At 54.3% G+C, this 67,543-nt stretch overlaps 10 protein-coding genes across 10 annotated transcripts; all 10 read left to right on the forward strand.

Annotated features, from left to right (window-relative positions):
* The first annotated feature begins 4,451 nt into the window (after positions 1–4,451).
* Positions 4,452–4,760, forward strand: LOC141934184 (feather keratin Cos1-1/Cos1-3/Cos2-1). Its single transcript, XM_074849522.1, has one exon. The coding sequence runs from the start codon at positions 4,452–4,454 to the stop codon at positions 4,758–4,760; it is 309 nt and encodes a 102-aa protein (XP_074705623.1).
* A 6,075-nt stretch (positions 4,761–10,835) lies between these two features.
* On the forward strand, positions 10,836–11,144 carry LOC141934183 (feather keratin Cos1-1/Cos1-3/Cos2-1). Its single transcript, XM_074849521.1, has one exon. It carries the CDS (start codon positions 10,836–10,838, stop codon positions 11,142–11,144), a length of 309 nt encoding a protein of 102 aa, XP_074705622.1.
* A 6,075-nt stretch (positions 11,145–17,219) lies between these two features.
* On the forward strand, positions 17,220–17,528 carry LOC141934179 (feather keratin Cos1-1/Cos1-3/Cos2-1). The gene has a single exon (XM_074849517.1). It carries the CDS (start codon positions 17,220–17,222, stop codon positions 17,526–17,528), a length of 309 nt encoding a protein of 102 aa, XP_074705618.1.
* A 6,075-nt stretch (positions 17,529–23,603) lies between these two features.
* On the forward strand, positions 23,604–23,912 carry LOC141934182 (feather keratin Cos1-1/Cos1-3/Cos2-1). Its single transcript, XM_074849520.1, has one exon. The coding sequence runs from the start codon at positions 23,604–23,606 to the stop codon at positions 23,910–23,912; it is 309 nt and encodes a 102-aa protein (XP_074705621.1).
* Positions 23,913–29,987: 6,075 nt separating this feature from the next.
* On the forward strand, positions 29,988–30,296 carry LOC141934181 (feather keratin Cos1-1/Cos1-3/Cos2-1). The gene has a single exon (XM_074849519.1). The coding sequence runs from the start codon at positions 29,988–29,990 to the stop codon at positions 30,294–30,296; it is 309 nt and encodes a 102-aa protein (XP_074705620.1).
* A 6,072-nt stretch (positions 30,297–36,368) lies between these two features.
* Positions 36,369–36,677, forward strand: LOC141934180 (feather keratin Cos1-1/Cos1-3/Cos2-1). Its single transcript, XM_074849518.1, has one exon. It carries the CDS (start codon positions 36,369–36,371, stop codon positions 36,675–36,677), a length of 309 nt encoding a protein of 102 aa, XP_074705619.1.
* Positions 36,678–42,749: 6,072 nt separating this feature from the next.
* On the forward strand, positions 42,750–43,058 carry LOC141934176 (feather keratin Cos1-1/Cos1-3/Cos2-1). Its single transcript, XM_074849515.1, has one exon. It carries the CDS (start codon positions 42,750–42,752, stop codon positions 43,056–43,058), a length of 309 nt encoding a protein of 102 aa, XP_074705616.1.
* Positions 43,059–49,132: 6,074 nt separating this feature from the next.
* Positions 49,133–49,441, forward strand: LOC141934177 (feather keratin Cos1-1/Cos1-3/Cos2-1). Its single transcript, XM_074849516.1, has one exon. The coding sequence runs from the start codon at positions 49,133–49,135 to the stop codon at positions 49,439–49,441; it is 309 nt and encodes a 102-aa protein (XP_074705617.1).
* A 6,075-nt stretch (positions 49,442–55,516) lies between these two features.
* Positions 55,517–55,825, forward strand: LOC141934175 (feather keratin Cos1-1/Cos1-3/Cos2-1). The gene has a single exon (XM_074849514.1). It carries the CDS (start codon positions 55,517–55,519, stop codon positions 55,823–55,825), a length of 309 nt encoding a protein of 102 aa, XP_074705615.1.
* Positions 55,826–61,900: 6,075 nt separating this feature from the next.
* On the forward strand, positions 61,901–62,209 carry LOC141934174 (feather keratin Cos1-1/Cos1-3/Cos2-1). Its single transcript, XM_074849513.1, has one exon. It carries the CDS (start codon positions 61,901–61,903, stop codon positions 62,207–62,209), a length of 309 nt encoding a protein of 102 aa, XP_074705614.1.
* The last annotated feature ends 5,334 nt before the right edge of the window (positions 62,210–67,543 follow it).

Genomic DNA, 67,543 nt, shown 5'->3' on the forward strand with positions numbered 1-67,543 from the left:
GAACCAGCCTGACGTGGGCAGGAGAAATCAGCTTGGCTAGAGCCCAGACACAACTCCTCCTCGCCTTCCCACCCTTCTCCAGAAGGAGGAGGCGTGGCATGCATCCAAGGGCAAGGACAGCTCGGGCAAGTCCTCTGTTCTTCCGTCACACCTGTACAGTGCCCCGTGCAGCCCCAGCGGTCCGTTGCACAGATTTGCAGGGCTGAGGTGCCTCGCAGAGTGCACATCCCCAACTCCCATCAGACAGTCACCTCCAGGACAGCCCACAGATACCCATCGCTTGAGCGACTACTTCCCTAAGGGGACTGTGTCCCACGCAGGACCCGTGTTACAGCAAAGCAAACCAGTAAGAGGGAAAGAGAAGCAGTAGAAAAGAACAAGGAACAGAGAGAGTACAGAAGAAGGAAGCTGTTATGGCCCGACCCCAACCTCCTGTACTGCCTGTTGCCTCAGCAAAGGGACTGATTTGTTATAACCTGCTGTGACGACAAGTGGAATGCAGACTAGGAACGGGGAAGAGACATGTCTGGAGCGAAGCTTCTGCTGGGGAAGGGGCATGAAATGTGTGCTTGCCTAAGTGTTTTAAATGTTTGTCATCTTTGTTTCCCAACACCCAAACCAGTATTTCAATATTTAAAGTTCAGTTCCCCAAGTCAAGTCTCTTTTGCCTCCAACAGTAGCTGGTGAGTGATTTCCCTGTCTTTATTTTGACCCACAAGTGTTCTTGCTCTTGTTCTTGCTATTTTCTCCCCCATCCCGCTGAGGCAGGGGGAGCTAGTGAGCCGCTGTGTGGGTGCTGGACTGCTAGCTGGGGCCAGCCCAGCACAAGCACTGGGGCACATTCCCCACGAGGGCACACTTGGCCCCAGCGCCCGTGAGCCCACCATACATCTGCTGCCTTGAGCCCTCCGAGCAGGCACCTCAGCAACTGGAGAGGCTGCCTTCTTGCTCAGCGGCTCTGACGTGTCTGGCCGCGGGGCAGGGGGAAGGCAACTTCTGGAATCTTTTTGTCACTTTGCTGAGAACACGGCAGCTTTTTTGGCAGAGAAAGATGATGGATCAACAGTCTGCTGGAGATAACGTGAGAGACTTCAGCTCTAGCAGTCAAGCCGTATCTGGCAGATACATTCTGTGGATCTTACTCTACGTGTTTCTTGCCGTCCTTCTCGACCTGTGTCTTGAGTCCCCCCACACCTCCGAGAACGTTGTACCAGCGCGGCAGAAAACTGCCAGTAATAGTCTTGAACTGGCTTTGTCTTCAGCGGGGAAGGGCGGCAGAAGGCCGAGTGAACCCACTCCACTCACAGACACTGAAACTATGTCATCCTTAACTTTGTCTTTGCTCTTTCTTCCTTTTTTCCCTTGTCATGCCTATATATAGGGGAAGGAAAAAGTTGGACAGCTTCCCCTTAGATCAGCTGCCGCAGACAAAGTCCCAGGAAAGAGGCAAATAACATCTTGATATTGTCCAGTTTTTGTCGGTCTCCGTCTTCAGAGAAGAGAAACCCAGTTTGTGTCACCGAGGATTGATATGCATCCGATTATTAACAGCGATCGCGATGAAGCCATGACAAACTTGAGCGCAATGGCAGTGTGTCTGTCTATGTGTAGGCACAGAGGTAACTTATGTCTTTGCAGAGCATAGTGCTTTGACAGCTACAAGGAACAAAAGCAAATCGATGAAGTCTCAAAATATTTCCCACAGTACCTTGTTCTTCCGTAGAGCGTAAACACTGTTGGAACTGAGAAGGCTGCAGCTTCATGCTCTACATTCTAAGGACAGCTCACAGCACCTGCGCACTAATGATGGTTCGGGGATGTGTAAAAATTGCTCCGTGGTGCATAAGCAGAACTTCCTTTGCTATGGGGATTACAAAACACTGCGTACACGTGTGCTATGTGAAACTGGAGGGGGCTTGGTCTGCACAGCGTCATTGCTGGTGTCCCAGCCTCAGCAATGGGCATTTCTGCTTGTCCCAGAAACACAAGCTTCTGCAGCCGTGGGAGTAAGAGAGTGAGGCCTTGTTCCGTACAGAGGAGCCAGGGGTGGTCCCAGAGCCCCTAGGAAGATGACCAGGCCACTAGACAGCTCTAAGCGTTCATGTCATTATTGCTCGGGTATCTGAGGACATCTCCAACCACAAAGGAGTTGCCAAACGCCCTCTACGGGAGGATGTCTGGCCCCTGAAAAGATGGGGCCATGCATACCACTGTGGCTGCAGACATGATGTTTTAGCTACCCTCGATCCAAATTACCTCCCCTTCCTGACAGGGGAGGTAGAGAGGCTGGAAAGCAGTGGGGTGGACTCCCATCAGGCTCACTGCAAGAGAAATTTGGAGAAACAGAAATGGGAGGTTCGGTGCCACCAAAGGGGCTCAGGTCCAAGAAACATCAGGAGAAGGACAAGAGGGAGCGCCCAGGAAGTGCCTGGGGAAGAGAAGAGGAAGGGCTCAAAAGTAAAAAATCACCCCAACAAAAAGGGGTGAAGGGTCTTGCTTGTAGAGCACGTGGGGGCAGTTCCTTCCTGGGCATGCTCAAAGCTCAGGTGCCAAGTTCCCCAGCAGCTCTGAGGAGCAGCTCAACAGTGACTGGAACAGAGACCCTGGGCAGTAAGCGTCCCACCACGCCACAGCCTTTTTATGCTCCTCACTGTGCCACGCTCTCAGGCCGTGAACCACAGAGCTCCTGAGCCAGCAGCAAAGTCTCCTTGGCTGCACACGCCCTGCCCGGACGTGAGCTGTTCCCAAGGACAGAGGAGCTCCCCAAGCAGTTCAGTGAAACCCAGTCTGTGCACCGTACCGGGAGCCTTGTGGAGGACGCTGGACTCAAGGAGTTAGTGAGCCGGAGAAACCCATGTCTTCTTGCTTGGCCCTTGCGCTTAAGGCTTGAGAAGCCCCGGTGCTGGCATGAGGACCACTGTAAGGGAATCTGCTGCAGTGCCCCATGCTGGCCTGTGCTGCGCACCGGCGGGTGTTATGACAGAGATAATGCCCCAGCCTGTCAGGAGAAGACGTATGGTCTGGTTTGTTACACAGAATAAACGGCACCTCCACATGAGAGGGAGGAGGAACGCCTCCACGGTCAGGATCTGCGCAGGGTGCCTTGGGAACATCTGTCGGGGCACCATCTGCTGCTGCACAGATGTGGGGTTTCCAGCATGTGAAGAGATGGAAGATTTACCCAGTATCTATATTACTTTTTAAATCTTATCTTACTAAAAGAACTTTTTGACTTTGTCACTTGTTGTGAGCAAGGTGAAAGAACCTCATGGGTCAAGATAAAGGCAGGGACATCAGTTACCAGTTATGCAAGTCATAATCATGCAAAACTCTGTATGCTCACATAAAGCCAGCATAGAGTCAAGCACAAACAAAAACACATGTGCAGGAACACAACAACAGCTGGGGACACTTCTGAGGAGATGCTGGGGACCACACTGGCAGAACCGTCCTCAGGTGCCCCAGGGAAGGACCGGGCCCCAGACATGCTCCTGGTCTCGCCTGAGGACCTGCAGACACTACACAGAGAAGGGCATGAGGCAAATGAGCCCAGCAAAATTGTCCTCAGAGCAGCGTTAGTGTTGCAGCAGGTGTCAAACCCTCCCAGCAGAAGCCCACCTGCGTGCATCAATGAGCAACCATCAGAGAGAGATGTGGGGAGCAAGAGAAAAGGATGAGGCATGTCCTCTCACATGGGAGTCCTTGGGCACACTCGGGCAAGAACCTTGAGAGCGGTACCCATTTCCTGACAACTTTGCCACAAGCCATCCCCCAGGAGTGACCCAGGTGCACATCACCTGACCGCACGGGATGCCACCAGCACTTGAGCTGAGTCTCCCGCCTGCGCTGACGTGTTTCTGCCCCGGAAATCCTTAGGGCTCTCATCCCGGCAGAAGCTTACAGAAGCCTTTGGATGGGAAAGCACGTGGCATAAGCCAGGAAATGAAAAGGCAGCCGTGCAGGAAGCCAGGACACAGCCCATACCATTAGCTGGGATGGTTTGCATTTGGCATGAGCTTGTCAGAAAATTATTACTTCCACAAAGGGTGCCTCTGGGCCTGAGGCAGTGCAGGACTACTATAAAAGACAGCCCAGCGCTCTGCTCTCTCATCCGCTTCTCTCGCCTCCTTCTCCCTGGGAATCAGGTGAGTGTGAAGCCTCTTGTCCTCCTCCTTCAAGATGAGGTCTTTCCTCCAGTCTCAGCTGATGTGGGCTGTCCTAGCCCAGGGCTGGGAGCTGCTTCTCATGGGAGAGGGAAGGGGAGAGAAGGTCTTGTGCAGAGAGGGGCTGGGACTGTGTTGAGGTGGCTCCTGGGTTTTGAGCTGGGCAGCGTACGCTGGGCCAGGAGGTGCCTTGGCTCCTCTGCGGTTGGGTGCAGTGCGGCTTCTCACGTGTCCCCGTTTCCTGCTTCCCACTACCCTCTCTCCCAGGTGCACCTCCGGCCCCGAGACATGTCCTGCTGCAACCCGTGCGTGCCCTGCTGCCAGCCCTGCGGCCCAACCCCGCTGGCCAACAGCTGCAATGAGCCCTGTGTCAGGCAGTGCCAGAACTCCACCGTCGTCATCGAGCCCTCCCCCGTGGTGGTGACCCTGCCCGGCCCCATCCTCAGCTCCTTCCCACAGAACACCGTTGTGGGCTCTACCACCTCCGCTGCCGTTGGCAGCATCCTCAGCTGTGACGGAGTGCCCATCAACTCTGGGGGCTTTGACCTCTCCTGCATTACCAGCCGCTACTGTGGCAGAAGGTGCCCCCCCTGCTAAAGGTGCTGGCAACACCCTCGGGCAAGAACCTCCCAAGACCTCAGAACATGGTGCTGGACAGGAGATAGAGCTTCGGGGCCTTGTATGAAGGGCTTCGGGCCACTCTTTCCTTCCTCCACTCTCCTCTCTCTCTCTTGCCTTGCCTGTCACCACCTCCCAACGCCAGCCGAGCAGGGACCTGGTGGACTCCCTCCTTCTGCAGGACAGGCCGACACACACCCTGCAGGAGCTCCACCGCATCTCGGTGCCTGCCCCTGGTGCTCCCTGTCAGCCACCTCCTTTCCTTCTTTAGACTCATTAAAGTTGTGCTGCATCCAAGCCTGGGCCTCCGAGTCCTCCTTCCTTCTGAGGCAACTTTTTCCGACCGCTTTTCCTTGCAGCTATGGGAGACATCCCTGGCTACGCCACAGCCAATGGCCATGAGTCAGAACATGGCTCCAAAGGGTGGCAGGAGTGGGGATGGGAAACAACAATGCCTGGGGACAGCCCCACAACCTCACCTCCCCATTCCCCTCCCCTACATTACCCGATCTGGCGTCCGTGGCCAGCGCACACGGGCACAGGCAGATGAGACAGGAACCCAGCTGCTGTCCAGACGTGCAGGCCTGAGGTAATTCACGAGTTAGGACTGGTAGCAGCCACACTCAGGCTACGCACTGCAGTCCCCACTCCCTGTAAACCCAACAGCCCCAAAAGGCTCTCACGGCTTCTTTCAGGTGTCCCTCTTCCCTGTGCAGTCAACTTGCGGCTTCACTATTAATGCCAACGCTTAGGTATGCTTTCCAGTGGTACTTGAAAATTTCCTGTCAGACCTTGGCATTGAGCCCCGGGTAATGCTCTAAATCCTGGCATTCCTCAGGTGACCCCCACAGGCAGCTCCATGGGTCAAGCATCTGTTGTGCCCTACGGACACGGCGGCGCAGCACAGGTACCAACCCATCCATGGCAAAATCGCTGGGGATGACGCTGCCTGGACTCAGCTTCCCTGGCTCCTCAAGACCTCCGTGGCAGGGCCAGACCAAGCTCTGCTCACACCACCACTGCTCCTCACATGCAGGCCAGGGCCTTCCCAGCACTGCAGTTTTTGCTGTTCCCTGCCTGCAGTATACGTCTCGCTAGGTGAACAAGGCTAAGAAACAAAAAAGTTATTAGCCCTGCAGCACCCCATTTTCTCTGAGAAGTATGTGGGTCTTGATTGCAATACACCCTTTCAGTGAGGAAATTTTTCCTGCTATCCAATCTAAACCTCCCCTGGCACAACTTGAGGCTGTTTCTTCTCTTCCTATCGCTTGTTACTTGGGAAAAGAGACAGACACCCACCTCGCTACAACCTCCTTTCAGCTAGTTGTAGAGAGCAACAGGGTCTCTCCCCTGAGCCTCCTTTTCTCCAGACTAAGCAAGCCCTCTTCCCTCTATCATGTAGACCGTGGTTGGAGATTTCAGCAAGTGTGACTCGGAAGAGGAGAGAACGCTGCCAATGTCTTTGCCCAAGGGAACTAAACTATGGTTGGACACCCACTAAGCTGAGCATCCTTCTGGAGCAATTAGCTCGTTCATGGAAACGTGAAATTCATTTACCATCTTGTCAAGTGAAAGACCCACACCTGTCGCTTGCTCTTCAGGGGAACCAGCCTGACGTGGGCAGGAGAAATCAGCTTGGCTAGAGCCCAGACACAACTCCTCCTCGCCTTCCCACCCTTCTCCAGAAGGAGGAGGCGTGGCATGCATCCAAGGGCAAGGACAGCTCGGGCAAGTCCTCTGTTCTTCCGTCACACCTGTACAGTGCCCCGTGCAGCCCCAGCGGTCCGTTGCACAGATTTGCAGGGCTGAGGTGCCTCGCAGAGTGCACATCCCCAACTCCCATCAGACAGTCACCTCCAGGACAGCCCACAGATACCCATCGCTTGAGCGACTACTTCCCTAAGGGGACTGTGTCCCACGCAGGACCCGTGTTACAGCAAAGCAAACCAGTAAGAGGGAAAGAGAAGCAGTAGAAAAGAACAAGGAACAGAGAGAGTACAGAAGAAGGAAGCTGTTATGGCCCGACCCCAACCTCCTGTACTGCCTGTTGCCTCAGCAAAGGGACTGATTTGTTATAACCTGCTGTGACGACAAGTGGAATGCAGACTAGGAACGGGGAAGAGACATGTCTGGAGCGAAGCTTCTGCTGGGGAAGGGGCATGAAATGTGTGCTTGCCTAAGTGTTTTAAATGTTTGTCATCTTTGTTTCCCAACACCCAAACCAGTATTTCAATATTTAAAGTTCAGTTCCCCAAGTCAAGTCTCTTTTGCCTCCAACAGTAGCTGGTGAGTGATTTCCCTGTCTTTATTTTGACCCACAAGTGTTCTTGCTCTTGTTCTTGCTATTTTCTCCCCCATCCCGCTGAGGCAGGGGGAGCTAGTGAGCCGCTGTGTGGGTGCTGGACTGCTAGCTGGGGCCAGCCCAGCACAAGCACTGGGGCACATTCCCCACGAGGGCACACTTGGCCCCAGCGCCCGTGAGCCCACCATACATCTGCTGCCTTGAGCCCTCCGAGCAGGCACCTCAGCAACTGGAGAGGCTGCCTTCTTGCTCAGCGGCTCTGACGTGTCTGGCCGCGGGGCAGGGGGAAGGCAACTTCTGGAATCTTTTTGTCACTTTGCTGAGAACACGGCAGCTTTTTTGGCAGAGAAAGATGATGGATCAACAGTCTGCTGGAGATAACGTGAGAGACTTCAGCTCTAGCAGTCAAGCCGTATCTGGCAGATACATTCTGTGGATCTTACTCTACGTGTTTCTTGCCGTCCTTCTCGACCTGTGTCTTGAGTCCCCCCACACCTCCGAGAACGTTGTACCAGCGCGGCAGAAAACTGCCAGTAATAGTCTTGAACTGGCTTTGTCTTCAGCGGGGAAGGGCGGCAGAAGGCCGAGTGAACCCACTCCACTCACAGACACTGAAACTGTGTCATCCTTAACTTTGTCTTTGCTCTTTCTTCCTTTTTTCCCTTGTCATGCCTATATATAGGGGAAGGAAAAAGTTGGACAGCTTCCCCTTAGATCAGCTGCCGCAGACAAAGTCCCAGGAAAGAGGCAAATAACATCTTGATATTGTCCAGTTTTTGTCGGTCTCCGTCTTCAGAGAAGAGAAACCCAGTTTGTGTCACCGAGGATTGATATGCATCCGATTATTAACAGCGATCGCGATGAAGCCATGACAAACTTGAGCGCAATGGCAGTGTGTCTGTCTATGTGTAGGCACAGAGGTAACTTATGTCTTTGCAGAGCATAGTGCTTTGACAGCTACAAGGAACAAAAGCAAATCGATGAAGTCTCAAAATATTTCCCACAGTACCTTGTTCTTCCGTAGAGCGTAAACACTGTTGGAACTGAGAAGGCTGCAGCTTCATGCTCTACATTCTAAGGACAGCTCACAGCACCTGCGCACTAATGATGGTTCGGGGATGTGTAAAAATTGCTCCGTGGTGCATAAGCAGAACTTCCTTTGCTATGGGGATTACAAAACACTGCGTACACGTGTGCTATGTGAAACTGGAGGGGGCTTGGTCTGCACAGCGTCATTGCTGGTGTCCCAGCCTCAGCAATGGGCATTTCTGCTTGTCCCAGAAACACAAGCTTCTGCAGCCGTGGGAGTAAGAGAGTGAGGCCTTGTTCCGTACAGAGGAGCCAGGGGTGGTCCCAGAGCCCCTAGGAAGATGACCAGGCCACTAGACAGCTCTAAGCGTTCATGTCATTATTGCTCGGGTATCTGAGGACATCTCCAACCACAAAGGAGTTGCCAAACGCCCTCTACGGGAGGATGTCTGGCCCCTGAAAAGATGGGGCCATGCATACCACTGTGGCTGCAGACATGATGTTTTAGCTACCCTCGATCCAAATTACCTCCCCTTCCTGACAGGGGAGGTAGAGAGGCTGGAAAGCAGTGGGGTGGACTCCCATCAGGCTCACTGCAAGAGAAATTTGGAGAAACAGAAATGGGAGGTTCGGTGCCACCAAAGGGGCTCAGGTCCAAGAAACATCAGGAGAAGGACAAGAGGGAGCGCCCAGGAAGTGCCTGGGGAAGAGAAGAGGAAGGGCTCAAAAGTAAAAAATCACCCCAACAAAAAGGGGTGAAGGGTCTTGCTTGTAGAGCACGTGGGGGCAGTTCCTTCCTGGGCATGCTCAAAGCTCAGGTGCCAAGTTCCCCAGCAGCTCTGAGGAGCAGCTCAACAGTGACTGGAACAGAGACCCTGGGCAGTAAGCGTCCCACCACGCCACAGCCTTTTTATGCTCCTCACTGTGCCACGCTCTCAGGCCGTGAACCACAGAGCTCCTGAGCCAGCAGCAAAGTCTCCTTGGCTGCACACGCCCTGCCCGGACGTGAGCTGTTCCCAAGGACAGAGGAGCTCCCCAAGCAGTTCAGTGAAACCCAGTCTGTGCACCGTACCGGGAGCCTTGTGGAGGACGCTGGACTCAAGGAGTTAGTGAGCCGGAGAAACCCATGTCTTCTTGCTTGGCCCTTGCGCTTAAGGCTTGAGAAGCCCCGGTGCTGGCATGAGGACCACTGTAAGGGAATCTGCTGCAGTGCCCCATGCTGGCCTGTGCTGCGCACCGGCGGGTGTTATGACAGAGATAATGCCCCAGCCTGTCAGGAGAAGACGTATGGTCTGGTTTGTTACACAGAATAAACGGCACCTCCACATGAGAGGGAGGAGGAACGCCTCCACGGTCAGGATCTGCGCAGGGTGCCTTGGGAACATCTGTCGGGGCACCATCTGCTGCTGCACAGATGTGGGGTTTCCAGCATGTGAAGAGATGGAAGATTTACCCAGTATCTATATTACTTTTTAAATCTTATCTTACTAAAAGAACTTTTTGACTTTGTCACTTGTTGTGAGCAAGGTGAAAGAACCTCATGGGTCAAGATAAAGGCAGGGACATCAGTTACCAGTTATGCAAGTCATAATCATGCAAAACTCTGTATGCTCACATAAAGCCAGCATAGAGTCAAGCACAAACAAAAACACATGTGCAGGAACACAACAACAGCTGGGGACACTTCTGAGGAGATGCTGGGGACCACACTGGCAGAACCGTCCTCAGGTGCCCCAGGGAAGGACCGGGCCCCAGACATGCTCCTGGTCTCGCCTGAGGACCTGCAGACACTACACAGAGAAGGGCATGAGGCAAATGAGCCCAGCAAAATTGTCCTCAGAGCAGCGTTAGTGTTGCAGCAGGTGTCAAACCCTCCCAGCAGAAGCCCACCTGCGTGCATCAATGAGCAACCATCAGAGAGAGATGTGGGGAGCAAGAGAAAAGGATGAGGCATGTCCTCTCACATGGGAGTCCTTGGGCACACTCGGGCAAGAACCTTGAGAGCGGTACCCATTTCCTGACAACTTTGCCACAAGCCATCCCCCAGGAGTGACCCAGGTGCACATCACCTGACCGCACGGGATGCCACCAGCACTTGAGCTGAGTCTCCCGCCTGCGCTGACGTGTTTCTGCCCCGGAAATCCTTAGGGCTCTCATCCCGGCAGAAGCTTACAGAAGCCTTTGGATGGGAAAGCACGTGGCATAAGCCAGGAAATGAAAAGGCAGCCGTGCAGGAAGCCAGGACACAGCCCATACCATTAGCTGGGATGGTTTGCATTTGGCATGAGCTTGTCAGAAAATTATTACTTCCACAAAGGGTGCCTCTGGGCCTGAGGCAGTGCAGGACTACTATAAAAGACAGCCCAGCGCTCTGCTCTCTCATCCGCTTCTCTCGCCTCCTTCTCCCTGGGAATCAGGTGAGTGTGAAGCCTCTTGTCCTCCTCCTTCAAGATGAGGTCTTTCCTCCAGTCTCAGCTGATGTGGGCTGTCCTAGCCCAGGGCTGGGAGCTGCTTCTCATGGGAGAGGGAAGGGGAGAGAAGGTCTTGTGCAGAGAGGGGCTGGGACTGTGTTGAGGTGGCTCCTGGGTTTTGAGCTGGGCAGCGTACGCTGGGCCAGGAGGTGCCTTGGCTCCTCTGCGGTTGGGTGCAGTGCGGCTTCTCACGTGTCCCCGTTTCCTGCTTCCCACTACCCTCTCTCCCAGGTGCACCTCCGGCCCCGAGACATGTCCTGCTGCAACCCGTGCGTGCCCTGCTGCCAGCCCTGCGGCCCAACCCCGCTGGCCAACAGCTGCAATGAGCCCTGTGTCAGGCAGTGCCAGAACTCCACCGTCGTCATCGAGCCCTCCCCCGTGGTGGTGACCCTGCCCGGCCCCATCCTCAGCTCCTTCCCACAGAACACCGTTGTGGGCTCTACCACCTCCGCTGCCGTTGGCAGCATCCTCAGCTGTGACGGAGTGCCCATCAACTCTGGGGGCTTTGACCTCTCCTGCATTACCAGCCGCTACTGTGGCAGAAGGTGCCCCCCCTGCTAAAGGTGCTGGCAACACCCTCGGGCAAGAACCTCCCAAGACCTCAGAACATGGTGCTGGACAGGAGATAGAGCTTCGGGGCCTTGTATGAAGGGCTTCGGGCCACTCTTTCCTTCCTCCACTCTCCTCTCTCTCTCTTGCCTTGCCTGTCACCACCTCCCAACGCCAGCCGAGCAGGGACCTGGTGGACTCCCTCCTTCTGCAGGACAGGCCGACACACACCCTGCAGGAGCTCCACCGCATCTCGGTGCCTGCCCCTGGTGCTCCCTGTCAGCCACCTCCTTTCCTTCTTTAGACTCATTAAAGTTGTGCTGCATCCAAGCCTGGGCCTCCGAGTCCTCCTTCCTTCTGAGGCAACTTTTTCCGACCGCTTTTCCTTGCAGCTATGGGAGACATCCCTGGCTACGCCACAGCCAATGGCCATGAGTCAGAACATGGCTCCAAAGGGTGGCAGGAGTGGGGATGGGAAACAACAATGCCTGGGGACAGCCCCACAACCTCACCTCCCCATTCCCCTCCCCTACATTACCCGATCTGGCGTCCGTGGCCAGCGCACACGGGCACAGGCAGATGAAACAGGAACCCAGCTGCTGTCCAGACGTGCAGGCCTGAGGTAATTCACGAGTTAGGACTGGTAGCAGCCACACTCAGGCTACGCACTGCAGTCCCCACTCCCTGTAAACCCAACAGCCCCAAAAGGCTCTCACGGCTTCTTTCAGGTGTCCCTCTTCCCTGTGCAGTCAACTTGCGGATTCACTATTAATGCCAATGCTTAGGTACGCTTTCCAGTGGTACTTGAAAATTTCCTGTCAGACCTTGGCATTGAGCCCCGGGTAATGCTCTAAATCCTGGCATTCCTCAGGTGACCCCCACAGGCAGCTCCATGGGTCAAGCATCTGTTGTGCCCTACGGACACGGCGGCACAGCACAGGTACCAACCCATCCATGGCAAAATCGCTGGGGATGACGCTGCCTGGACTCAGCTTCCCTGGCTCCTCAAGACCTCCGTGGCAGGGCCAGACCAAGCTCTGCTCACACCACCACTGCTCCTCACATGCAGGCCAGGGCCTTCCCAGCACTGCAGTTTTTGCTGTTCCCTGCCTGCAGTATACGTCTCGCTAGGTGAACAAGGCTAAGAAACAAAAAAGTTATTAGCCCTGCAGCACCCCATTTTCTCTGAGAAGTATGTGGGTCTTGATTGCAATACACCCTTTCAGTGAGGAAATTTTTCCTGCTATCCAATCTAAACCTCCCCTGGCACAACTTGAGGCTGTTTCTTCTCTTCCTATCGCTTGTTACTTGGGAAAAGAGACAGACACCCACCTCGCTACAACCTCCTTTCAGCTAGTTGTAGAGAGCAACAGGGTCTCTCCCCTGAGCCTCCTTTTCTCCAGACTAAGCAAGCCCTCTTCCCTCTATCATGTAGACCGTGGTTGGAGATTTCAGCAAGTGTGACTCGGAAGAGGAGAGAACGCTGCCAATGTCTTTGCCCAAGGGAACTAAACTATGGTTGGACACCCACTAAGCTGAGCATCCTTCTGGAGCAATTAGCTCGTTCATGGAAACGTGAAATTCATTTACCATCTTGTCAAGTGAAAGACCCACACCTGTCGCTTGCTCTTCAGGGGAACCAGCCTGACGTGGGCAGGAGAAATCAGCTTGGCTAGAGCCCAGACACAACTCCTCCTCGCCTTCCCACCCTTCTCCAGAAGGAGGAGGCGTGGCATGCATCCAAGGGCAAGGACAGCTCGGGCAAGTCCTCTGTTCTTCCGTCACACCTGTACAGTGCCCCGTGCAGCCCCAGCGGTCCGTTGCACAGATTTGCAGGGCTGAGGTGCCTCGCAGAGTGCACATCCCCAACTCCCATCAGACAGTCACCTCCAGGACAGCCCACAGATACCCATCGCTTGAGCGACTACTTCCCTAAGGGGACTGTGTCCCACGCAGGACCCGTGTTACAGCAAAGCAAACCAGTAAGAGGGAAAGAGAAGCAGTAGAAAAGAACAAGGAACAGAGAGAGTACAGAAGAAGGAAGCTGTTATGGCCCGACCCCAACCTCCTGTACTGCCTGTTGCCTCAGCAAAGGGACTGATTTGTTATAACCTGCTGTGACGACAAGTGGAATGCAGACTAGGAACGGGGAAGAGACATGTCTGGAGCGAAGCTTCTGCTGGGGAAGGGGCATGAAATGTGTGCTTGCCTAAGTGTTTTAAATGTTTGTCATCTTTGTTTCCCAACACCCAAACCAGTATTTCAATATTTAAAGTTCAGTTCCCCAAGTCAAGTCTCTTTTGCCTCCAACAGTAGCTGGTGAGTGATTTCCCTGTCTTTATTTTGACCCACAAGTGTTCTTGCTCTTGTTCTTGCTATTTTCTCCCCCATCCCGCTGAGGCAGGGGGAGCTAGTGAGCCGCTGTGTGGGTGCTGGACTGCTAGCTGGGGCCAGCCCAGCACAAGCACTGGGGCACATTCCCCACGAGGGCACACTTGGCCCCAGCGCCCGTGAGCCCACCATACATCTGCTGCCTTGAGCCCTCTGAGCAGGCACCTCAGCAACTGGAGAGGCTGCCTTCTTGCTCAGCGGCTCTGACGTGTCTGGCCGCGGGGCAGGGGGAAGGCAACTTCTGGAATCTTTTTGTCACTTTGCTGAGAACACGGCAGCTTTTTTGGCAGAGAAAGATGATGGATCAACAGTCTGCTGGAGATAACGTGAGAGACTTCAGCTCTAGCAGTCAAGCCGTATCTGGCAGATACATTCTGTGGATCTTACTCTACGTGTTTCTTGCCGTCCTTCTCGACCTGTGTCTTGAGTCCCCCCACACCTCCGAGAACGTTGTACCAGCGCGGCAGAAAACTGCCAGTAATAGTCTTGAACTGGCTTTGTCTTCAGCGGGGAAGGGCGGCAGAAGGCCGAGTGAACCCACTCCACTCACAGACACTGAAACTGTGTCATCCTTAACTTTGTCTTTGCTCTTTCTTCCTTTTTTCCCTTGTCATGCCTATATATAGGGGAAGGAAAAAGTTGGACAGCTTCCCCTTAGATCAGCTGCCGCAGACAAAGTCCCAGGAAAGAGGCAAATAACATCTTGATATTGTCCAGTTTTTGTCGGTCTCCGTCTTCAGAGAAGAGAAACCCAGTTTGTGTCACCGAGGATTGATATGCATCCGATTATTAACAGCGATCGCGATGAAGCCATGACAAACTTGAGCGCAATGGCAGTGTGTCTGTCTATGTGTAGGCACAGAGGTAACTTATGTCTTTGCAGAGCATAGTGCTTTGACAGCTACAAGGAACAAAAGCAAATCGATGAAGTCTCAAAATATTTCCCACAGTACCTTGTTCTTCCGTAGAGCGTAAACACTGTTGGAACTGAGAAGGCTGCAGCTTCATGCTCTACATTCTAAGGACAGCTCACAGCACCTGCGCACTAATGATGGTTCGGGGATGTGTAAAAATTGCTCCGTGGTGCATAAGCAGAACTTCCTTTGCTATGGGGATTACAAAACACTGCGTACACGTGTGCTATGTGAAACTGGAGGGGGCTTGGTCTGCACAGCGTCATTGCTGGTGTCCCAGCCTCAGCAATGGGCATTTCTGCTTGTCCCAGAAACACAAGCTTCTGCAGCCGTGGGAGTAAGAGAGTGAGGCCTTGTTCCGTACAGAGGAGCCAGGGGTGGTCCCAGAGCCCCTAGGAAGATGACCAGGCCACTAGACAGCTCTAAGCGTTCATGTCATTATTGCTCGGGTATCTGAGGACATCTCCAACCACAAAGGAGTTGCCAAACGCCCTCTACGGGAGGATGTCTGGCCCCTGAAAAGATGGGGCCATGCATACCACTGTGGCTGCAGACATGATGTTTTAGCTACCCTCGATCCAAATTACCTCCCCTTCCTGACAGGGGAGGTAGAGAGGCTGGAAAGCAGTGGGGTGGACTCCCATCAGGCTCACTGCAAGAGAAATTTGGAGAAACAGAAATGGGAGGTTCGGTGCCACCAAAGGGGCTCAGGTCCAAGAAACATCAGGAGAAGGACAAGAGGGAGCGCCCAGGAAGTGCCTGGGGAAGAGAAGAGGAAGGGCTCAAAAGTAAAAAATCACCCCAACAAAAAGGGGTGAAGGGTCTTGCTTGTAGAGCACGTGGGGGCAGTTCCTTCCTGGGCATGCTCAAAGCTCAGGTGCCAAGTTCCCCAGCAGCTCTGAGGAGCAGCTCAACAGTGACTGGAACAGAGACCCTGGGCAGTAAGCGTCCCACCACGCCACAGCCTTTTTATGCTCCTCACTGTGCCACGCTCTCAGGCCGTGAACCACAGAGCTCCTGAGCCAGCAGCAAAGTCTCCTTGGCTGCACACGCCCTGCCCGGACGTGAGCTGTTCCCAAGGACAGAGGAGCTCCCCAAGCAGTTCAGTGAAACCCAGTCTGTGCACCGTACCGGGAGCCTTGTGGAGGACGCTGGACTCAAGGAGTTAGTGAGCCGGAGAAACCCATGTCTTCTTGCTTGGCCCTTGCGCTTAAGGCTTGAGAAGCCCCGGTGCTGGCATGAGGACCACTGTAAGGGAATCTGCTGCAGTGCCCCATGCTGGCCTGTGCTGCGCACCGGCGGGTGTTATGACAGAGATAATGCCCCAGCCTGTCAGGAGAAGACGTATGGTCTGGTTTGTTACACAGAATAAACGGCACCTCCACATGAGAGGGAGGAGGAACGCCTCCACGGTCAGGATCTGCGCAGGGTGCCTTGGGAACATCTGTCGGGGCACCATCTGCTGCTGCACAGATGTGGGGTTTCCAGCATGTGAAGAGATGGAAGATTTACCCAGTATCTATATTACTTTTTAAATCTTATCTTACTAAAAGAACTTTTTGACTTTGTCACTTGTTGTGAGCAAGGTGAAAGAACCTCATGGGTCAAGATAAAGGCAGGGACATCAGTTACCAGTTATGCAAGTCATAATCATGCAAAACTCTGTATGCTCACATAAAGCCAGCATAGAGTCAAGCACAAACAAAAACACATGTGCAGGAACACAACAACAGCTGGGGACACTTCTGAGGAGATGCTGGGGACCACACTGGCAGAACCGTCCTCAGGTGCCCCAGGGAAGGACCGGGCCCCAGACATGCTCCTGGTCTCGCCTGAGGACCTGCAGACACTACACAGAGAAGGGCATGAGGCAAATGAGCCCAGCAAAATTGTCCTCAGAGCAGCGTTAGTGTTGCAGCAGGTGTCAAACCCTCCCAGCAGAAGCCCACCTGCGTGCATCAATGAGCAACCATCAGAGAGAGATGTGGGGAGCAAGAGAAAAGGATGAGGCATGTCCTCTCACATGGGAGTCCTTGGGCACACTCGGGCAAGAACCTTGAGAGCGGTACCCATTTCCTGACAACTTTGCCACAAGCCATCCCCCAGGAGTGACCCAGGTGCACATCACCTGACCGCACGGGATGCCACCAGCACTTGAGCTGAGTCTCCCGCCTGCGCTGACGTGTTTCTGCCCCGGAAATCCTTAGGGCTCTCATCCCGGCAGAAGCTTACAGAAGCCTTTGGATGGGAAAGCACGTGGCATAAGCCAGGAAATGAAAAGGCAGCCGTGCAGGAAGCCAGGACACAGCCCATACCATTAGCTGGGATGGTTTGCATTTGGCATGAGCTTGTCAGAAAATTATTACTTCCACAAAGGGTGCCTCTGGGCCTGAGGCAGTGCAGGACTACTATAAAAGACAGCCCAGCGCTCTGCTCTCTCATCCGCTTCTCTCGCCTCCTTCTCCCTGGGAATCAGGTGAGTGTGAAGCCTCTTGTCCTCCTCCTTCAAGATGAGGTCTTTCCTCCAGTCTCAGCTGATGTGGGCTGTCCTAGCCCAGGGCTGGGAGCTGCTTCTCATGGGAGAGGGAAGGGGAGAGAAGGTCTTGTGCAGAGAGGGGCTGGGACTGTGTTGAGGTGGCTCCTGGGTTTTGAGCTGGGCAGCGTACGCTGGGCCAGGAGGTGCCTTGGCTCCTCTGCGGTTGGGTGCAGTGCGGCTTCTCACGTGTCCCCGTTTCCTGCTTCCCACTACCCTCTCTCCCAGGTGCACCTCCGGCCCCGAGACATGTCCTGCTGCAACCCGTGCGTGCCCTGCTGCCAGCCCTGCGGCCCAACCCCGCTGGCCAACAGCTGCAATGAGCCCTGTGTCAGGCAGTGCCAGAACTCCACCGTCGTCATCGAGCCCTCCCCCGTGGTGGTGACCCTGCCCGGCCCCATCCTCAGCTCCTTCCCACAGAACACCGTTGTGGGCTCTACCACCTCCGCTGCCGTTGGCAGCATCCTCAGCTGTGACGGAGTGCCCATCAACTCTGGGGGCTTTGACCTCTCCTGCATTACCAGCCGCTACTGTGGCAGAAGGTGCCCCCCCTGCTAAAGGTGCTGGCAACACCCTCGGGCAAGAACCTCCCAAGACCTCAGAACATGGTGCTGGACAGGAGATAGAGCTTCGGGGCCTTGTATGAAGGGCTTCGGGCCACTCTTTCCTTCCTCCACTCTCCTCTCTCTCTCTTGCCTTGCCTGTCACCACCTCCCAACGCCAGCCGAGCAGGGACCTGGTGGACTCCCTCCTTCTGCAGGACAGGCCGACACACACCCTGCAGGAGCTCCACCGCATCTCGGTGCCTGCCCCTGGTGCTCCCTGTCAGCCACCTCCTTTCCTTCTTTAGACTCATTAAAGTTGTGCTGCATCCAAGCCTGGGCCTCCGAGTCCTCCTTCCTTCTGAGGCAACTTTTTCCGACCGCTTTTCCTTGCAGCTATGGGAGACATCCCTGGCTACGCCACAGCCAATGGCCATGAGTCAGAACATGGCTCCAAAGGGTGGCAGGAGTGGGGATGGGAAACAACAATGCCTGGGGACAGCCCCACAACCTCACCTCCCCATTCCCCTCCCCTACATTACCCGATCTGGCGTCCGTGGCCAGCGCACACGGGCACAGGCAGATGAAACAGGAACCCAGCTGCTGTCCAGACGTGCAGGCCTGAGGTAATTCACGAGTTAGGACTGGTAGCAGCCACACTCAGGCTACGCACTGCAGTCCCCACTCCCTGTAAACCCAACAGCCCCAAAAGGCTCTCACGGCTTCTTTCAGGTGTCCCTCTTCCCTGTGCAGTCAACTTGCGGATTCACTATTAATGCCAATGCTTAGGTACGCTTTCCAGTGGTACTTGAAAATTTCCTGTCAGACCTTGGCATTGAGCCCCGGGTAATGCTCTAAATCCTGGCATTCCTCAGGTGACCCCCACAGGCAGCTCCATGGGTCAAGCATCTGTTGTGCCCTACGGACACGGCGGCACAGCACAGGTACCAACCCATCCATGGCAAAATCGCTGGGGATGACGCTGCCTGGACTCAGCTTCCCTGGCTCCTCAAGACCTCCGTGGCAGGGCCAGACCAAGCTCTGCTCACACCACCACTGCTCCTCACATGCAGGCCAGGGCCTTCCCAGCACTGCAGTTTTTGCTGTTCCCTGCCTGCAGTATACGTCTCGCTAGGTGAACAAGGCTAAGAAACAAAAAAGTTATTAGCCCTGCAGCACCCCATTTTCTCTGAGAAGTATGTGGGTCTTGATTGCAATACACCCTTTCAGTGAGGAAATTTTTCCTGCTATCCAATCTAAACCTCCCCTGGCACAACTTGAGGCTGTTTCTTCTCTTCCTATCGCTTGTTACTTGGGAAAAGAGACAGACACCCACCTCGCTACAACCTCCTTTCAGCTAGTTGTAGAGAGCAACAGGGTCTCTCCCCTGAGCCTCCTTTTCTCCAGACTAAGCAAGCCCTCTTCCCTCTATCATGTAGACCGTGGTTGGAGATTTCAGCAAGTGTGACTCGGAAGAGGAGAGAACGCTGCCAATGTCTTTGCCCAAGGGAACTAAACTATGGTTGGACACCCACTAAGCTGAGCATCCTTCTGGAGCGATTAGCTCGTTCATGGAAACGTGAAATTCATTTACCATCTTGTCAAGTGAAAGACCCACACCTGTCGCTTGCTCTTCAGGGGAACCAGCCTGACGTGGGCAGGAGAAATCAGCTTGGCTAGAGCCCAGACACAACTCCTCCTCGCCTTCCCACCCTTCTCCAGAAGGAGGAGGCGTGGCATGCATCCAAGGGCAAGGACAGCTCGGGCAAGTCCTCTGTTCTTCCGTCACACCTGTACAGTGCCCCGTGCAGCCCCAGCGGTCCGTTGCACAGATTTGCAGGGCTGAGGTGCCTCGCAGAGTGCACATCCCCAACTCCCATCAGACAGTCACCTCCAGGACAGCCCACAGATACCCATCGCTTGAGCGACTACTTCCCTAAGGGGACTGTGTCCCACGCAGGACCCGTGTTACAGCAAAGCAAACCAGTAAGAGGGAAAGAGAAGCAGTAGAAAAGAACAAGGAACAGAGAGAGTACAGAAGAAGGAAGCTGTTATGGCCCGACCCCAACCTCCTGTACTGCCTGTTGCCTCAGCAAAGGGACTGATTTGTTATAACCTGCTGTGACGACAAGTGGAATGCAGACTAGGAACGGGGAAGAGACATGTCTGGAGCGAAGCTTCTGCTGGGGAAGGGGCATGAAATGTGTGCTTGCCTAAGTGTTTTAAATGTTTGTCATCTTTGTTTCCCAACACCCAAACCAGTATTTCAATATTTAAAGTTCAGTTCCCCAAGTCAAGTCTCTTTTGCCTCCAACAGTAGCTGGTGAGTGATTTCCCTGTCTTTATTTTGACCCACAAGTGTTCTTGCTCTTGTTCTTGCTATTTTCTCCCCCATCCCGCTGAGGCAGGGGGAGCTAGTGAGCCGCTGTGTGGGTGCTGGACTGCTAGCTGGGGCCAGCCCAGCACAAGCACTGGGGCACATTCCCCACGAGGGCACACTTGGCCCCAGCGCCCGTGAGCCCACCATACATCTGCTGCCTTGAGCCCTCCGAGCAGGCACCTCAGCAACTGGAGAGGCTGCCTTCTTGCTCAGCGGCTCTGACGTGTCTGGCCGCGGGGCAGGGGGAAGGCAACTTCTGGAATCTTTTTGTCACTTTGCTGAGAACACGGCAGCTTTTTTGGCAGAGAAAGATGATGGATCAACAGTCTGCTGGAGATAACGTGAGAGACTTCAGCTCTAGCAGTCAAGCCGTATCTGGCAGATACATTCTGTGGATCTTACTCTACGTGTTTCTTGCCGTCCTTCTCGACCTGTGTCTTGAGTCCCCCCACACCTCCGAGAACGTTGTACCAGCGCGGCAGAAAACTGCCAGTAATAGTCTTGAACTGGCTTTGTCTTCAGCGGGGAAGGGCGGCAGAAGGCCGAGTGAACCCACTCCACTCACAGACACTGAAACTGTGTCATCCTTAACTTTGTCTTTGCTCTTTCTTCCTTTTTTCCCTTGTCATGCCTATATATAGGGGAAGGAAAAAGTTGGACAGCTTCCCCTTAGATCAGCTGCCGCAGACAAAGTCCCAGGAAAGAGGCAAATAACATCTTGATATTGTCCAGTTTTTGTCGGTCTCCGTCTTCAGAGAAGAGAAACCCAGTTTGTGTCACCGAGGATTGATATGCATCCGATTATTAACAGCGATCGCGATGAAGCCATGACAAACTTGAGCGCAATGGCAGTGTGTCTGTCTATGTGTAGGCACAGAGGTAACTTATGTCTTTGCAGAGCATAGTGCTTTGACAGCTACAAGGAACAAAAGCAAATCGATGAAGTCTCAAAATATTTCCCACAGTACCTTGTTCTTCCGTAGAGCGTAAACACTGTTGGAACTGAGAAGGCTGCAGCTTCATGCTCTACATTCTAAGGACAGCTCACAGCACCTGCGCACTAATGATGGTTCGGGGATGTGTAAAAATTGCTCCGTGGTGCATAAGCAGAACTTCCTTTGCTATGGGGATTACAAAACACTGCGTACACGTGTGCTATGTGAAACTGGAGGGGGCTTGGTCTGCACAGCGTCATTGCTGGTGTCCCAGCCTCAGCAATGGGCATTTCTGCTTGTCCCAGAAACACAAGCTTCTGCAGCCGTGGGAGTAAGAGAGTGAGGCCTTGTTCCGTACAGAGGAGCCAGGGGTGGTCCCAGAGCCCCTAGGAAGATGACCAGGCCACTAGACAGCTCTAAGCGTTCATGTCATTATTGCTCGGGTATCTGAGGACATCTCCAACCACAAAGGAGTTGCCAAACGCCCTCTACGGGAGGATGTCTGGCCCCTGAAAAGATGGGGCCATGCATACCACTGTGGCTGCAGACATGATGTTTTAGCTACCCTCGATCCAAATTACCTCCCCTTCCTGACAGGGGAGGTAGAGAGGCTGGAAAGCAGTGGGGTGGACTCCCATCAGGCTCACTGCAAGAGAAATTTGGAGAAACAGAAATGGGAGGTTCGGTGCCACCAAAGGGGCTCAGGTCCAAGAAACATCAGGAGAAGGACAAGAGGGAGCGCCCAGGAAGTGCCTGGGGAAGAGAAGAGGAAGGGCTCAAAAGTAAAAAATCACCCCAACAAAAAGGGGTGAAGGGTCTTGCTTGTAGAGCACGTGGGGGCAGTTCCTTCCTGGGCATGCTCAAAGCTCAGGTGCCAAGTTCCCCAGCAGCTCTGAGGAGCAGCTCAACAGTGACTGGAACAGAGACCCTGGGCAGTAAGCGTCCCACCACGCCACAGCCTTTTTATGCTCCTCACTGTGCCACGCTCTCAGGCCGTGAACCACAGAGCTCCTGAGCCAGCAGCAAAGTCTCCTTGGCTGCACACGCCCTGCCCGGACGTGAGCTGTTCCCAAGGACAGAGGAGCTCCCCAAGCAGTTCAGTGAAACCCAGTCTGTGCACCCTACCGGGAGCCTTGTGGAGGACGCTGGACTCAAGGAGTTAGTGAGCCGGAGAAACCCATGTCTTCTTGCTTGGCCCTTGCGCTTAAGGCTTGAGAAGCCCCGGTGCTGGCATGAGGACCACTGTAAGGGAATCTGCTGCAGTGCCCCATGCTGGCCTGTGCTGCGCACCGGCGGGTGTTATGACAGAGATAATGCCCCAGCCTGTCAGGAGAAGACGTATGGTCTGGTTTGTTACACAGAATAAACGGCACCTCCACATGAGAGGGAGGAGGAACGCCTCCACGGTCAGGATCTGCACAGGGTGCCTTGGGAACATCTGTCGGGGCACCATCTGCTGCTGCACAGATGTGGGGTTTCCAGCATGTGAAGAGATGGAAGATTTACCCAGTATCTATATTACTTTTTAAATCTTATCTTACTAAAAGAACTTTTTGACTTTGTCACTTGTTGTGAGCAAGGTGAAAGAACCTCATGGGTCAAGATAAAGGCAGGGACATCAGTTACCAGTTATGCAAGTCATAATCATGCAAAACTCTGTATGCTCACATAAAGCCAGCATAGAGTCAAGCACAAACAAAAACACATGTGCAGGAACACAACAACAGCTGGGGACACTTCTGAGGAGATGCTGGGGACCACACTGGCAGAACCGTCCTCAGGTGCCCCAGGGAAGGACCGGGCCCCAGACATGCTCCTGGTCTCGCCTGAGGACCTGCAGACACTACACAGAGAAGGGCATGAGGCAAATGAGCCCAGCAAAATTGTCCTCAGAGCAGCGTTAGTGTTGCAGCAGGTGTCAAACCCTCCCAGCAGAAGCCCACCTGCGTGCATCAATGAGCAACCATCAGAGAGAGATGTGGGGAGCAAGAGAAAAGGATGAGGCATGTCCTCTCACATGGGAGTCCTTGGGCACACTCGGGCAAGAACCTTGAGAGCGGTACCCATTTCCTGACAACTTTGCCACAAGCCATCCCCCAGGAGTGACCCAGGTGCACATCACCTGACCGCACGGGATGCCACCAGCACTTGAGCTGAGTCTCCCGCCTGCGCTGACGTGTTTCTGCCCCGGAAATCCTTAGGGCTCTCATCCCGGCAGAAGCTTACAGAAGCCTTTGGATGGGAAAGCACGTGGCATAAGCCAGGAAATGAAAAGGCAGCCGTGCAGGAAGCCAGGACACAGCCCATACCATTAGCTGGGATGGTTTGCATTTGGCATGAGCTTGTCAGAAAATTATTACTTCCACAAAGGGTGCCTCTGGGCCTGAGGCAGTGCAGGACTACTATAAAAGACAGCCCAGCGCTCTGCTCTCTCATCCGCTTCTCTCGCCTCCTTCTCCCTGGGAATCAGGTGAGTGTGAAGCCTCTTGTCCTCCTCCTTCAAGATGAGGTCTTTCCTCCAGTCTCAGCTGATGTGGGCTGTCCTAGCCCAGGGCTGGGAGCTGCTTCTCATGGGAGAGGGAAGGGGAGAGAAGGTCTTGTGCAGAGAGGGGCTGGGACTGTGTTGAGGTGGCTCCTGGGTTTTGAGCTGGGCAGCGTACGCTGGGCCAGGAGGTGCCTTGGCTCCTCTGCGGTTGGGTGCAGTGCGGCTTCTCACGTGTCCCCGTTTCCTGCTTCCCACTACCCTCTCTCCCAGGTGCACCTCCGGCCCCGAGACATGTCCTGCTGCAACCCGTGCGTGCCCTGCTGCCAGCCCTGCGGCCCAACCCCGCTGGCCAACAGCTGCAATGAGCCCTGTGTCAGGCAGTGCCAGAACTCCACCGTCGTCATCGAGCCCTCCCCCGTGGTGGTGACCCTGCCCGGCCCCATCCTCAGCTCCTTCCCACAGAACACCGTTGTGGGCTCTACCACCTCCGCTGCCGTTGGCAGCATCCTCAGCTGTGACGGAGTGCCCATCAACTCTGGGGGCTTTGACCTCTCCTGCATTACCAGCCGCTACTGTGGCAGAAGGTGCCCCCCCTGCTAAAGGTGCTGGCAACACCCTCGGGCAAGAACCTCCCAAGACCTCAGAACATGGTGCTGGACAGGAGATAGAGCTTCGGGGCCTTGTATGAAGGGCTTCGGGCCACTCTTTCCTTCCTCCACTCTCCTCTCTCTCTCTTGCCTTGCCTGTCACCACCTCCCAACGCCAGCCGAGCAGGGACCTGGTGGACTCCCTCCTTCTGCAGGACAGGCCGACACACACCCTGCAGGAGCTCCACCGCATCTCGGTGCCTGCCCCTGGTGCTCCCTGTCAGCCACCTCCTTTCCTTCTTTAGACTCATTAAAGTTGTGCTGCATCCAAGCCTGGGCCTCCGAGTCCTCCTTCCTTCTGAGGCAACTTTTTCCGACCGCTTTTCCTTGCAGCTATGGGAGACATCCCTGGCTACGCCACAGCCAATGGCCATGAGTCAGAACATGGCTCCAAAGGGTGGCAGGAGTGGGGATGGGAAACAACAATGCCTGGGGACAGCCCCACAACCTCACCTCCCCATTCCCCTCCCCTACATTACCCGATCTGGCGTCCGTGGCCAGCGCACACGGGCACAGGCAGATGAAACAGGAACCCAGCTGCTGTCCAGACGTGCAGGCCTGAGGTAATTCACGAGTTAGGACTGGTAGCAGCCACACTCAGGCTACGCACTGCAGTCCCCACTCCCTGTAAACCCAACAGCCCCAAAAGGCTCTCACGGCTTCTTTCAGGTGTCCCTCTTCCCTGTGCAGTCAACTTGCGGATTCACTATTAATGCCAACGCTTAGGTACGCTTTCCAGTGGTACTTGAAAATTTCCTGTCAGACCTTGGCATTGAGCCCCGGGTAATGCTCTAAATCCTGGCATTCCTCAGGTGACCCCCACAGGCAGCTCCATGGGTCAAGCATCTGTTGTGCCCTACGGACACGGCGGCACAGCACAGGTACCAACCCATCCATGGCAAAATCGCTGGGGATGACGCTGCCTGGACTCAGCTTCCCTGGCTCCTCAAGACCTCCGTGGCAGGGCCAGACCAAGCTCTGCTCACACCACCACTGCTCCTCACATGCAGGCCAGGGCCTTCCCAGCACTGCAGTTTTTGCTGTTCCCTGCCTGCAGTATACGTCTCGCTAGGTGAACAAGGCTAAGAAACAAAAAAGTTATTAGCCCTGCAGCACCCCATTTTCTCTGAGAAGTATGTGGGTCTTGATTGCAATACACCCTTTCAGTGAGGAAATTTTTCCTGCTATCCAATCTAAACCTCCCCTGGCACAACTTGAGGCTGTTTCTTCTCTTCCTATCGCTTGTTACTTGGGAAAAGAGACAGACACCCACCTCGCTACAACCTCCTTTCAGCTAGTTGTAGAGAGCAACAGGGTCTCTCCCCTGAGCCTCCTTTTCTCCAGACTAAGCAAGCCCTCTTCCCTCTATCATGTAGACCGTGGTTGGAGATTTCAGCAAGTGTGACTCGGAAGAGGAGAGAACGCTGCCAATGTCTTTGCCCAAGGGAACTAAACTATGGTTGGACACCCACTAAGCTGAGCATCCTTCTGGAGCAATTAGCTCGTTCATGGAAACGTGAAATTCATTTACCATCTTGTCAAGTGAAAGACCCACACCTGTCGCTTGCTCTTCAGGGGAACCAGCCTGACGTGGGCAGGAGAAATCAGCTTGGCTAGAGCCCAGACACAACTCCTCCTCGCCTTCCCACCCTTCTCCAGAAGGAGGAGGCGTGGCATGCATCCAAGGGCAAGGACAGCTCGGGCAAGTCCTCTGTTCTTCCGTCACACCTGTACAGTGCCCCGTGCAGCCCCAGCGGTCCGTTGCACAGATTTGCAGGGCTGAGGTGCCTCGCAGAGTGCACATCCCCAACTCCCATCAGACAGTCACCTCCAGGACAGCCCACAGATACCCATCGCTTGAGCGACTACTTCCCTAAGGGGACTGTGTCCCACGCAGGACCCGTGTTACAGCAAAGCAAACCAGTAAGAGGGAAAGAGAAGCAGTAGAAAAGAACAAGGAACAGAGAGAGTACAGAAGAAGGAAGCTGTTATGGCCCGACCCCAACCTCCTGTACTGCCTGTTGCCTCAGCAAAGGGACTGATTTGTTATAACCTGCTGTGACGACAAGTGGAATGCAGACTAGGAACGGGGAAGAGACATGTCTGGAGCGAAGCTTCTGCTGGGGAAGGGGCATGAAATGTGTGCTTGCCTAAGTGTTTTAAATGTTTGTCATCTTTGTTTCCCAACACCCAAACCAGTATTTCAATATTTAAAGTTCAGTTCCCCAAGTCAAGTCTCTTTTGCCTCCAACAGTAGCTGGTGAGTGATTTCCCTGTCTTTATTTTGACCCACAAGTGTTCTTGCTCTTGTTCTTGCTATTTTCTCCCCCATCCCGCTGAGGCAGGGGGAGCTAGTGAGCCGCTGTGTGGGTGCTGGACTGCTAGCTGGGGCCAGCCCAGCACAAGCACTGGGGCACATTCCCCACGAGGGCACACTTGGCCCCAGCGCCCGTGAGCCCACCATACATCTGCTGCCTTGAGCCCTCCGAGCAGGCACCTCAGCAACTGGAGAGGCTGCCTTCTTGCTCAGCGGCTCTGACGTGTCTGGCCGCGGGGCAGGGGGAAGGCAACTTCTGGAATCTTTTTGTCACTTTGCTGAGAACACGGCAGCTTTTTTGGCAGAGAAAGATGATGGATCAACAGTCTGCTGGAGATAACGTGAGAGACTTCAGCTCTAGCAGTCAAGCCGTATCTGGCAGATACATTCTGTGGATCTTACTCTACGTGTTTCTTGCCGTCCTTCTCGACCTGTGTCTTGAGTCCCCCCACACCTCCGAGAACGTTGTACCAGCGCGGCAGAAAACTGCCAGTAATAGTCTTGAACTGGCTTTGTCTTCAGCGGGGAAGGGCGGCAGAAGGCCGAGTGAACCCACTCCACTCACAGACACTGAAACTGTGTCATCCTTAACTTTGTCTTTGCTCTTTCTTCCTTTTTTCCCTTGTCATGCCTATATATAGGGGAAGGAAAAAGTTGGACAGCTTCCCCTTAGATCAGCTGCCGCAGACAAAGTCCCAGGAAAGAGGCAAATAACATCTTGATATTGTCCAGTTTTTGTCGGTCTCCGTCTTCAGAGAAGAGAAACCCAGTTTGTGTCACCGAGGATTGATATGCATCCGATTATTAACAGCGATCGCGATGAAGCCATGACAAACTTGAGCGCAATGGCAGTGTGTCTGTCTATGTGTAGGCACAGAGGTAACTTATGTCTTTGCAGAGCATAGTGCTTTGACAGCTACAAGGAACAAAAGCAAATCGATGAAGTCTCAAAATATTTCCCACAGTACCTTGTTCTTCCGTAGAGCGTAAACACTGTTGGAACTGAGAAGGCTGCAGCTTCATGCTCTACATTCTAAGGACAGCTCACAGCACCTGCGCACTAATGATGGTTCGGGGATGTGTAAAAATTGCTCCGTGGTGCATAAGCAGAACTTCCTTTGCTATGGGGATTACAAAACACTGCGTACACGTGTGCTATGTGAAACTGGAGGGGGCTTGGTCTGCACAGCGTCATTGCTGGTGTCCCAGCCTCAGCAATGGGCATTTCTGCTTGTCCCAGAAACACAAGCTTCTGCAGCCGTGGGAGTAAGAGAGTGAGGCCTTGTTCCGTACAGAGGAGCCAGGGGTGGTCCCAGAGCCCCTAGGAAGATGACCAGGCCACTAGACAGCTCTAAGCGTTCATGTCATTATTGCTCGGGTATCTGAGGACATCTCCAACCACAAAGGAGTTGCCAAACGCCCTCTACGGGAGGATGTCTGGCCCCTGAAAAGATGGGGCCATGCATACCACTGTGGCTGCAGACATGATGTTTTAGCTACCCTCGATCCAAATTACCTCCCCTTCCTGACAGGGGAGGTAGAGAGGCTGGAAAGCAGTGGGGTGGACTCCCATCAGGCTCACTGCAAGAGAAATTTGGAGAAACAGAAATGGGAGGTTCGGTGCCACCAAAGGGGCTCAGGTCCAAGAAACATCAGGAGAAGGACAAGAGGGAGCGCCCAGGAAGTGCCTGGGGAAGAGAAGAGGAAGGGCTCAAAAGTAAAAAATCACCCCAACAAAAAGGGGTGAAGGGTCTTGCTTGTAGAGCACGTGGGGGCAGTTCCTTCCTGGGCATGCTCAAAGCTCAGGTGCCAAGTTCCCCAGCAGCTCTGAGGAGCAGCTCAACAGTGACTGGAACAGAGACCCTGGGCAGTAAGCGTCCCACCACGCCACAGCCTTTTTATGCTCCTCACTGTGCCACGCTCTCAGGCCGTGAACCACAGAGCTCCTGAGCCAGCAGCAAAGTCTCCTTGGCTGCACACGCCCTGCCCGGACGTGAGCTGTTCCCAAGGACAGAGGAGCTCCCCAAGCAGTTCAGTGAAACCCAGTCTGTGCACCGTACCGGGAGCCTTGTGGAGGACGCTGGACTCAAGGAGTTAGTGAGCCGGAGAAACCCATGTCTTCTTGCTTGGCCCTTGCGCTTAAGGCTTGAGAAGCCCCGGTGCTGGCATGAGGACCACTGTAAGGGAATCTGCTGCAGTGCCCCATGCTGGCCTGTGCTGCGCACCGGCGGGTGTTATGACAGAGATAATGCCCCAGCCTGTCAGGAGAAGACGTATGGTCTGGTTTGTTACACAGAATAAACGGCACCTCCACATGAGAGGGAGGAGGAACGCCTCCACGGTCAGGATCTGCGCAGGGTGCCTTGGGAACATCTGTCGGGGCACCATCTGCTGCTGCACAGATGTGGGGTTTCCAGCATGTGAAGAGATGGAAGATTTACCCAGTATCTATATTACTTTTTAAATCTTATCTTACTAAAAGAACTTTTTGACTTTGTCACTTGTTGTGAGCAAGGTGAAAGAACCTCATGGGTCAAGATAAAGGCAGGGACATCAGTTACCAGTTATGCAAGTCATAATCATGCAAAACTCTGTATGCTCACATAAAGCCAGCATAGAGTCAAGCACAAACAAAAACACATGTGCAGGAACACAACAACAGCTGGGGACACTTCTGAGGAGATGCTGGGGACCACACTGGCAGAACCGTCCTCAGGTGCCCCAGGGAAGGACCGGGCCCCAGACATGCTCCTGGTCTCGCCTGAGGACCTGCAGACACTACACAGAGAAGGGCATGAGGCAAATGAGCCCAGCAAAATTGTCCTCAGAGCAGCGTTAGTGTTGCAGCAGGTGTCAAACCCTCCCAGCAGAAGCCCACCTGCGTGCATCAATGAGCAACCATCAGAGAGAGATGTGGGGAGCAAGAGAAAAGGATGAGGCATGTCCTCTCACATGGGAGTCCTTGGGCACACTCGGGCAAGAACCTTGAGAGCGGTACCCATTTCCTGACAACTTTGCCACAAGCCATCCCCCAGGAGTGACCCAGGTGCACATCACCTGACCGCACGGGATGCCACCAGCACTTGAGCTGAGTCTCCCGCCTGCGCTGACGTGTTTCTGCCCCGGAAATCCTTAGGGCTCTCATCCCGGCAGAAGCTTACAGAAGCCTTTGGATGGGAAAGCACGTGGCATAAGCCAGGAAATGAAAAGGCAGCCGTGCAGGAAGCCAGGACACAGCCCATACCATTAGCTGGGATGGTTTGCATTTGGCATGAGCTTGTCAGAAAATTATTACTTCCACAAAGGGTGCCTCTGGGCCTGAGGCAGTGCAGGACTACTATAAAAGACAGCCCAGCGCTCTGCTCTCTCATCCGCTTCTCTCGCCTCCTTCTCCCTGGGAATCAGGTGAGTGTGAAGCCTCTTGTCCTCCTCCTTCAAGATGAGGTCTTTCCTCCAGTCTCAGCTGATGTGGGCTGTCCTAGCCCAGGGCTGGGAGCTGCTTCTCATGGGAGAGGGAAGGGGAGAGAAGGTCTTGTGCAGAGAGGGGCTGGGACTGTGTTGAGGTGGCTCCTGGGTTTTGAGCTGGGCAGCGTACGCTGGGCCAGGAGGTGCCTTGGCTCCTCTGCGGTTGGGTGCAGTGCGGCTTCTCACGTGTCCCCGTTTCCTGCTTCCCACTACCCTCTCTCCCAGGTGCACCTCCGGCCCCGAGACATGTCCTGCTGCAACCCGTGCGTGCCCTGCTGCCAGCCCTGCGGCCCAACCCCGCTGGCCAACAGCTGCAATGAGCCCTGTGTCAGGCAGTGCCAGAACTCCACCGTCGTCATCGAGCCCTCCCCCGTGGTGGTGACCCTGCCCGGCCCCATCCTCAGCTCCTTCCCACAGAACACCGTTGTGGGCTCTACCACCTCCGCTGCCGTTGGCAGCATCCTCAGCTGTGACGGAGTGCCCATCAACTCTGGGGGCTTTGACCTCTCCTGCATTACCAGCCGCTACTGTGGCAGAAGGTGCCCCCCCTGCTAAAGGTGCTGGCAACACCCTCGGGCAAGAACCTCCCAAGACCTCAGAACATGGTGCTGGACAGGAGATAGAGCTTCGGGGCCTTGTATGAAGGGCTTCGGGCCACTCTTTCCTTCCTCCACTCTCCTCTCTCTCTCTTGCCTTGCCTGTCACCACCTCCCAACGCCAGCCGAGCAGGGACCTGGTGGACTCCCTCCTTCTGCAGGACAGGCCGACACACACCCTGCAGGAGCTCCACCGCATCTCGGTGCCTGCCCCTGGTGCTCCCTGTCAGCCACCTCCTTTCCTTCTTTAGACTCATTAAAGTTGTGCTGCATCCAAGCCTGGGCCTCCGAGTCCTCCTTCCTTCTGAGGCAACTTTTTCCGACCGCTTTTCCTTGCAGCTATGGGAGACATCCCTGGCTACGCCACAGCCAATGGCCATGAGTCAGAACATGGCTCCAAAGGGTGGCAGGAGTGGGGATGGGAAACAACAATGCCTGGGGACAGCCCCACAACCTCACCTCCCCATTCCCCTCCCCTACATTACCCGATCTGGCGTCCGTGGCCAGCGCACACGGGCACAGGCAGATGAAACAGGAACCCAGCTGCTGTCCAGACGTGCAGGCCTGAGGTAATTCACGAGTTAGGACTGGTAGCAGCCACACTCAGGCTACGCACTGCAGTCCCCACTCCCTGTAAACCCAACAGCCCCAAAAGGCTCTCACGGCTTCTTTCAGGTGTCCCTCTTCCCTGTGCAGTCAACTTGCGGATTCACTATTAATGCCAATGCTTAGGTACGCTTTCCAGTGGTACTTGAAAATTTCCTGTCAGACCTTGGCATTGAGCCCCGGGTAATGCTCTAAATCCTGGCATTCCTCAGGTGACCCCCACAGGCAGCTCCATGGGTCAAGCATCTGTTGTGCCCTACGGACACGGCGGCACAGCACAGGTACCAACCCATCCATGGCAAAATCGCTGGGGATGACGCTGCCTGGACTCAGCTTCCCTGGCTCCTCAAGACCTCCGTGGCAGGGCCAGACCAAGCTCTGCTCACACCACCACTGCTCCTCACATGCAGGCCAGGGCCTTCCCAGCACTGCAGTTTTTGCTGTTCCCTGCCTGCAGTATACGTCTCGCTAGGTGAACAAGGCTAAGAAACAAAAAAGTTATTAGCCCTGCAGCACCCCATTTTCTCTGAGAAGTATGTGGGTCTTGATTGCAATACACCCTTTCAGTGAGGAAATTTTTCCTGCTATCCAATCTAAACCTCCCCTGGCACAACTTGAGGCTGTTTCTTCTCTTCCTATCGCTTGTTACTTGGGAAAAGAGACAGACACCCACCTCGCTACAACCTCCTTTCAGCTAGTTGTAGAGAGCAACAGGGTCTCTCCCCTGAGCCTCCTTTTCTCCAGACTAAGCAAGCCCTCTTCCCTCTATCATGTAGACCGTGGTTGGAGATTTCAGCAAGTGTGACTCGGAAGAGGAGAGAACGCTGCCAATGTCTTTGCCCAAGGGAACTAAACTATGGTTGGACACCCACTAAGCTGAGCATCCTTCTGGAGCGATTAGCTCGTTCATGGAAACGTGAAATTCATTTACCATCTTGTCAAGTGAAAGACCCACACCTGTCGCTTGCTCTTCAGGGGAACCAGCCTGACGTGGGCAGGAGAAATCAGCTTGGCTAGAGCCCAGACACAACTCCTCCTCGCCTTCCCACCCTTCTCCAGAAGGAGGAGGCGTGGCATGCATCCAAGGGCAAGGACAGCTCGGGCAAGTCCTCTGTTCTTCCGTCACACCTGTACAGTGCCCCGTGCAGCCCCAGCGGTCCGTTGCACAGATTTGCAGGGCTGAGGTGCCTCGCAGAGTGCACATCCCCAACTCCCATCAGACAGTCACCTCCAGGACAGCCCACAGATACCCATCGCTTGAGCGACTACTTCCCTAAGGGGACTGTGTCCCACGCAGGACCCGTGTTACAGCAAAGCAAACCAGTAAGAGGGAAAGAGAAGCAGTAGAAAAGAACAAGGAACAGAGAGAGTACAGAAGAAGGAAGCTGTTATGGCCCGACCCCAACCTCCTGTACTGCCTGTTGCCTCAGCAAAGGGACTGATTTGTTATAACCTGCTGTGACGACAAGTGGAATGCAGACTAGGAACGGGGAAGAGACATGTCTGGAGCGAAGCTTCTGCTGGGGAAGGGGCATGAAATGTGTGCTTGCCTAAGTGTTTTAAATGTTTGTCATCTTTGTTTCCCAACACCCAAACCAGTATTTCAATATTTAAAGTTCAGTTCCCCAAGTCAAGTCTCTTTTGCCTCCAACAGTAGCTGGTGAGTGATTTCCCTGTCTTTATTTTGACCCACAAGTGTTCTTGCTCTTGTTCTTGCTATTTTCTCCCCCATCCCGCTGAGGCAGGGGGAGCTAGTGAGCCGCTGTGTGGGTGCTGGACTGCTAGCTGGGGCCAGCCCAGCACAAGCACTGGGGCACATTCCCCACGAGGGCACACTTGGCCCCAGCGCCCGTGAGCCCACCATACATCTGCTGCCTTGAGCCCTCCGAGCAGGCACCTCAGCAACTGGAGAGGCTGCCTTCTTGCTCAGCGGCTCTGACGTGTCTGGCCGCGGGGCAGGGGGAAGGCAACTTCTGGAATCTTTTTGTCACTTTGCTGAGAACACGGCAGCTTTTTTGGCAGAGAAAGATGATGGATCAACAGTCTGCTGGAGATAACGTGAGAGACTTCAGCTCTAGCAGTCAAGCCGTATCTGGCAGATACATTCTGTGGATCTTACTCTACGTGTTTCTTGCCGTCCTTCTCGACCTGTGTCTTGAGTCCCCCCACACCTCCGAGAACGTTGTACCAGCGCGGCAGAAAACTGCCAGTAATAGTCTTGAACTGGCTTTGTCTTCAGCGGGGAAGGGCGGCAGAAGGCCGAGTGAACCCACTCCACTCACAGACACTGAAACTGTGTCATCCTTAACTTTGTCTTTGCTCTTTCTTCCTTTTTTCCCTTGTCATGCCTATATATAGGGGAAGGAAAAAGTTGGACAGCTTCCCCTTAGATCAGCTGCCGCAGACAAAGTCCCAGGAAAGAGGCAAATAACATCTTGATATTGTCCAGTTTTTGTCGGTCTCCGTCTTCAGAGAAGAGAAACCCAGTTTGTGTCACCGAGGATTGATATGCATCCGATTATTAACAGCGATCGCGATGAAGCCATGACAAACTTGAGCGCAATGGCAGTGTGTCTGTCTATGTGTAGGCACAGAGGTAACTTATGTCTTTGCAGAGCATAGTGCTTTGACAGCTACAAGGAACAAAAGCAAATCGATGAAGTCTCAAAATATTTCCCACAGTACCTTGTTCTTCCGTAGAGCGTAAACACTGTTGGAACTGAGAAGGCTGCAGCTTCATGCTCTACATTCTAAGGACAGCTCACAGCACCTGCGCACTAATGATGGTTCGGGGATGTGTAAAAATTGCTCCGTGGTGCATAAGCAGAACTTCCTTTGCTATGGGGATTACAAAACACTGCGTACACGTGTGCTATGTGAAACTGGAGGGGGCTTGGTCTGCACAGCGTCATTGCTGGTGTCCCAGCCTCAGCAATGGGCATTTCTGCTTGTCCCAGAAACACAAGCTTCTGCAGCCGTGGGAGTAAGAGAGTGAGGCCTTGTTCCGTACAGAGGAGCCAGGGGTGGTCCCAGAGCCCCTAGGAAGATGACCAGGCCACTAGACAGCTCTAAGCGTTCATGTCATTATTGCTCGGGTATCTGAGGACATCTCCAACCACAAAGGAGTTGCCAAACGCCCTCTACGGGAGGATGTCTGGCCCCTGAAAAGATGGGGCCATGCATACCACTGTGGCTGCAGACATGATGTTTTAGCTACCCTCGATCCAAATTACCTCCCCTTCCTGACAGGGGAGGTAGAGAGGCTGGAAAGCAGTGGGGTGGACTCCCATCAGGCTCACTGCAAGAGAAATTTGGAGAAACAGAAATGGGAGGTTCGGTGCCACCAAAGGGGCTCAGGTCCAAGAAACATCAGGAGGACAAGAGGGAGCGCCCAGGAAGTGCCTGGGGAAGAGAAGAGGAAGGGCTCAAAAGTAAAAAATCACCCCAACAAAAAGGGGTGAAGGGTCTTGCTTGTAGAGCACGTGGGGGCAGTTCCTTCCTGGGCATGCTCAAAGCTCAGGTGCCAAGTTCCCCAGCAGCTCTGAGGAGCAGCTCAACAGTGACTGGAACAGAGACCCTGGGCAGTAAGCGTCCCACCACGCCACAGCCTTTTTATGCTCCTCACTGTGCCACGCTCTCAGGCCGTGAACCACAGAGCTCCTGAGCCAGCAGCAAAGTCTCCTTGGCTGCACACGCCCTGCCCGGACGTGAGCTGTTCCCAAGGACAGAGGAGCTCCCCAAGCAGTTCAGTGAAACCCAGTCTGTGCACCCTACCGGGAGCCTTGTGGAGGACGCTGGACTCAAGGAGTTAGTGAGCCGGAGAAACCCATGTCTTCTTGCTTGGCCCTTGCGCTTAAGGCTTGAGAAGCCCCGGTGCTGGCATGAGGACCACTGTAAGGGAATCTGCTGCAGTGCCCCATGCTGGCCTGTGCTGCGCACCGGCGGGTGTTATGACAGAGATAATGCCCCAGCCTGTCAGGAGAAGACGTATGGTCTGGTTTGTTACACAGAATAAACGGCACCTCCACATGAGAGGGAGGAGGAACGCCTCCACGGTCAGGATCTGCGCAGGGTGCCTTGGGAACATCTGTCGGGGCACCATCTGCTGCTGCACAGATGTGGGGTTTCCAGCATGTGAAGAGATGGAAGATTTACCCAGTATCTATATTACTTTTTAAATCTTATCTTACTAAAAGAACTTTTTGACTTTGTCACTTGTTGTGAGCAAGGTGAAAGAACCTCATGGGTCAAGATAAAGGCAGGGACATCAGTTACCAGTTATGCAAGTCATAATCATGCAAAACTCTGTATGCTCACATAAAGCCAGCATAGAGTCAAGCACAAACAAAAACACATGTGCAGGAACACAACAACAGCTGGGGACACTTCTGAGGAGATGCTGGGGACCACACTGGCAGAACCGTCCTCAGGTGCCCCAGGGAAGGACCGGGCCCCAGACATGCTCCTGGTCTCGCCTGAGGACCTGCAGACACTACACAGAGAAGGGCATGAGGCAAATGAGCCCAGCAAAATTGTCCTCAGAGCAGCGTTAGTGTTGCAGCAGGTGTCAAACCCTCCCAGCAGAAGCCCACCTGCGTGCATCAATGAGCAACCATCAGAGAGAGATGTGGGGAGCAAGAGAAAAGGATGAGGCATGTCCTCTCACATGGGAGTCCTTGGGCACACTCGGGCAAGAACCTTGAGAGCGGTACCCATTTCCTGACAACTTTGCCACAAGCCATCCCCCAGGAGTGACCCAGGTGCACATCACCTGACCGCACGGGATGCCACCAGCACTTGAGCTGAGTCTCCCGCCTGCGCTGACGTGTTTCTGCCCCGGAAATCCTTAGGGCTCTCATCCCGGCAGAAGCTTACAGAAGCCTTTGGATGGGAAAGCACGTGGCATAAGCCAGGAAATGAAAAGGCAGCCGTGCAGGAAGCCAGGACACAGCCCATACCATTAGCTGGGATGGTTTGCATTTGGCATGAGCTTGTCAGAAAATTATTACTTCCACAAAGGGTGCCTCTGGGCCTGAGGCAGTGCAGGACTACTATAAAAGACAGCCCAGCGCTCTGCTCTCTCATCCGCTTCTCTCGCCTCCTTCTCCCTGGGAATCAGGTGAGTGTGAAGCCTCTTGTCCTCCTCCTTCAAGATGAGGTCTTTCCTCCAGTCTCAGCTGATGTGGGCTGTCCTAGCCCAGGGCTGGGAGCTGCTTCTCATGGGAGAGGGAAGGGGAGAGAAGGTCTTGTGCAGAGAGGGGCTGGGACTGTGTTGAGGTGGCTCCTGGGTTTTGAGCTGGGCAGCGTACGCTGGGCCAGGAGGTGCCTTGGCTCCTCTGCGGTTGGGTGCAGTGCGGCTTCTCACGTGTCCCCGTTTCCTGCTTCCCACTACCCTCTCTCCCAGGTGCACCTCCGGCCCCGAGACATGTCCTGCTGCAACCCGTGCGTGCCCTGCTGCCAGCCCTGCGGCCCAACCCCGCTGGCCAACAGCTGCAATGAGCCCTGTGTCAGGCAGTGCCAGAACTCCACCGTCGTCATCGAGCCCTCCCCCGTGGTGGTGACCCTGCCCGGCCCCATCCTCAGCTCCTTCCCACAGAACACCGTTGTGGGCTCTACCACCTCCGCTGCCGTTGGCAGCATCCTCAGCTGTGACGGAGTGCCCATCAACTCTGGGGGCTTTGACCTCTCCTGCATTACCAGCCGCTACTGTGGCAGAAGGTGCCCCCCCTGCTAAAGGTGCTGGCAACACCCTCGGGCAAGAACCTCCCAAGACCTCAGAACATGGTGCTGGACAGGAGATAGAGCTTCGGGGTCTTGTATGAAGGGCTTCGGGCCACTCTTTCCTTCCTCCACTCTCCTCTCTCTCTCTTGCCTTGCCTGTCACCACCTCCCAACGCCAGCCGAGCAGGGACCTGGTGGACTCCCTCCTTCTGCAGGACAGGCCGACACACACCCTGCAGGAGCTCCACCGCATCTCGGTGCCTGCCCCTGGTGCTCCCTGTCAGCCACCTCCTTTCCTTCTTTAGACTCATTAAAGTTGTGCTGCATCCAAGCCTGGGCCTCCGAGTCCTCCTTCCTTCTGAGGCAACTTTTTCCGACCGCTTTTCCTTGCAGCTATGGGAGACATCCCTGGCTACGCCACAGCCAATGGCCATGAGTCAGAACATGGCTCCAAAGGGTGGCAGGAGTGGGGATGGGAAACAACAATGCCTGGGGACAGCCCCACAACCTCACCTCCCCATTCCCCTCCCCTACATTACCCGATCTGGCGTCCGTGGCCAGCGCACACGGGCACAGGCAGATGAAACAGGAACCCAGCTGCTGTCCAGACGTGCAGGCCTGAGGTAATTCACGAGTTAGGACTGGTAGCAGCCACACTCAGGCTACGCACTGCAGTCCCCACTCCCTGTAAACCCAACAGCCCCAAAAGGCTCTCACGGCTTCTTTCAGGTGTCCCTCTTCCCTGTGCAGTCAACTTGCGGATTCACTATTAATGCCAACGCTTAGGTACGCTTTCCAGTGGTACTTGAAAATTTCCTGTCAGACCTTGGCATTGAGCCCCGGGTAATGCTCTAAATCCTGGCATTCCTCAGGTGACCCCCACAGGCAGCTCCATGGGTCAAGCATCTGTTGTGCCCTACGGACACGGCGGCGCAGCACAGGTACCAACCCATCCATGGCAAAATCGCTGGGGATGACGCTGCCTGGACTCAGCTTCCCTGGCTCCTCAAGACCTCCGTGGCAGGGCCAGACCAAGCTCTGCTCACACCACCACTGCTCCTCACATGCAGGCCAGGGCCTTCCCAGCACTGCAGTTTTTGCTGTTCCCTGCCTGCAGTATACGTCTCGCTAGGTGAACAAGGCTAAGAAACAAAAAAGTTATTAGCCCTGCAGCACCCCATTTTCTCTGAGAAGTATGTGGGTCTTGATTGCAATACACCCTTTCAGTGAGGAAATTTTTCCTGCTATCCAATCTAAACCTCCCCTGGCACAACTTGAGGCTGTTTCTTCTCTTCCTATCGCTTGTTACTTGGGAAAAGAGACAGACACCCACCTCGCTACAACCTCCTTTCAGCTAGTTGTAGAGAGCAACAGGGTCTCTCCCCTGAGCCTCCTTTTCTCCAGACTAAGCAAGCCCTCTTCCCTCTATCATGTAGACCGTGGTTGGAGATTTCAGCAAGTGTGACTCGGAAGAGGAGAGAACGCTGCCAATGTCTTTGCCCAAGGGAACTAAACTATGGTTGGACACCCACTAAGCTGAGCATCCTTCTGGAGCGATTAGCTCGTTCATGGAAACGTGAAATTCATTTACCATCTTGTCAAGTGAAAGACCCACACCTGTCGCTTGCTCTTCAGGGGAACCAGCCTGACGTGGGCAGGAGAAATCAGCTTGGCTAGAGCCCAGACACAACTCCTCCTCGCCTTCCCACCCTTCTCCAGAAGGAGGAGGCGTGGCATGCATCCAAGGGCAAGGACAGCTCGGGCAAGTCCTCTGTTCTTCCGTCACACCTGTACAGTGCCCCGTGCAGCCCCAGCGGTCCGTTGCACAGATTTGCAGGGCTGAGGTGCCTCGCAGAGTGCACATCCCCAACTCCCATCAGACAGTCACCTCCAGGACAGCCCACAGATACCCATCGCTTGAGCGACTACTTCCCTAAGGGGACTGTGTCCCACGCAGGACCCGTGTTACAGCAAAGCAAACCAGTAAGAGGGAAAGAGAAGCAGTAGAAAAGAACAAGGAACAGAGAGAGTACAGAAGAAGGAAGCTGTTATGGCCCGACCCCAACCTCCTGTACTGCCTGTTGCCTCAGCAAAGGGACTGATTTGTTATAACCTGCTGTGACGACAAGTGGAATGCAGACTAGGAACGGGGAAGAGACATGTCTGGAGCGAAGCTTCTGCTGGGGAAGGGGCATGAAATGTGTGCTTGCCTAAGTGTTTTAAATGTTTGTCATCTTTGTTTCCCAACACCCAAACCAGTATTTCAATATTTAAAGTTCAGTTCCCCAAGTCAAGTCTCTTTTGCCTCCAACAGTAGCTGGTGAGTGATTTCCCTGTCTTTATTTTGACCCACAAGTGTTCTTGCTCTTGTTCTTGCTATTTTCTCCCCCATCCCGCTGAGGCAGGGGGAGCTAGTGAGCCGCTGTGTGGGTGCTGGACTGCTAGCTGGGGCCAGCCCAGCACAAGCACTGGGGCACATTCCCCACGAGGGCACACTTGGCCCCAGCGCCCGTGAGCCCACCATACATCTGCTGCCTTGAGCCCTCCGAGCAGGCACCTCAGCAACTGGAGAGGCTGCCTTCTTGCTCAGCGGCTCTGACGTGTCTGGCCGCGGGGCAGGGGGAAGGCAACTTCTGGAATCTTTTTGTCACTTTGCTGAGAACACGGCAGCTTTTTTGGCAGAGAAAGATGATGGATCAACAGTCTGCTGGAGATAACGTGAGAGACTTCAGCTCTAGCAGTCAAGCCGTATCTGGCAGATACATTCTGTGGATCTTACTCTACGTGTTTCTTGCCGTCCTTCTCGACCTGTGTCTTGAGTCCCCCCACACCTCCGAGAACGTTGTACCAGCGCGGCAGAAAACTGCCAGTAATAGTCTTGAACTGGCTTTGTCTTCAGCGGGGAAGGGCGGCAGAAGGCCGAGTGAACCCACTCCACTCACAGACACTGAAACTATGTCATCCTTAACTTTGTCTTTGCTCTTTCTTCCTTTTTTCCCTTGTCATGCCTATATATAGGGGAAGGAAAAAGTTGGACAGCTTCCCCTTAGATCAGCTGCCGCAGACAAAGTCCCAGGAAAGAGGCAAATAACATCTTGATATTGTCCAGTTTTTGTCGGTCTCCGTCTTCAGAGAAGAGAAACCCAGTTTGTGTCACCGAGGATTGATATGCATCCGATTATTAACAGCGATCGCGATGAAGCCATGACAAACTTGAGCGCAATGGCAGTGTGTCTGTCTATGTGTAGGCACAGAGGTAACTTATGTCTTTGCAGAGCATAGTGCTTTGACAGCTACAAGGAACAAAAGCAAATCGATGAAGTCTCAAAATATTTCCCACAGTACCTTGTTCTTCCGTAGAGCGTAAACACTGTTGGAACTGAGAAGGCTGCAGCTTCATGCTCTACATTCTAAGGACAGCTCACAGCACCTGCGCACTAATGATGGTTCGGGGATGTGTAAAAATTGCTCCGTGGTGCATAAGCAGAACTTCCTTTGCTATGGGGATTACAAAACACTGCGTACACGTGTGCTATGTGAAACTGGAGGGGGCTTGGTCTGCACAGCGTCATTGCTGGTGTCCCAGCCTCAGCAATGGGCATTTCTGCTTGTCCCAGAAACACAAGCTTCTGCAGCCGTGGGAGTAAGAGAGTGAGGCCTTGTTCCGTACAGAGGAGCCAGGGGTGGTCCCAGAGCCCCTAGGAAGATGACCAGGCCACTAGACAGCTCTAAGCGTTCATGTCATTATTGCTCGGGTATCTGAGGACATCTCCAACCACAAAGGAGTTGCCAAACGCCCTCTACGGGAGGATGTCTGGCCCCTGAAAAGATGGGGCCATGCATACCACTGTGGCTGCAGACATGATGTTTTAGCTACCCTCGATCCAAATTACCTCCCCTTCCTGACAGGGGAGGTAGAGAGGCTGGAAAGCAGTGGGGTGGACTCCCATCAGGCTCACTGCAAGAGAAATTTGGAGAAACAGAAATGGGAGGTTCGGTGCCACCAAAGGGGCTCAGGTCCAAGAAACATCAGGAGGACAAGAGGGAGCGCCCAGGAAGTGCCTGGGGAAGAGAAGAGGAAGGGCTCAAAAGTAAAAAATCACCCCAACAAAAAGGGGTGAAGGGTCTTGCTTGTAGAGCACGTGGGGGCAGTTCCTTCCTGGGCATGCTCAAAGCTCAGGTGCCAAGTTCCCCAGCAGCTCTGAGGAGCAGCTCAACAGTGACTGGAACAGAGACCCTGGGCAGTAAGCGTCCCACCACGCCACAGCCTTTTTATGCTCCTCACTGTGCCACGCTCTCAGGCCGTGAACCACAGAGCTCCTGAGCCAGCAGCAAAGTCTCCTTGGCTGCACACGCCCTGCCCGGACGTGAGCTGTTCCCAAGGACAGAGGAGCTCCCCAAGCAGTTCAGTGAAACCCAGTCTGTGCACCCTACCGGGAGCCTTGTGGAGGACGCTGGACTCAAGGAGTTAGTGAGCCGGAGAAACCCATGTCTTCTTGCTTGGCCCTTGCGCTTAAGGCTTGAGAAGCCCCGGTGCTGGCATGAGGACCACTGTAAGGGAATCTGCTGCAGTGCCCCATGCTGGCCTGTGCTGCGCACCGGCGGGTGTTATGACAGAGATAATGCCCCAGCCTGTCAGGAGAAGACGTATGGTCTGGTTTGTTACACAGAATAAACGGCACCTCCACATGAGAGGGAGGAGGAACGCCTCCACGGTCAGGATCTGCGCAGGGTGCCTTGGGAACATCTGTCGGGGCACCATCTGCTGCTGCACAGATGTGGGGTTTCCAGCATGTGAAGAGATGGAAGATTTACCCAGTATCTATATTACTTTTTAAATCTTATCTTACTAAAAGAACTTTTTGACTTTGTCACTTGTTGTGAGCAAGGTGAAAGAACCTCATGGGTCAAGATAAAGGCAGGGACATCAGTTACCAGTTATGCAAGTCATAATCATGCAAAACTCTGTATGCTCACATAAAGCCAGCATAGAGTCAAGCACAAACAAAAACACATGTGCAGGAACACAACAACAGCTGGGGACACTTCTGAGGAGATGCTGGGGACCACACTGGCAGAACCGTCCTCAGGTGCCCCAGGGAAGGACCGGGCCCCAGACATGCTCCTGGTCTCGCCTGAGGACCTGCAGACACTACACAGAGAAGGGCATGAGGCAAATGAGCCCAGCAAAATTGTCCTCAGAGCAGCGTTAGTGTTGCAGCAGGTGTCAAACCCTCCCAGCAGAAGCCCACCTGCGTGCATCAATGAGCAACCATCAGAGAGAGATGTGGGGAGCAAGAGAAAAGGATGAGGCATGTCCTCTCACATGGGAGTCCTTGGGCACACTCGGGCAAGAACCTTGAGAGCGGTACCCATTTCCTGACAACTTTGCCACAAGCCATCCCCCAGGAGTGACCCAGGTGCACATCACCTGACCGCACGGGATGCCACCAGCACTTGAGCTGAGTCTCCCGCCTGCGCTGACGTGTTTCTGCCCCGGAAATCCTTAGGGCTCTCATCCCGGCAGAAGCTTACAGAAGCCTTTGGATGGGAAAGCACGTGGCATAAGCCAGGAAATGAAAAGGCAGCCGTGCAGGAAGCCAGGACACAGCCCATACCATTAGCTGGGATGGTTTGCATTTGGCATGAGCTTGTCAGAAAATTATTACTTCCACAAAGGGTGCCTCTGGGCCTGAGGCAGTGCAGGACTACTATAAAAGACAGCCCAGCGCTCTGCTCTCTCATCCGCTTCTCTCGCCTCCTTCTCCCTGGGAATCAGGTGAGTGTGAAGCCTCTTGTCCTCCTCCTTCAAGATGAGGTCTTTCCTCCAGTCTCAGCTGATGTGGGCTGTCCTAGCCCAGGGCTGGGAGCTGCTTCTCATGGGAGAGGGAAGGGGAGAGAAGGTCTTGTGCAGAGAGGGGCTGGGACTGTGTTGAGGTGGCTCCTGGGTTTTGAGCTGGGCAGCGTACGCTGGGCCAGGAGGTGCCTTGGCTCCTCTGCGGTTGGGTGCAGTGCGGCTTCTCACGTGTCCCCGTTTCCTGCTTCCCACTACCCTCTCTCCCAGGTGCACCTCCGGCCCCGAGACATGTCCTGCTGCAACCCGTGCGTGCCCTGCTGCCAGCCCTGCGGCCCAACCCCGCTGGCCAACAGCTGCAATGAGCCCTGTGTCAGGCAGTGCCAGAACTCCACCGTCGTCATCGAGCCCTCCCCCGTGGTGGTGACCCTGCCCGGCCCCATCCTCAGCTCCTTCCCACAGAACACCGTTGTGGGCTCTACCACCTCCGCTGCCGTTGGCAGCATCCTCAGCTGTGACGGAGTGCCCATCAACTCTGGGGGCTTTGACCTCTCCTGCATTACCAGCCGCTACTGTGGCAGAAGGTGCCCCCCCTGCTAAAGGTGCTGGCAACACCCTCGGGCAAGAACCTCCCAAGACCTCAGAACATGGTGCTGGACAGGAGATAGAGCTTCGGGGTCTTGTATGAAGGGCTTCGGGCCACTCTTTCCTTCCTCCACTCTCCTCTCTCTCTCTTGCCTTGCCTGTCACCACCTCCCAACGCCAGCCGAGCAGGGACCTGGTGGACTCCCTCCTTCTGCAGGACAGGCCGACACACACCCTGCAGGAGCTCCACCGCATCTCGGTGCCTGCCCCTGGTGCTCCCTGTCAGCCACCTCCTTTCCTTCTTTAGACTCATTAAAGTTGTGCTGCATCCAAGCCTGGGCCTCCGAGTCCTCCTTCCTTCTGAGGCAACTTTTTCCGACCGCTTTTCCTTGCAGCTATGGGAGACATCCCTGGCTACGCCACAGCCAATGGCCATGAGTCAGAACATGGCTCCAAAGGGTGGCAGGAGTGGGGATGGGAAACAACAATGCCTGGGGACAGCCCCACAACCTCACCTCCCCATTCCCCTCCCCTACATTACCCGATCTGGCGTCCGTGGCCAGCGCACACGGGCACAGGCAGATGAAACAGGAACCCAGCTGCTGTCCAGACGTGCAGGCCTGAGGTAATTCACGAGTTAGGACTGGTAGCAGCCACACTCAGGCTACGCACTGCAGTCCCCACTCCCTGTAAACCCAACAGCCCCAAAAGGCTCTCACGGCTTCTTTCAGGTGTCCCTCTTCCCTGTGCAGTCAACTTGCGGATTCACTATTAATGCCAACGCTTAGGTACGCTTTCCAGTGGTACTTGAAAATTTCCTGTCAGACCTTGGCATTGAGCCCCGGGTAATGCTCTAAATCCTGGCATTCCTCAGGTGACCCCCACAGGCAGCTCCATGGGTCAAGCATCTGTTGTGCCCTACGGACACGGCGGCGCAGCACAGGTACCAACCCATCCATGGCAAAATCGCTGGGGATGACGCTGCCTGGACTCAGCTTCCCTGGCTCCTCAAGACCTCCGTGGCAGGGCCAGACCAAGCTCTGCTCACACCACCACTGCTCCTCACATGCAGGCCAGGGCCTTCCCAGCACTGCAGTTTTTGCTGTTCCCTGCCTGCAGTATACGTCTCGCTAGGTGAACAAGGCTAAGAAACAAAAAAGTTATTAGCCCTGCAGCACCCCATTTTCTCTGAGAAGTATGTGGGTCTTGATTGCAATACACCCTTTCAGTGAGGAAATTTTTCCTGCTATCCAATCTAAACCTCCCCTGGCACAACTTGAGGCTGTTTCTTCTCTTCCTATCGCTTGTTACTTGGGAAAAGAGACAGACACCCACCTCGCTACAACCTCCTTTCAGCTAGTTGTAGAGAGCAACAGGGTCTCTCCCCTGAGCCTCCTTTTCTCCAGACTAAGCAAGCCCTCTTCCCTCTATCATGTAGACCGTGGTTGGAGATTTCAGCAAGTGTGACTCGGAAGAGGAGAGAACGCTGCCAATGTCTTTGCCCAAGGGAACTAAACTATGGTTGGACACCCACTAAGCTGAGCATCCTTCTGGAGCGATTAGCTCGTTCATGGAAACGTGAAATTCATTTACCATCTTGTCAAGTGAAAGACCCACACCTGTCGCTTGCTCTTCAGGGGAACCAGCCTGACGTGGGCAGGAGAAATCAGCTTGGCTAGAGCCCAGACACAACTCCTCCTCGCCTTCCCACCCTTCTCCAGAAGGAGGAGGCGTGGCATGCATCCAAGGGCAAGGACAGCTCGGGCAAGTCCTCTGTTCTTCCGTCACACCTGTACAGTGCCCCGTGCAGCCCCAGCGGTCCGTTGCACAGATTTGCAGGGCTGAGGTGCCTCGCAGAGTGCACATCCCCAACTCCCATCAGACAGTCACCTCCAGGACAGCCCACAGATACCCATCGCTTGAGCGACTACTTCCCTAAGGGGACTGTGTCCCACGCAGGACCCGTGTTACAGCAAAGCAAACCAGTAAGAGGGAAAGAGAAGCAGTAGAAAAGAACAAGGAACAGAGAGAGTACAGAAGAAGGAAGCTGTTATGGCCCGACCCCAACCTCCTGTACTGCCTGTTGCCTCAGCAAAGGGACTGATTTGTTATAACCTGCTGTGACGACAAGTGGAATGCAGACTAGGAACGGGGAAGAGACATGTCTGGAGCGAAGCTTCTGCTGGGGAAGGGGCATGAAATGTGTGCTTGCCTAAGTGTTTTAAATGTTTGTCATCTTTGTTTCCCAACACCCAAACCAGTATTTCAATATTTAAAGTTCAGTTCCCCAAGTCAAGTCCTTTTGCCTCCAACAGTAGCTGGTGAGTGATTTCCCTGTCTTTATTTTGACCCACAAGTGTTCTTGCTCTTGTTCTTGCTATTTTCTCCCCCATCCCGCTGAGGCAGGGGGAGCTAGTGAGCCGCTGTGTGGGTGCTGGACTGCTAGCTGGGGCCAGCCCAGCACAAGCACTGGGGCACATTCCCCACGAGGGCACACTTGGCCCCAGCGCCCGTGAGCCCACCATACATCTGCTGCCTTGAGCCCTCCGAGCAGGCACCTCAGCAACTGGAGAGGCTGCCTTCTTGCTCAGCGGCTCTGACGTGTCTGGCCGCGGGGCAGGGGGAAGGCAACTTCTGGAATCTTTTTGTCACTTTGCTGAGAACACGGCAGCTTTTTTGGCAGAGAAAGATGATGGATCAACAGTCTGCTGGAGATAACGTGAGAGACTTCAGCTCTAGCAGTCAAGCCGTATCTGGCAGATACATTCTGTGGATCTTACTCTACGTGTTTCTTGCCGTCCTTCTCGACCTGTGTCTTGAGTCCCCCCACACCTCCGAGAACGTTGTACCAGCGCGGCAGAAAACTGCCAGTAATAGTCTTGAACTGGCTTTGTCTTCAGCGGGGAAGGGCGGCAGAAGGCCGAGTGAACCCACTCCACTCACAGACACTGAAACTGTGTCATCCTTAACTTTGTCTTTGCTCTTTCTTCCTTTTTTCCCTTGTCATGCCTATATATAGGGGAAGGAAAAAGTTGGACAGCTTCCCCTTAGATCAGCTGCCGCAGACAAAGTCCCAGGAAAGAGGCAAATAACATCTTGATATTGTCCAGTTTTTGTCGGTCTCCGTCTTCAGAGAAGAGAAACCCAGTTTGTGTCACCGAGGATTGATATGCATCCGATTATTAACAGCGATCGCGATGAAGCCATGACAAACTTGAGCGCAATGGCAGTGTGTCTGTCTATGTGTAGGCACAGAGGTAACTTATGTCTTTGCAGAGCATAGTGCTTTGACAGCTACAAGGAACAAAAGCAAATCGATGAAGTCTCAAAATATTTCCCACAGTACCTTGTTCTTCCGTAGAGCGTAAACACTGTTGGAACTGAGAAGGCTGCAGCTTCATGCTCTACATTCTAAGGACAGCTCACAGCACCTGCGCACTAATGATGGTTCGGGGATGTGTAAAAATTGCTCCGTGGTGCATAAGCAGAACTTCCTTTGCTATGGGGATTACAAAACACTGCGTACACGTGTGCTATGTGAAACTGGAGGGGGCTTGGTCTGCACAGCGTCATTGCTGGTGTCCCAGCCTCAGCAATGGGCATTTCTGCTTGTCCCAGAAACACAAGCTTCTGCAGCCGTGGGAGTAAGAGAGTGAGGCCTTGTTCCGTACAGAGGAGCCAGGGGTGGTCCCAGAGCCCCTAGGAAGATGACCAGGCCACTAGACAGCTCTAAGCGTTCATGTCATTATTGCTCGGGTATCTGAGGACATCTCCAACCACAAAGGAGTTGCCAAACGCCCTCTACGGGAGGATGTCTGGCCCCTGAAAAGATGGGGCCATGCATACCACTGTGGCTGCAGACATGATGTTTTAGCTACCCTCGATCCAAATTACCTCCCCTTCCTGACAGGGGAGGTAGAGAGGCTGGAAAGCAGTGGGGTGGACTCCCATCAGGCTCACTGCAAGAGAAATTTGGAGAAACAGAAATGGGAGGTTCGGTGCCACCAAAGGGGCTCAGGTCCAAGAAACATCAGGAGAAGGACAAGAGGGAGCGCCCAGGAAGTGCCTGGGGAAGAGAAGAGGAAGGGCTCAAAAGTAAAAAATCACCCCAACAAAAAGGGGTGAAGGGTCTTGCTTGTAGAGCACGTGGGGGCAGTTCCTTCCTGGGCATGCTCAAAGCTCAGGTGCCAAGTTCCCCAGCAGCTCTGAGGAGCAGCTCAACAGTGACTGGAACAGAGACCCTGGGCAGTAAGCGTCCCACCACGCCACAGCCTTTTTATGCTCCTCACTGTGCCACGCTCTCAGGCCGTGAACCACAGAGCTCCTGAGCCAGCAGCAAAGTCTCCTTGGCTGCACACGCCCTGCCCGGACGTGAGCTGTTCCCAAGGACAGAGGAGCTCCCCAAGCAGTTCAGTGAAACCCAGTCTGTGCACCCTACCGGGAGCCTTGTGGAGGACGCTGGACTCAAGGAGTTAGTGAGCCGGAGAAACCCATGTCTTCTTGCTTGGCCCTTGCGCTTAAGGCTTGAGAAGCCCCGGTGCTGGCATGAGGACCACTGTAAGGGAATCTGCTGCAGTGCCCCATGCTGGCCTGTGCTGCGCACCGGCGGGTGTTATGACAGAGATAATGCCCCAGCCTGTCAGGAGAAGACGTATGGTCTGGTTTGTTACACAGAATAAACGGCACCTCCACATGAGAGGGAGGAGGAACGCCTCCACGGTCAGGATCTGCGCAGGGTGCCTTGGGAACATCTGTCGGGGCACCATCTGCTGCTGCACAGATGTGGGGTTTCCAGCATGTGAAGAGATGGAAGATTTACCCAGTATCTATATTACTTTTTAAATCTTATCTTACTAAAAGAACTTTTTGACTTTGTCACTTGTTGTGAGCAAGGTGAAAGAACCTCATGGGTCAAGATAAAGGCAGGGACATCAGTTACCAGTTATGCAAGTCATAATCATGCAAAACTCTGTATGCTCACATAAAGCCAGCATAGAGTCAAGCACAAACAAAAACACATGTGCAGGAACACAACAACAGCTGGGGACACTTCTGAGGAGATGCTGGGGACCACACTGGCAGAACCGTCCTCAGGTGCCCCAGGGAAGGACCGGGCCCCAGACATGCTCCTGGTCTCGCCTGAGGACCTGCAGACACTACACAGAGAAGGGCATGAGGCAAATGAGCCCAGCAAAATTGTCCTCAGAGCAGCGTTAGTGTTGCAGCAGGTGTCAAACCCTCCCAGCAGAAGCCCACCTGCGTGCATCAATGAGCAACCATCAGAGAGAGATGTGGGGAGCAAGAGAAAAGGATGAGGCATGTCCTCTCACATGGGAGTCCTTGGGCACACTCGGGCAAGAACCTTGAGAGCGGTACCCATTTCCTGACAACTTTGCCACAAGCCATCCCCCAGGAGTGACCCAGGTGCACATCACCTGACCGCACGGGATGCCACCAGCACTTGAGCTGAGTCTCCCGCCTGCGCTGACGTGTTTCTGCCCCGGAAATCCTTAGGGCTCTCATCCCGGCAGAAGCTTACAGAAGCCTTTGGATGGGAAAGCACGTGGCATAAGCCAGGAAATGAAAAGGCAGCCGTGCAGGAAGCCAGGACACAGCCCATACCATTAGCTGGGATGGTTTGCATTTGGCATGAGCTTGTCAGAAAATTATTACTTCCACAAAGGGTGCCTCTGGGCCTGAGGCAGTGCAGGACTACTATAAAAGACAGCCCAGCGCTCTGCTCTCTCATCCGCTTCTCTCGCCTCCTTCTCCCTGGGAATCAGGTGAGTGTGAAGCCTCTTGTCCTCCTCCTTCAAGATGAGGTCTTTCCTCCAGTCTCAGCTGATGTGGGCTGTCCTAGCCCAGGGCTGGGAGCTGCTTCTCATGGGAGAGGGAAGGGGAGAGAAGGTCTTGTGCAGAGAGGGGCTGGGACTGTGTTGAGGTGGCTCCTGGGTTTTGAGCTGGGCAGCGTACGCTGGGCCAGGAGGTGCCTTGGCTCCTCTGCGGTTGGGTGCAGTGCGGCTTCTCACGTGTCCCCGTTTCCTGCTTCCCACTACCCTCTCTCCCAGGTGCACCTCCGGCCCCGAGACATGTCCTGCTGCAACCCGTGCGTGCCCTGCTGCCAGCCCTGCGGCCCAACCCCGCTGGCCAACAGCTGCAATGAGCCCTGTGTCAGGCAGTGCCAGAACTCCACCGTCGTCATCGAGCCCTCCCCCGTGGTGGTGACCCTGCCCGGCCCCATCCTCAGCTCCTTCCCACAGAACACCGTTGTGGGCTCTACCACCTCCGCTGCCGTTGGCAGCATCCTCAGCTGTGACGGAGTGCCCATCAACTCTGGGGGCTTTGACCTCTCCTGCATTACCAGCCGCTACTGTGGCAGAAGGTGCCCCCCCTGCTAAAGGTGCTGGCAACACCCTCGGGCAAGAACCTCCCAAGACCTCAGAACATGGTGCTGGACAGGAGATAGAGCTTCGGGGCCTTGTATGAAGGGCTTCGGGCCACTCTTTCCTTCCTCCACTCTCCTCTCTCTCTCTTGCCTTGCCTGTCACCACCTCCCAACGCCAGCCGAGCAGGGACCTGGTGGACTCCCTCCTTCTGCAGGACAGGCCGACACACACCCTGCAGGAGCTCCACCGCATCTCGGTGCCTGCCCCTGGTGCTCCCTGTCAGCCACCTCCTTTCCTTCTTTAGACTCATTAAAGTTGTGCTGCATCCAAGCCTGGGCCTCCGAGTCCTCCTTCCTTCTGAGGCAACTTTTTCCGACCGCTTTTCCTTGCAGCTATGGGAGACATCCCTGGCTACGCCACAGCCAATGGCCATGAGTCAGAACATGGCTCCAAAGGGTGGCAGGAGTGGGGATGGGAAACAACAATGCCTGGGGACAGCCCCACAACCTCACCTCCCCATTCCCCTCCCCTACATTACCCGATCTGGCGTCCGTGGCCAGCGCACACGGGCACAGGCAGATGAGACAGGAACCCAGCTGCTGTCCAGACGTGCAGGCCTGAGGTAATTCACGAGTTAGGACTGGTAGCAGCCACACTCAGGCTACGCACTGCAGTCCCCACTCCCTGTAAACCCAACAGCCCCAAAAGGCTCTCACGGCTTCTTTCAGGTGTCCTTCTTCCCTGTGCAGTCAACTTGCGGATTCACTATTAATGCCAACGCTTAGGTACGCTTTCCAGTGGTACTTGAAAATTTCCTGTCAGACCTTGGCATTGAGCCCCGGGTAATGCTCTAAATCCTGGCATTCCTCAGGTGACCCCCACAGGCAGCTCCATGGGTCAAGCATCTGTTGTGCCCTACGGACACGGCGGCACAGCACAGGTACCAACCCATCCATGGCAAAATCGCTGGGGATGACGCTGCCTGGACTCAGCTTCCCTGGCTCCTCAAGACCTCCGTGGCAGGGCCAGACCAAGCTCTGCTCACACCACCACTGCTCCTCACATGCAGGCCAGGGCCTTCCCAGCACTGCAGTTTTTGCTGTTCCCTGCCTGCAGTATACGTCTCGCTAGGTGAACAAGGCTAAGAAACAAAAAAGTTATTAGCCCTGCAGCACCCCATTTTCTCTGAGAAGTATGTGGGTCTTGATTGCAATACACCCTTTCAGTGAGGAAATTTTTCCTGCTATCCAATCTAAACCTCCCCTGGCACAACTTGAGGCTGTTTCTTCTCTTCCTATCGCTTGTTACTTGGGAAAAGAGACAGACACCCACCTCGCTACAACCTCCTTTCAGCTAGTTGTAGAGAGCAACAGGGTCTCTCCCCTGAGCCTCCTTTTCTCCAGACTAAGCAAGCCCTCTTCCCTCTATCATGTAGACCGTGGTTGGAGATTTCATCAAGTGTGACTCGGAAGAGGAGAGAACGCTGCCAATGTCTTTGCCCAAGGGAACTAAACTATGGTTGGACACCCACTAAGCTGAGCATCCTTCTGGAGCGATTAGCTCGTTCATGGAAACGTGAAATTCATTTACCATCTTGTCAAGTGAAAGACCCACACCTGTCGCTTGCTCTTCAGGGGAACCAGCCTGACGTGGGCAGGAGAAATCAGCTTGGCTAGAGCCCAGACACAACTCCTCCTCGCCTTCCCACCCTTCTCCAGAAGGAGGAGGCGTGGCATGCATCCAAGGGCAAGGACAGCTCGGGCAAGTCCTCTGTTCTTCCGTCACACCTGTACAGTGCCCCGTGCAGCCCCAGCGGTCCGTTGCACAGATTTGCAGGGCTGAGGTGCCTCGCAGAGTGCACATCCCCAACTCCCATCAGACAGTCACCTCCAGGACAGCCCACAGATACCCATCGCTTGAGCGACTACTTCCCTAAGGGGACTGTGTCCCACGCAGGACCCGTGTTACAGCAAAGCAAACCAGTAAGAGGGAAAGAGAAGCAGTAGAAAAGAACAAGGAACAGAGAGAGTACAGAAGAAGGAAGCTGTTATGGCCCGACCCCAACCTCCTGTACTGCCTGTTGCCTCAGCAAAGGGACTGATTTGTTATAACCTGCTGTGACGACAAGTGGAATGCAGACTAGGAACGGGGAAGAGACATGTCTGGAGCGAAGCTTCTGCTGGGGAAGGGGCATGAAATGTGTGCTTGCCTAAGTGTTTTAAATGTTTGTCATCTTTGTTTCCCAACACCCAAACCAGTATTTCAATATTTAAAGTTCAGTTCCCCAAGTCAAGTCTCTTTTGCCTCCAACAGTAGCTGGTGAGTGATTTCCCTGTCTTTATTTTGACCCACAAGTGTTCTTGCTCTTGTTCTTGCTATTTTCTCCCCCATCCCGCTGAGGCAGGGGGAGCTAGTGAGCCGCTGTGTGGGTGCTGGACTGCTAGCTGGGGCCAGCCCAGCACAAGCACTGGGGCACATTCCCCACGAGGGCACACTTGGCCCCAGCGCCCGTGAGCCCACCATACATCTGCTGCCTTGAGCCCTCCGAGCAGGCACCTCAGCAACTGGAGAGGCTGCCTTCTTGCTCAGCGGCTCTGACGTGTCTGGCCGCGGGGCAGGGGGAAGGCAACTTCTGGAATCTTTTTGTCACTTTGCTGAGAACACGGCAGCTTTTTTGGCAGAGAAAGATGATGGATCAACAGTCTGCTGGAGATAACGTGAGAGACTTCAGCTCTAGCAGTCAAGCCGTATCTGGCAGATACATTCTGTGGATCTTACTCTACGTGTTTCTTGCCGTCCTTCTCGACCTGTGTCTTGAGTCCCCCCACACCTCCGAGAACGTTGTACCAGCGCGGCAGAAAACTGCCAGTAATAGTCTTGAACTGGCTTTGTCTTCAGCGGGGAAGGGCGGCAGAAGGCCGAGTGAACCCACTCCACTCACAGACACTGAAACTGTGTCATCCTTAACTTTGTCTTTGCTCTTTCTTCCTTTTTTCCCTTGTCATGCCTATATATAGGGGAAGGAAAAAGTTGGACAGCTTCCCCTTAGATCAGCTGCCGCAGACAAAGTCCCAGGAAAGAGGCAAATAACATCTTGATATTGTCCAGTTTTTGTCGGTCTCCGTCTTCAGAGAAGAGAAACCCAGTTTGTGTCACCGAGGATTGATATGCATCCGATTATTAACAGCGATCGCGATGAAGCCATGACAAACTTGAGCGCAATGGCAGTGTGTCTGTCTATGTGTAGGCACAGAGGTAACTTATGTCTTTGCAGAGCATAGTGCTTTGACAGCTACAAGGAACAAAAGCAAATCGATGAAGTCTCAAAATATTTCCCACAGTACCTTGTTCTTCCGTAGAGCGTAAACACTGTTGGAACTGAGAAGGCTGCAGCTTCATGCTCTACATTCTAAGGACAGCTCACAGCACCTGCGCACTAATGATGGTTCGGGGATGTGTAAAAATTGCTCCGTGGTGCATAAGCAGAACTTCCTTTGCTATGGGGATTACAAAACACTGCGTACACGTGTGCTATGTGAAACTGGAGGGGGCTTGGTCTGCACAGCGTCATTGCTGGTGTCCCAGCCTCAGCAATGGGCATTTCTGCTTGTCCCAGAAACACAAGCTTCTGCAGCCGTGGGAGTAAGAGAGTGAGGCCTTGTTCCGTACAGAGGAGCCAGGGGTGGTCCCAGAGCCCCTAGGAAGATGACCAGGCCACTAGACAGCTCTAAGCGTTCATGTCATTATTGCTCGGGTATCTGAGGACATCTCCAACCACAAAGGAGTTGCCAAACGCCCTCTACGGGAGGATGTCTGGCCCCTGAAAAGATGGGGCCATGCATACCACTGTGGCTGCAGACATGATGTTTTAGCTACCCTCGATCCAAATTACCTCCCCTTCCTGACAGGGGAGGTAGAGAGGCTGGAAAGCAGTGGGGTGGACTCCCATCAGGCTCACTGCAAGAGAAATTTGGAGAAACAGAAATGGGAGGTTCGGTGCCACCAAAGGGGCTCAGGTCCAAGAAACATCAGGAGAAGGACAAGAGGGAGCGCCCAGGAAGTGCCTGGGGAAGAGAAGAGGAAGGGCTCAAAAGTAAAAAATCACCCCAACAAAAAGGGGTGAAGGGTCTTGCTTGTAGAGCACGTGGGGGCAGTTCCTTCCTGGGCATGCTCAAAGCTCAGGTGCCAAGTTCCCCAGCAGCTCTGCGGAGCAGCTCAACAGTGACTGGAACAGAGACCCTGGGCAGTAAGCGTCCCACCACGCCACAGCCTTTTTATGCTCCTCACTGTGCCACGCTCTCAGGCCGTGAACCACAGAGCTCCTGAGCCAGCAGCAAAGTCTCCTTGGCTGCACACGCCCTGCCCGGACGTGAGCTGTTCCCAAGGACAGAGGAGCTCCCCAAGCAGTTCAGTGAAACCCAGTCTGTGCACCCTACCGGGAGCCTTGTGGAGGACGCTGGACTCAAGGAGTTAGTGAGCCGGAGAAACCCATGTCTTCTTGCTTGGCCCTTGCGCTTAAGGCTTGAGAAGCCCCGGTGCTGGCATGAGGACCACTGTAAGGGAATCTGCTGCAGTGCCCCATGCTGGCCTGTGCTGCGCACCGGCGGGTGTTATGACAGAGATAATGCCCCAGCCTGTCAGGAGAAGACGTATGGTCTGGTTTGTTACACAGAATAAACGGCACCTCCACATGAGAGGGAGGAGGAACGCCTCCACGGTCAGGATCTGCGCAGGGTGCCTTGGGAACATCTGTCGGGGCACCATCTGCTGCTGCACAGATGTGGGGTTTCCAGCATGTGAAGAGATGGAAGATTTACCCAGTATCTATATTACTTTTTAAATCTTATCTTACTAAAAGAACTTTTTGACTTTGTCACTTGTTGTGAGCAAGGTGAAAGAACCTCATGGGTCAAGATAAAGGCAGGGACATCAGTTACCAGTTATGCAAGTCATAATCATGCAAAACTCTGTATGCTCACATAAAGCCAGCATAGAGTCAAGCACAAACAAAAACACATGTGCAGGAACACAACAACAGCTGGGGACACTTCTGAGGAGATGCTGGGGACCACACTGGCAGAACCGTCCTCAGGTGCCCCAGGGAAGGACCGGGCCCCAGACATGCTCCTGGTCTCGCCTGAGGACCTGCAGACACTACACAGAGAAGGGCATGAGGCAAATGAGCCCAGCAAAATTGTCCTCAGAGCAGCGTTAGTGTTGCAGCAGGTGTCAAACCCTCCCAGCAGAAGCCCACCTGCGTGCATCAATGAGCAACCATCAGAGAGAGATGTGGGGAGCAAGAGAAAAGGATGAGGCATGTCCTCTCACATGGGAGTCCTTGGGCACACTCGGGCAAGAACCTTGAGAGCGGTACCCATTTCCTGACAACTTTGCCACAAGCCATCCCCCAGGAGTGACCCAGGTGCACATCACCTGACCGCACGGGATGCCACCAGCACTTGAGCTGAGTCTCCCGCCTGCGCTGACGTGTTTCTGCCCCGGAAATCCTTAGGGCTCTCATCCCGGCAGAAGCTTACAGAAGCCTTTGGATGGGAAAGCACGTGGCATAAGCCAGGAAATGAAAAGGCAGCCGTGCAGGAAGCCAGGACACAGCCCATACCATTAGCTGGGATGGTTTGCATTTGGCATGAGCTTGTCAGAAAATTATTACTTCCACAAAGGGTGCCTCTGGGCCTGAGGCAGTGCAGGACTACTATAAAAGACAGCCCAGCGCTCTGCTCTCTCATCCGCTTCTCTCGCCTCCTTCTCCCTGGGAATCAGGTGAGTGTGAAGCCTCTTGTCCTCCTCCTTCAAGATGAGGTCTTTCCTCCAGTCTCAGCTGATGTGGGCTGTCCTAGCCCAGGGCTGGGAGCTGCTTCTCATGGGAGAGGGAAGGGGAGAGAAGGTCTTGTGCAGAGAGGGGCTGGGACTGTGTTGAGGTGGCTCCTGGGTTTTGAGCTGGGCAGCGTACGCTGGGCCAGGAGGTGCCTTGGCTCCTCTGCGGTTGGGTGCAGTGCGGCTTCTCACGTGTCCCCGTTTCCTGCTTCCCACTACCCTCTCTCCCAGGTGCACCTCCGGCCCCGAGACATGTCCTGCTGCAACCCGTGCGTGCCCTGCTGCCAGCCCTGCGGCCCAACCCCGCTGGCCAACAGCTGCAATGAGCCCTGTGTCAGGCAGTGCCAGAACTCCACCGTCGTCATCGAGCCCTCCCCCGTGGTGGTGACCCTGCCCGGCCCCATCCTCAGCTCCTTCCCACAGAACACCGTTGTGGGCTCTACCACCTCCGCTGCCGTTGGCAGCATCCTCAGCTGTGACGGAGTGCCCATCAACTCTGGGGGCTTTGACCTCTCCTGCATTACCAGCCGCTACTGTGGCAGAAGGTGCCCCCCCTGCTAAAGGTGCTGGCAACACCCTCGGGCAAGAACCTCCCAAGACCTCAGAACATGGTGCTGGACAGGAGATAGAGCTTCGGGGCCTTGTATGAAGGGCTTCGGGCCACTCTTTCCTTCCTCCACTCTCCTCTCTCTCTCTTGCCTTGCCTGTCACCACCTCCCAACGCCAGCCGAGCAGGGACCTGGTGGACTCCCTCCTTCTGCAGGACAGGCCGACACACACCCTGCAGGAGCTCCACCGCATCTCGGTGCCTGCCCCTGGTGCTCCCTGTCAGCCACCTCCTTTCCTTCTTTAGACTCATTAAAGTTGTGCTGCATCCAAGCCTGGGCCTCCGAGTCCTCCTTCCTTCTGAGGCAACTTTTTCCGACCGCTTTTCCTTGCAGCTATGGGAGACATCCCTGGCTACGCCACAGCCAATGGCCATGAGTCAGAACATGGCTCCAAAGGGTGGCAGGAGTGGGGATGGGAAACAACAATGCCTGGGGACAGCCCCACAACCTCACCTCCCCATTCCCCTCCCCTACATTACCCGATCTGGCGTCCGTGGCCAGCGCACACGGGCACAGGCAGATGAAACAGGAACCCAGCTGCTGTCCAGACGTGCAGGCCTGAGGTAATTCACGAGTTAGGACTGGTAGCAGCCACACTCAGGCTACGCACTGCAGTCCCCACTCCCTGTAAACCCAACAGCCCCAAAAGGCTCTCACGGCTTCTTTCAGGTGTCCCTCTTCCCTGTGCAGTCAACTTGCGGATTCACTATTAATGCCAACGCTTAGGTACGCTTTCCAGTGGTACTTGAAAATTTCCTGTCAGACCTTGGCATTGAGCCCCGGGTAATGCTCTAAATCCTGGCATTCCTCAGGTGACCCCCACAGGCAGCTCCATGGGTCAAGCATCTGTTGTGCCCTACGGACACGGCGGCACAGCACAGGTACCAACCCATCCATGGCAAAATCGCTGGGGATGACGCTGCCTGGACTCAGCTTCCCTGGCTCCTCAAGACCTCCGTGGCAGGGCCAGACCAAGCTCTGCTCACACCACCACTGCTCCTCACATGCAGGCCAGGGCCTTCCCAGCACTGCAGTTTTTGCTGTTCCCTGCCTGCAGTATACGTCTCGCTAGGTGAACAAGGCTAAGAAACAAAAAAGTTATTAGCCCTGCAGCACCCCATTTTCTCTGAGAAGTATGTGGGTCTTGATTGCAATACACCCTTTCAGTGAGGAAATTTTTCCTGCTATCCAATCTAAACCTCCCCTGGCACAACTTGAGGCTGTTTCTTCTCTTCCTATCGCTTGTTACTTGGGAAAAGAGACAGACACCCACCTCGCTACAACCTCCTTTCAGCTAGTTGTAGAGAGCAACAGGGTCTCTCCCCTGAGCCTCCTTTTCTCCAGACTAAGCAAGCCCTCTTCCCTCTATCATGTAGACCGTGGTTGGAGATTTCAGCAAGTGTGACTCGGAAGAGGAGAGAACGCTGCCAATGTCTTTGCCCAAGGGAACTAAACTATGGTTGGACACCCACTAAGCTGAGCATCCTTCTGGAGCGATTAGCTCGTTCATGGAAACGTGAAATTCATTTACCATCTTGTCAAGTGAAAGACCCACACCTGTCGCTTGCTCTTCAGGGGAACCAGCCTGACGTGGGCAGGAGAAATCAGCTTGGCTAGAGCCCAGACACAACTCCTCCTCACCTTCCCACCCTTCTCCAGAAGGAGGAGGCGTGGCATGCATCCAAGGGCAAGGACAGCTCGGGCAAGTCCTCTGTTCTTCCGTCACACCTGTACAGTGCCCCGTGCAGCCCCAGCGGTCCGTTGCACAGATTTGCAGGGCTGAGGTGCCTCGCAGAGTGCACATCCCCAACTCCCATCAGACAGTCACCTCCAGGACAGCCCACAGATACCCATCGCTTGAGCGACTACTTCCCTAAGGGGACTGTGTCCCACGCAGGACCCGTGTTACAGCAAAGCAAACCAGTAAGAGGGAAAGAGAAGCAGTAGAAAAGAACAAGGAACAGAGAGAGTACAGAAGAAGGAAGCTGTTATGGCCCGACCCCAACCTCCTGTACTGCCTGTTGCCTCAGCAAAGGGACTGATTTGTTATAACCTGCTGTGACGACAAGTGGAATGCAGACTAGGAACGGGGAAGAGACATGTCTGGAGCGAAGCTTCTGCTGGGGAAGGGGCATGAAATGTGTGCTTGCCTAAGTGTTTTAAATGTTTGTCATCTTTGTTTCCCAACACCCAAACCAGTATTTCAATATTTAAAGTTCAGTTCCCCAAGTCAAGTCCCTTTTGCCTCCAACAGTAGCTGGTGAGTGATTTCCCTCTCTTTATTTTGACCCACAAGTGTTCTTGCTCTTGTTCTTGCTATTTTCTCCCCCATCCCGCTGAGGCAGGGGGAGCTAGTGAGCCGCTGTGTGGGTGCTGGACTGCTAGCTGGGGCCAGCCCAGCACAAGCACTGGGGCACATTCCCCACGAGGGCACACTTGGCCCCAGCGCCCGTGAGCCCACCATACATCTGCTGCCTTGAGCCCTCCGAGCAGGCACCTCAGCAACTGGAGAGGCTGCCTTCTTGCTCAGCGGCTCTGACGTGTCTGGCCGCGGGGCAGGGGGAAGGCAACTTCTGGAATCTTTTTGTCACTTTGCTGAGAACACGGCAGCTTTTTTGGCAGAGAAAGATGATGGATCAACAGTCTGCTGGAGATAACGTGAGAGACTTCAGCTCTAGCAGTCAAGCCGTATCTGGCAGATACATTCTGTGGATCTTACTCTACGTGTTTCTTGCCATCCTTCTCGACCTGTGTCTTGAGTCCCCCCACACCTCCGAGAACGTTGTACCAGCGCGGCAGAAAACTGCCAGTAATAGTCTTGAACTGGCTTTGTCTTCAGCGGGGAAGGGCGGCAGAAGGCCGAGTGAACCCACTCCACTCACAGACACTGAAACTGTGTCATCCTTAACTTTGTCTTTGCTCTTTCTTCCTTTTTTCCCTTGTCATGCCTATATATAGGGGAAGGAAAAAGTTGGACAGCTTCCCCTTAGATCAGCTGCCGCAGACAAAGTCCCAGGAAAGAGACAAATAACATCTTGATATTGTCCAGTTTTTGTCGGTCTCCGTCTTCAGAGAAGAGAAACCCAGTTTGTGTCACCGAGGATTGATATGCATCCGATTATTAACAGCGATCGCGATGAAGCCATGACAAACTTGAGCGCAATGGCAGTGTGTCTGTCTATGTGTAGGCACAGAGGTAACTTATGTCTTTGCAGAGCATAGTGCTTTGACAGCTACAAGGAACAAAAGCAAATCGATGAAGTCTCAAAATATTTCCCACAGTACCTTGTTCTTCCGTAGAGCGTAAACACTGTTGGAACTGAGAAGGCTGCAGCTTCATGCTCTACATTCTAAGGACAGCTCACAGCACCTGCGCACTAATGATGGTTCGGGGATGTGTAAAAATTGCTCCGTGGTGCATAAGCAGAACTTCCTTTGCTATGGGGATTACAAAACACTGCGTACACGTGTGCTGTGTGAAACTGGAGGGGGCTTGGTCTGCACAGCGTCATTGCTGGTGTCCCAGCCTCAGCAATGGGCATTTCTGCTTGTCCCAGAAACACAAGCTTCTGCAGCCGTGGGAGTAAGAGAGTGAGGCCTTGTTCCGTACAGAGGAGCCAGGGGTGGTCCCAGAGCCCCTAGGAAGATGACCAGGCCACTAGACAGCTCTAAGCGTTCATGTCATTATTGCTCGGGTATCTGAGGACATCTCCAACCACAAAGGAGTTGCCAAACGCCCTCTACGGGAGGATGTCTGGCCCCTGAAAAGATGGGGCCATGCATACCACTGTGGCTGCAGACATGATGTTTTAGCTACCCTCGATCCAAATTACCTCCCCTTCCTGACAGGGGAGGTAGAGAGGCTGGAAAGCAGTGGGGTGGACTCCCATCAGGCTCACTGCAAGAGAAATTTGGAGAAACAGAAATGGGAGGTTCGGTGCCACCAAAGGGGCTCAGGTCCAAGAAACATCAGGAGAAGGACAAGAGGGAGCGCCCAGGAAGTGCCTGGGGAAGAGAAGAGGAAGGGCTCAAAAGTAAAAAATCACCCCAACAAAAAGGGGTGAAGGGTCTTGCTTGTAGAGCACGTGGGGGCAGTTCCTTCCTGGGCATGCTCAAAGCTCAGGTGCCAAGTTCCCCAGCAGCTCTGAGGAGCAGCTCAACAGTGACTGGAACAGAGACCCTGGGCAGTAAGCGTCCCACCACGCCACAGCCTTTTTATGCTCCTCACTGTGCCACGCTCTCAGGCCGTGAACCACAGAGCTCCTGAGCCAGCAGCAAAGTCTCCTTGGCTGCACACGCCCTGCCCGGACGTGAGCTGTTCCCAAGGACAGAGGAGCTCCCCAAGCAGTTCAGTGAAACCCAGTCTGTGCACCGTACCGGGAGCCTTGTGGAGGACGCTGGACTCAAGGAGTTAGTGAGCCGGAGAAACCCATGTCTTCTTGCTTGGCCCTTGCGCTTAAGGCTTGAGAAGCCCCGGTGCTGGCATGAGGACCACTGTAAGGGAATCTGCTGCAGTGCCCCATGCTGGCCTGTGCTGCGCACCGGCGGGTGTTATGACAGAGATAATGCCCCAGCCTGTCAGGAGAAGACGTATGGTCTGGTTTGTTACACAGAATAAACGGCACCTCCACATGAGAGGGAGGAGGAACGCCTCCACGGTCAGGATCTGCGCAGGGTGCCTTGGGAACATCTGTCGGGGCACCATCTGCTGCTGCACAGATGTGGGGTTTCCAGCATGTGAAGAGATGGAAGATTTACCCAGTATCTATATTACTTTTTAAATCTTATCTTACTAAAAGAACTTTTTGACTTTGTCACTTGTTGTGAGCAAGGTGAAAGAACCTCATGGGTCAAGATAAAGGCAGGGACATCAGTTACCAGTTATGCAAGTCATAATCATGCAAAACTCTGTATGCTCACATAAAGCCAGCATAGAGTCAAGCACAAACAAAAACACATGTGCAGGAACACAACAACAGCTGGGGACACTTCTGAGGAGATGCTGGGGACCACACTGGCAGAACCGTCCTCAGGTGCCCCAGGGAAGGACCGGGCCCCAGACATGCTCCTGGTCTCGCCTGAGGACCTGCAGACACTACACAGAGAAGGGCATGAGGCAAATGAGCCCAGCAAAATTGTCCTCAGAGCAGCGTTAGTGTTGCAGCAGGTGTCAAACCCTCCCAGCAGAAGCCCACCTGCGTGCATCAATGAGCAACCATCAGAGAGAGATGTGGGGAGCAAGAGAAAAGGATGAGGCATGTCCTCTCACATGGGAGTCCTTGGGCACACTCGGGCAAGAACCTTGAGAGCGGTACCCATTTCCTGACAACTTTGCCACAAGCCATCCCCCAGGAGTGACCCAGGTGCACATCACCTGACCGCACGGGATGCCACCAGCACTTGAGCTGAGTCTCCCGCCTGCGCTGACGTGTTTCTGCCCCGGAAATCCTTAGGGCTCTCATCCCGGCAGAAGCTTACAGAAGCCTTTGGATGGGAAAGCACGTGGCATAAGCCAGGAAATGAAAAGGCAGCCGTGCAGGAAGCCAGGACACAGCCCATACCATTAGCTGGGATGGTTTGCATTTGGCATGAGCTTGTCAGAAAATTATTACTTCCACAAAGGGTGCCTCTGGGCCTGAGGCAGTGCAGGACTACTATAAAAGACAGCCCAGCGCTCTGCTCTCTCATCCGCTTCTCTCGCCTCCTTCTCCCTGGGAATCAGGTGAGTGTGAAGCCTCTTGTCCTCCTCCTTCAAGATGAGGTCTTTCCTCCAGTCTCAGCTGATGTGGGCTGTCCTAGCCCAGGGCTGGGAGCTGCTTCTCATGGGAGAGGGAAGGGGAGAGAAGGTCTTGTGCAGAGAGGGGCTGGGACTGTGTTGAGGTGGCTCCTGGGTTTTGAGCTGGGCAGCGTACGCTGGGCCAGGAGGTGCCTTGGCTCCTCTGCGGTTGGGTGCAGTGCGGCTTCTCACGTGTCCCCGTTTCCTGCTTCCCACTACCCTCTCTCCCAGGTGCACCTCCGGCCCCGAGACATGTCCTGCTGCAACCCGTGCGTGCCCTGCTGCCAGCCCTGCGGCCCAACCCCGCTGGCCAACAGCTGCAATGAGCCCTGTGTCAGGCAGTGCCAGAACTCCACCGTCGTCATCGAGCCCTCCCCCGTGGTGGTGACCCTGCCCGGCCCCATCCTCAGCTCCTTCCCACAGAACACCGTTGTGGGCTCTACCACCTCCGCTGCCGTTGGCAGCATCCTCAGCTGTGACGGAGTGCCCATCAACTCTGGGGGCTTTGACCTCTCCTGCATTACCAGCCGCTACTGTGGCAGAAGGTGCCCCCCCTGCTAAAGGTGCTGGCAACACCCTCGGGCAAGAACCTCCCAAGACCTCAGAACATGGTGCTGGACAGGAGATAGAGCTTCGGGGCCTTGTATGAAGGGCTTCGGGCCACTCTTTCCTTCCTCCACTCTCCTCTCTCTCTCTTGCCTTGCCTGTCACCACCTCCCAACGCCAGCCGAGCAGGGACCTGGTGGACTCCCTCCTTCTGCAGGACAGGCCGACACACACCCTGCAGGAGCTCCACCGCATCTCGGTGCCTGCCCCTGGTGCTCCCTGTCAGCCACCTCCTTTCCTTCTTTAGACTCATTAAAGTTGTGCTGCATCCAAGCCTGGGCCTCCGAGTCCTCCTTCCTTCTGAGGCAACTTTTTCCGACCGCTTTTCCTTGCAGCTATGGGAGACATCCCTGGCTACGCCACAGCCAATGGCCATGAGTCAGAACATGGCTCCAAAGGGTGGCAGGAGTGGGGATGGGAAACAACAATGCCTGGGGACAGCCCCACAACCTCACCTCCCCATTCCCCTCCCCTACATTACCCGATCTGGCGTCCGTGGCCAGCGCACACGGGCACAGGCAGATGAAACAGGAACCCAGCTGCTGTCCAGACGTGCAGGCCTGAGGTAATTCACGAGTTAGGACTGGTAGCAGCCACACTCAGGCTACGCACTGCAGTCCCCACTCCCTGTAAACCCAACAGCCCCAAAAGGCTCTCACGGCTTCTTTCAGGTGTCCCTCTTCCCTGTGCAGTCAACTTGCGGATTCACTATTAATGCCAACGCTTAGGTACGCTTTCCAGTGGTACTTGAAAATTTCCTGTCAGACCTTGGCATTGAGCCCCGGGTAATGCTCTAAATCCTGGCATTCCTCAGGTGACCCCCACAGGCAGCTCCATGGGTCAAGCATCTGTTGTGCCCTACGGACACGGCGGCACAGCACAGGTACCAACCCATCCATGGCAAAATCGCTGGGGATGACGCTGCCTGGACTCAGCTTCCCTGGCTCCTCAAGACCTCCGTGGCAGGGCCAGACCAAGCTCTGCTCACACCACCACTGCTCCTCACATGCAGGCCAGGGCCTTCCCAGCACTGCAGTTTTTGCTGTTCCCTGCCTGCAGTATACGTCTCGCTAGGTGAACAAGGCTAAGAAACAAAAAAGTTATTAGCCCTGCAGCACCCCATTTTCTCTGAGAAGTATGTGGGTCTTGATTGCAATACACCCTTTCAGTGAGGAAATTTTTCCTGCTATCCAATCTAAACCTCCCCTGGCACAACTTGAGGCTGTTTCTTCTCTTCCTATCGCTTGTTACTTGGGAAAAGAGACAGACACCCACCTCGCTACAACCTCCTTTCAGCTAGTTGTAGAGAGCAACAGGGTCTCTCCCCTGAGCCTCCTTTTCTCCAGACTAAGCAAGCCCTCTTCCCTCTATCATGTAGACCGTGGTTGGAGATTTCATCAAGTGTGACTCGGAAGAGGAGAGAACGCTGCCAATGTCTTTGCCCAAGGGAACTAAACTATGGTTGGACACCCACTAAGCTGAGCATCCTTCTGGAGCAATTAGCTCGTTCATGGAAACGTGAAATTCATTTACCATCTTGTCAAGTGAAAGACCCACACCTGTCGCTTGCTCTTCAGGGGAACCAGCCTGACGTGGGCAGGAGAAATCAGCTTGGCTAGAGCCCAGACACAACTCCTCCTCGCCTTCCCACCCTTCTCCAGAAGGAGGAGGCGTGGCATGCATCCAAGGGCAAGGACAGCTCGGGCAAGTCCTCTGTTCTTCCGTCACACCTGTACAGTGCCCCGTGCAGCCCCAGCGGTCCGTTGCACAGATTTGCAGGGCTGAGGTGCCTCGCAGAGTGCACATCCCCAACTCCCATCAGACAGTCACCTCCAGGACAGCCCACAGATACCCATCGCTTGAGCGACTACTTCCCTAAGGGGACTGTGTCCCACGCAGGACCCGTGTTACAGCAAAGCAAACCAGTAAGAGGGAAAGAGAAGCAGTAGAAAAGAACAAGGAACAGAGAGAGTACAGAAGAAGGAAGCTGTTATGGCCCGACCCCAACCTCCTGTACTGCCTGTTGCCTCAGCAAAGGGACTGATTTGTTATAACCTGCTGTGACGACAAGTGGAATGCAGACTAGGAACGGGGAAGAGACATGTCTGGAGCGAAGCTTCTGCTGGGGAAGGGGCATGAAATGTGTGCTTGCCTAAGTGTTTTAAATGTTTGTCATCTTTGTTTCCCAACACCCAAACCAGTATTTCAATATTTAAAGTTCAGTTCCCCAAGTCAAGTCTCTTTTGCCTCCAACAGTAGCTGGTGAGTGATTTCCCTGTCTTTATTTTGACCCACAAGTGTTCTTGCTCTTGTTCTTGCTATTTTCTCCCCCATCCCGCTGAGGCAGGGGGAGCTAGTGAGCCGCTGTGTGGGTGCTGGACTGCTAGCTGGGGCCAGCCCAGCACAAGCACTGGGGCACATTCCCCACGAGGGCACACTTGGCCCCAGCGCCCGTGAGCCCACCATACATCTGCTGCCTTGAGCCCTCCGAGCAGGCACCTCAGCAACTGGAGAGGCTGCCTTCTTGCTCAGCGGCTCTGACGTGTCTGGCCGCGGGGCAGGGGGAAGGCAACTTCTGGAATCTTTTTGTCACTTTGCTGAGAACACGGCAGCTTTTTTGGCAGAGAAAGATGATGGATCAACAGTCTGCTGGAGATAACGTGAGAGACTTCAGCTCTAGCAGTCAAGCCGTATCTGGCAGATACATTCTGTGGATCTTACTCTACGTGTTTCTTGCCGTCCTTCTCGACCTGTGTCTTGAGTCCCCCCACACCTCCGAGAACGTTGTACCAGCGCGGCAGAAAACTGCCAGTAATAGTCTTGAACTGGCTTTGTCTTCAGCGGGGAAGGGCGGCAGAAGGCCGAGTGAACCCACTCCACTCACAGACACTGAAACTGTGTCATCCTTAACTTTGTCTTTGCTCTTTCTTCCTTTTTTCCCTTGTCATGCCTATATATAGGGGAAGGAAAAAGTTGGACAGCTTCCCCTTAGATCAGCTGCCGCAGACAAAGTCCCAGGAAAGAGGCAAATAACATCTTGATATTGTCCAGTTTTTGTCGGTCTCCGTCTTCAGAGAAGAGAAACCCAGTTTGTGTCACCGAGGATTGATATGCATCCGATTATTAACAGCGATCGCGATGAAGCCATGACAAACTTGAGCGCAATGGCAGTGTGTCTGTCTATGTGTAGGCACAGAGGTAACTTATGTCTTTGCAGAGCATAGTGCTTTGACAGCTACAAGGAACAAAAGCAAATCGATGAAGTCTCAAAATATTTCCCACAGTACCTTGTTCTTCCGTAGAGCGTAAACACTGTTGGAACTGAGAAGGCTGCAGCTTCATGCTCTACATTCTAAGGACAGCTCACAGCACCTGCGCACTAATGATGGTTCGGGGATGTGTAAAAATTGCTCCGTGGTGCATAAGCAGAACTTCCTTTGCTATGGGGATTACAAAACACTGCGTACACGTGTGCTATGTGAAACTGGAGGGGGCTTGGTCTGCACAGCGTCATTGCTGGTGTCCCAGCCTCAGCAATGGGCATTTCTGCTTGTCCCAGAAACACAAGCTTCTGCAGCCGTGGGAGTAAGAGAGTGAGGCCTTGTTCCGTACAGAGGAGCCAGGGGTGGTCCCAGAGCCCCTAGGAAGATGACCAGGCCACTAGACAGCTCTAAGCGTTCATGTCATTATTGCTCGGGTATCTGAGGACATCTCCAACCACAAAGGAGTTGCCAAACGCCCTCTACGGGAGGATGTCTGGCCCCTGAAAAGATGGGGCCATGCATACCACTGTGGCTGCAGACATGATGTTTTAGCTACCCTCGATCCAAATTACCTCCCCTTCCTGACAGGGGAGGTAGAGAGGCTGGAAAGCAGTGGGGTGGACTCCCATCAGGCTCACTGCAAGAGAAATTTGGAGAAACAGAAATGGGAGGCTCGGTGCCACCAAAGGGGCTCAGGTCCAAGAAACATCAGGAGAAGGACAAGAGGGAGCGCCCAGGAAGTGCCTGGGGAAGAGAAGAGGAAGGGCTCAAAAGTAAAAAATCACCCCAACAAAAAGGGGTGAAGGGTCTTGCTTGTAGAGCACGTGGGGGCAGTTCCTTCCTGGGCATGCTCAAAGCTCAGGTGCCAAGTTCCCCAGCAGCTCTGAGGAGCAGCTCAACAGTGACTGGAACAGAGACCCTGGGCAGTAAGCGTCCCACCACGCCACAGCCTTTTTATGCTCCTCACTGTGCCACGCTCTCAGGCCGTGAACCACAGAGCTCCTGAGCCAGCAGCAAAGTCTCCTTGGCTGCACACGCCCTGCCCGGACGTGAGCTGTTCCCAAGGACAGAGGAGCTCCCCAAGCAGTTCAGTGAAACCCAGTCTGTGCACCGTACCGGGAGCCTTGTGGAGGACGCTGGACTCAAGGAGTTAGTGAGCCGGAGAAACCCATGTCTTCTTGCTTGGCCCTTGCGCTTAAGGCTTGAGAAGCCCCGGTGCTGGCATGAGGACCACTGTAAGGGAATCTGCTGCAGTGCCCCATGCTGGCCTGTGCTGCGCACCGGCGGGTGTTATGACAGAGATAATGCCCCAGCCTGTCAGGAGAAGACGTATGGTCTGGTTTGTTACACAGAATAAACGGCACCTCCACATGAGAGGGAGGAGGAACGCCTCCACGGTCAGGATCTGCGCAGGGTGCCTTGGGAACATCTGTCGGGGCACCATCTGCTGCTGCACAGATGTGGGGTTTCCAGCATGTGAAGAGATGGAAGATTTACCCAGTATCTATATTACTTTTTAAATCTTATCTTACTAAAAGAACTTTTTGACTTTGTCACTTGTTGTGAGCAAGGTGAAAGAACCTCATGGGTCAAGATAAAGGCAGGGACATCAGTTACCAGTTATGCAAGTCATAATCATGCAAAACTCTGTATGCTCACATAAAGCCAGCATAGAGTCAAGCACAAACAAAAACACATGTGCAGGAACACAACAACAGCTGGGGACACTTCTGAGGAGATGCTGGGGACCACACTGGCAGAACCGTCCTCAGGTGCCCCAGGGAAGGACCGGGCCCCAGACATGCTCCTGGTCTCGCCTGAGGACCTGCAGACACTACACAGAGAAGGGCATGAGGCAAATGAGCCCAGCAAAATTGTCCTCAGAGCAGCGTTAGTGTTGCAGCAGGTGTCAAACCCTCCCAGCAGAAGCCCACCTGCGTGCATCAATGAGCAACCATCAGAGAGAGATGTGGGGAGCAAGAGAAAAGGATGAGGCATGTCCTCTCACATGGGAGTCCTTGGGCAC

The sequence above is a fragment of the Strix aluco genome, chromosome 24, assembly GCF_031877795.1.
Source record: "Strix aluco isolate bStrAlu1 chromosome 24, bStrAlu1.hap1, whole genome shotgun sequence".
Taxonomy (NCBI): domain Eukaryota; kingdom Metazoa; phylum Chordata; class Aves; order Strigiformes; family Strigidae; genus Strix; species Strix aluco.

Excerpts from the sequence above, each read along its gene's own strand:
- LOC141934184 (XM_074849522.1), top strand. The coding sequence starts at position 4,452 with ATGTCCTGCTGCAACCCGTGCGTGCCCTGCTGCCAGCCCTGCGGCCCA.
- LOC141934183 (XM_074849521.1), top strand. The coding sequence starts at position 10,836 with ATGTCCTGCTGCAACCCGTGCGTGCCCTGCTGCCAGCCCTGCGGCCCA.
- LOC141934179 (XM_074849517.1), top strand. The coding sequence starts at position 17,220 with ATGTCCTGCTGCAACCCGTGCGTGCCCTGCTGCCAGCCCTGCGGCCCA.
- LOC141934182 (XM_074849520.1), top strand. The coding sequence starts at position 23,604 with ATGTCCTGCTGCAACCCGTGCGTGCCCTGCTGCCAGCCCTGCGGCCCA.
- LOC141934181 (XM_074849519.1), top strand. The coding sequence starts at position 29,988 with ATGTCCTGCTGCAACCCGTGCGTGCCCTGCTGCCAGCCCTGCGGCCCA.
- LOC141934180 (XM_074849518.1), top strand. The coding sequence starts at position 36,369 with ATGTCCTGCTGCAACCCGTGCGTGCCCTGCTGCCAGCCCTGCGGCCCA.
- LOC141934176 (XM_074849515.1), top strand. The coding sequence starts at position 42,750 with ATGTCCTGCTGCAACCCGTGCGTGCCCTGCTGCCAGCCCTGCGGCCCA.
- LOC141934177 (XM_074849516.1), top strand. The coding sequence starts at position 49,133 with ATGTCCTGCTGCAACCCGTGCGTGCCCTGCTGCCAGCCCTGCGGCCCA.
- LOC141934175 (XM_074849514.1), top strand. The coding sequence starts at position 55,517 with ATGTCCTGCTGCAACCCGTGCGTGCCCTGCTGCCAGCCCTGCGGCCCA.
- LOC141934174 (XM_074849513.1), top strand. The coding sequence starts at position 61,901 with ATGTCCTGCTGCAACCCGTGCGTGCCCTGCTGCCAGCCCTGCGGCCCA.